At 43.5% G+C, this 71,623-nt stretch overlaps 1 protein-coding gene across 2 annotated transcripts; it reads left to right on the top strand.

Moving 5' to 3' along the window:
* The first annotated feature begins 32,021 nt into the window (after positions 1–32,021).
* Positions 32,022–70,842, top strand: AHCYL1 (adenosylhomocysteinase like 1). 2 transcript variants are annotated; one of them, XM_058716269.1, is made up of 17 exons: positions 32,022–32,407; positions 56,050–56,161; positions 58,916–59,059; positions 60,063–60,163; positions 60,589–60,691; positions 62,078–62,172; positions 62,742–62,848; positions 63,654–63,770; positions 64,011–64,074; positions 64,887–64,975; positions 65,341–65,411; positions 65,779–65,873; positions 65,961–66,059; positions 66,453–66,521; positions 66,967–67,045; positions 68,157–68,277; positions 68,800–70,842. In XM_058716269.1, exons 1-17 carry the CDS (start codon positions 32,288–32,290, stop codon positions 68,804–68,806), a joined length of 1,593 nt encoding a protein of 530 aa, XP_058572252.1. In that variant the 5' UTR covers positions 32,022–32,287; the 3' UTR covers positions 68,807–70,842. The 2 variants fall into 2 exon arrangements, with proteins under 2 accessions (XP_058572252.1, XP_058572251.1); XM_058716268.1 differs by lacking the exon at positions 68,800–70,842 and having other exon boundaries at positions 32,185–32,407; positions 68,157–68,281.
* The last annotated feature ends 781 nt before the right edge of the window (positions 70,843–71,623 follow it).

Genomic DNA, 71,623 nt, shown 5'->3' with positions numbered 1-71,623 from the left:
CTCGCGGTTCGTGAGTTCAAGCTCCGCGTCAGTCTCTGTGCTGACTGCTCAGAGCCTGGAGCCTGTTTCAGATTCTGTGTCTCCCTCTCTCTCTGACCCTCCCCCGTTCATGCTCTGTCTCTCTCTGTCTCAAAAATAAATAAACGTTAAAAAAAATTAAAAAAAAATTTTTTTTAATTTAAGAATGGTGTTTATATATTCATATTTCTCTATCTTGTCCTTAATATTTGTCATTTCTCGGTAGTCAGACATTCGTCACCCCTCCAAACACAAGATTTTTTCTTCTTTGTAAAAATGCTACTGTATGTTTTACTTTATCTGAAATTTATTATTCAATATGGTATAATGTATTTATCTAAAATAGTATATTACACAATCAACTTCCTTTCTATCATCCCATTGCCTGAACAATTAGTAAATGATGAAATCTTTCTGCATTATTGGATTGTTTCTCATTTGCTGTAAACTAAGTTTATAAAGTAGGACACCTGGAGCCAGAGGAATTTCTGTTTTGTTTCGTCCACCCAACAAATTTTCTTTTGAGCACCTACAATATGCCAGGCATTGCTCTAGGTGCTAAGGATAAGGCTGTGAACAAACCAAATATCTCTCCCCTTGTGGAGCTAGCATTCTGTGAGGGAGCGGAGGGAGGGAATAGAATTTTAAAAAATACATGATAGACGGCTACGTAAATAAAAAAAAGTAGGATAGGAAAAATGTTACGGAGCCCAGCATGGGGCTGAAAAGTTGAAATTTTCAATGGGAAATTTCAGGACCTCACTGAAAACTCACATGACGTTTGAGCAGAGACCTGAAGGAAGGGAGGGAACAAGCCTGTAAATATCTGGGGGGGAAGCAGGTTCCAGAAGAGAGAATAGTAACTGGAAAGGAACATCAAGTTCCCTGGGGAGGAAGATGCTTAACGTGCTCTGGCTGCAGGGCAACAAAGACCATAAGAATCAGAAGTGGCAGATGCGGTAGGAGGCTCCAGACAGTGGTACAGACAAGAAACTACGGTGGCCTCTGTCAGGGCAGGAGAGGAGAGCAGCGAGAAGTGGTGGGTTCTGGGCCTACTTCTGACCCGAAATAAAGAAGGTCAAGGATGACTGCACATATTTTGGCCAGACCATTGGAAGGTTTTGCATTTGCTAAGATGGAACAGACTGAAGGAGGAACAGCTGGAATTTGGAATTGGTTCTGTTTTAAGCTTAAGATACTATACCACGTGGAGATGTTCTGCTGATTTTTTGTTTCCTGTTTGAGGACCCATAATTTTGATAAATGTGCCTTTTATAAAGCATTTTTTTAAGTTTTATTTTAATTTATTTATTTCAGGGGAGAGAGAGTGAGAGCAGCGGAGGGGCAGAGAGAGAGAATCCCAAGCAGGCTCTGCAGTGCCAGGGCAGAGCCCGATGCGGGGCTCGAACCCATGAACCGTGAGATCATGACCTGAGCCGAAACAGAGAGTCAAACGCTCAACGGACTGAGGCACCCAGGTACCCCTACAGTGCATTTTAAATCCTTTGAGTCAATCTTTATTTTTTCCCATTATTCTATAAGGTTGATATCAATTATTCAGCTTCTGCAAGTATTTTGTAAGTCCCAAAACTAATAGTGCATTCAATGTATTAACTTTGAAAATACGGTCACATTTATTACAGTGAGTTTTTTAGTAACGACGCAGTATATCTCTCCATTTGTTCACAACCTCCTTTCCACTTCCTGTTACGGTTTAATAATTTTCTTGGAATAAATCTTGTGGCTCAAGGAAAATCCTTAACTAGTTTATTTTTGGTTCGTGGTTATAAATGGAATCTTTCTCTCTTTTTTATTGTATCTTTTTATTAATATGCAGCTGTATTTCACTGACAGCTAGAAACCCAATTGTTTCATGTTGGTTTCTTTTGGCTACGTCTTTGCTGGATTCATTTATTATTTCTAGTAATTTCGGGGTTGCTTTTCTTGGAACTTGCAGGTATATAATCATGTCAGCTACAAAAAGTAGTATTTTTTACCCTATAGTGTGATGTCCTCACCAAATAGCTATTACCCGCCTTTCCAATACTATGTTGAGAGAATAGCACTGGGTGAGTCTTCTGTTTTTGCTTTCAATGGCAGGAACTGTCATAAATTTCCAGTAAATGTGACATGGGCTCTTCAGAAAAAGTACATCATTCTTCTCACTGAAGCATAAAAATCTCCGTATCTTCTTTTGAAGCTTTAGTGAAGAGTACACATTAATCCTGGACTGTCTTTTCAGCAACTGTTAAGTAAATGACCACTTAAAACTTGCTTTTCTGTTTCATTCATGACTTAATTTGCTCCATTTTCTCTCTTTCTAAAATGGAAATTAACTAGTAAATGAAGTGCCAAGGAATCCCAATGCAATTATATTTTTATTTCCTTCTCTTTAATTTTGACCAGCTTTGGGCTTGTGTTAATTATTGCATTATTTAGGACCTAACACTTGAGAATTGTCAGGCACTCATTGTTCGATGTATGTTATCACCCTTAATATTTGGGACTGTAGGAGCTTGTGGGTGGCTCAGTCAGTTGAGCATCCGACTCATGGCTTCGTCTCAGGTCATGATCCCAGGGTTGGTGGAATCGAGCCCCAGGTCAGGCTCTGCATGAGCATGGGACCTGTTTAAGATTCTCTCTCTCTCCCCCCCTCTGCTCTGCTACCCTAGTCACGAGCTCTCTCTCTCTCTCCCTCTAAAATTAAAAAAAAATAATTTCAGAGTGGGGAGGGCAGCACCTGAGTGGCTCATTTGGTTAAGTGACCAACTTCAGCTCAGGTCATGATTTGCGGTTTGTGATTTCAAGCCCCAGGTTGCTCTCTGTGTCTGAGCTGATGGCTCAGAGCCTGGAGCCTGCTTTGGATTCTGTATTTCCCTCTCTCTCTGCCCCTCCCCAACTCGTGCTCTCTCTCTCTCTCTCTCTCAAAAAATGAATAAACATTAAAAAACTTTTAAAAAATGGGGATTGTAAAATTTTCTTTATTTGACATCCTGTTTTCTACATACTCATGACAAAACTTAGAGTATGCCCATCATTTTAGTCTTTTAAAAAAAAAGTCTTTCGGTTTTAATTATTTTTTTTTTAGGTAATAAATAGTTATATTCATTTTATAACCCAGACTTCAAATTTATTTTCTCCTAATAGGGAGGTTTATCTCCCTGACATGTAATATAAATGTATATGATCTTTCCTTGTCCCTTACATTTATCTTTATTGAATCACGTTTTTTACTTTCCTGTTTTCTTTAGCTTGTCTCGGTGGAGAAACAGAAGCACCAAATTTTGTGGTAATATTTTGATAGTATGGAACTTTTTTTGAGATTCTAGTTTTTAGGTAGGGTTGGGCAGATATTTGAATGCAGGCTATCTCCCCACCCCCAACCATGTCTCACTGATAATGTGGTAACAGGTCTGGGAAACAGGTATTATTATCTTCATTTTGCAGGTGTTGAGGCTCAGGAAGGATAAGCGATTTGTCAGTGTTTTACATCTAATACCGTAAAACTAAACTTTATTATATTACCAGTTGGTTTTACTTTGATTCATTACATTTGATTCATTGACACATTTCGTTCATACCTTTCAGCAATGTGGGAGATTACTTTGTCCTCCTTCGTGGTCTCCTTCGCGGTCTTTGTCCCTGGCTGTGGTCTTTGCCTCTGTAGGGCTCTGCTGGTAAAAGCACCCAGTCTCTCCTTCTGTCTTCTAAGAAGAAAAAGTGGCCTTGGTCAGTCTCACTTGCTTCTGGGCAGAGGGGAGGCTCAGATCCGAGTGTGCCCCTGTCCAAAGCCATGAGGCAACCTCCATGATGGTGTTTCTGTAGATGTGACCTGCCTCAGACACATCCGAGACATTAACTGCTCACTAACAAAACAAATTCCTAGGCCCCATCTCAGACTCATTGAGGCAGAAACTCTGGGGATATATCCCAGGAAACTTAATCTTAACTTACTAGGCCCCCCAGGTGGTTCTTCTGCACACTCAAATCTGAAAACCATAGCCCAAGTCTAACACACATGTGTGGAATAGATGTAGATATCCCCCGATGAATCATGTCCTTGTGTAAGCCTCTCTCTTGAGTGTGGGCAGAAGGTGTGACCTGCATTTAGCCAATAGAAAATGGCAAAGGTAGTGGCACAAATACTTCTGTGATTACGGTATGTTTTATAGACTGTCTTAGAGAACTGGAGAGAGAGAGAGAGAGAGAGAGAGAGAGAGAGAGAGAGAGTGTATCCCACTGGCCTGCAACAGGTAAGCCTCCATGTTGTGAAAGCCTATGAAAGGGCCACATGCCAGGAAATATGGGTGACTTCTGGATGCTGAAAGCAGGTCCCAAATGACAGCCAGCAAGAAAACAGGGACCTCAGCCCTACAATCAGAGGAATTGAATTCTGCCAGCAGCCATGTAAGCTGGAAGAGAACTCCCGACTCCATAAAAGAACGTAGCCCCAGCCTAAACCTTGATTTTAGCCTTGTGCGACCCTGAGCAGAAGACCCAGCAAAGCCATGTCTGGACTCTTGGCCCACAGAAACTATGAAATAATAAGTGTACGTCATTTTAAGCTGTTGCGTTGTGGGAATTGGTTACGTAGATATAGAAAACTAACATGCCTCCCTTCTCAAAATGTCAACATCTACCTTTCTTATCACATTGTTTAGACTTAGGGGTAGAGGCTATAAGTTATTATTTATTTTTTTTAAATCTTAACTATATCTTTTAATTTTTTTTAATGTTTATTAATTTTTGAGAGAGAGAGACAGAGTGCGAGCAGGGGAGGGGCAGAGAGAAAGGGAGACAGAATCTGAAGCAGGCTTCAGACTCTGAGCCGTCAGCACAGAGCCCGACGCAGGACTCCAACCCATGAACTGTGAGATCATGACCTGAGGTGAAGTTGCACGCTTAACTGACTGAGCCACCCAGGAGCCCCTTAACTGTATCTTTTAAAGTATATAATACACCATTATATATTCATTATAAAATTTAAAAGCCCAACAACACCAAGTATTGGCAAGGATGTGGAGTAACTGGAATTCTCATGCCCTGGGAGTAGAAATGGAGACGAGGTCCAATCACTTTGGAAAACTGGCATTTTTAAAGAAACTAACATATCCACACATACACTCTAGCCTTCCCACTCCTACGTATTTACTCAAAAGAAATGAAAACATATTTCCACTCAAGGACTTACACACAAAGATTCATAGCAGCCTTGTTCACATAGCCCAAATCTGTAAACAACCCAAAAGTTCATCAACAGTTGGCTGAATAAACAAAATGTGGTCCAACCATACAACAGAATACCATTCAGAAACAAGCTATTGAATATACAAAATAACATGAATGAATCTCTAAGTCATTACCAGGGTGCGGAATCCAGATACAAAAGAGATACTGTATGATTCCATTTATATAAAATGCACCCTGGCCTTTAATGACAGAAGGCAGTTCAGTGGTTGTCGGGGGCCAGGATGGAGGGAGATGGACAGCAAAGGGGCATGAGGAATCTTTGGGGATGATGTAAATATTCTATATCCCGATTGCGGTGGTGGTTTCACAAGTATGTACAATTTTCAAAATTCATTGCATTCTGCATTTTAAATGGATGTGGTTTAACTATACAATGAACTCCGTAAACTTGGCAAGGAAAAACAGATCCATTTGGTACAAGATTCAAAAGGTGCAAAATGTGCAAAGTGGCCCTTTTATTGGTGGCCGTAACAGAGGCCACCACTGTAACCAATTCCCCGTGTATCTTTCTGTAGATATTTTTACTTAATCCAAAGTGAGATCTTTACATATCAGTACATTCAAACAAACAAACAAACAAACAAAAAACCTCCTCTTTCTTTTTTTGAATAGCTGTACAATTGTCCCTTTATGGTTGTACCATAAGTTGCTGAACTGGTTTCTAATTGATGGACATATTTTTACGAATAAAACAACAATGAGCTTAAATTGCTGGGTTAAAGAACATGAGAATTCTTTTATTTTTAAAAGTATTTCTAGGGGCTCCTGGGTGGCTCAGTGGGTGAGCGTCCGACTTCAGCTCAGGTCACGATCTCGCGGTCCGTGAGTTCGAGCCCCGCGTCGGGCTCTGGGCTGACGGCTCAGAGCCTGGAGCCTGCTTCCGATTCTGTGTCTCCCTCTCTCTCTGCCCCTCCCCCATTCATGCTCTGTCTCTCTCTGTCTCAAAAATAAATAAACGTAAAAAAAAAAAAATTTTTTTTTAAAAAAAAAAGTATTTCTAAATTACTCTCCATAGAGGTCATAGCAATACCTATTTCCACCAGTAGCAAGAACCCCTATTTTTTTCCACTGCTGTGCTGGCATATTATGTTATCAGACTATTCAGTGTGATAGATAAAAAAGTATACATCATTATAATTTTCTTCTTGATACCTCTGATTATGAATGAGATTGAGCATCTTTTCACGTTTCTAAAGAGTTATTTATAGGGGGACCTGGGTGACTCAGTTGGTTCAGCGTTCGACTTTGGCTCAGGCCATGATCTCACAGTTCGTGAGTTCGAGTCCCACATTGGGCTCTGTGCTGACAGCAGGATAAACATTAAAAAAAAAAAGAGTTGTATATAGTTGCCTTTGCAGTTACTTTGTTATGAACTAGTTATTCATATCTGCCTACTTTTCTATAGCATTGTTGGCCTTTTTCATACTGTCTTTTAATAGGTGCTTCTACATGGTCTTGGCTCAGATTCCCTAGGAAACAGGCTGAGACAAAGCTTACACACTAACGCTTTACTGGGGGAGTGCAATCCCAGGACAGCAAGGGTGAAGGGAGAAATGGAAGGGAGGCCAAAAAGTAGGAAAAGCACATACAAGGTGGTACATTACCAAGGGGGCCACAGCTTCATGAGGAAATGGACAGTGGCTCAGCTACAGGAGTATCAGGGGGGAGGGCTGGTGAGAATGGGGAGGCGGGGCTTTCCTGTCAATTGCCTCCCATCCACAGTCTCTCTTAGGTCAATATTTGCCCCAAAGGGCATTAATTGCCCTGCACTTCTGGGTGGCACACCCAGTTCAGCTTGCGGGGGGGGGGGGGGGGGGGGGGGAGCCAGATTTCAGGTCCTTTGGCATGGCATTCCCCTGAGTCCAGAAGAGAGGAGAGTCCTATCTCCCACATCTGGGCACCAACGCAACTGTGGCCTTTGTCCAGGCTTCATCCTGGTGGAGGACGAGCCTGCAGCATGTTGGGGACAAGGCAATGAGGGCTGTGGCCGGAAGACTGCACTGAACAACCAGCTGAGGTCCTGGAGAGCCAGGAAGATCTGAGCAATTCTGGAGAAAATTTTATATCTTTTTTATATAAAATTTTATAGATATATTTCCTCTATAATTGCTCAGATATACCTGCAATATCCAAAAAGGATAATTTTATATCTCTATAGGATGGGGACATTATATTTTATTGTATATACATTATATATCACACATAAAGGGTATTATTATATATATTATCCTTTTTGCTATATTCTAAGTTTCAGATACGCCCCCCCACCGCCCAGTTTGTTGTTTGATTTTGACTGCTTATGGTGATTTTTTTTTTTTGCTATGCAGAACAATTTTATTTATTTATTTATTTATTTATTTATTTATTTTTAATTTTATTTATTTTTTAAAATTTTAAATGTTTCTTTATTTTTGACAGGCAAGGAGAGACAGAGTGTGAGCAGGGGAGGAGCAAAGAGAGAGGGAGACACAGAATTTGAAGCAGGTTCTAGATTCAGAGCCCACCGTGGGGCTTGAGCTCACTGACCATGAGATCATGACCTGAGTCACAGTCAATGCTTAACTGACTGAGCCACCCAGGCACCCCCCAAAAATTTTATTGTTATGTGACTGGATTTATCAATACTTTCTATTATGACTTCAACCCTTTCCTACTCTGAGATTATGAAAAGAAAAAAAAAACCTTCCCATGTTTCCTTCTGGTGCTTCTAGGATTTCATTTTTCAAAGTTTAAATATCTCTGATTCATCTTGATTTTATTTTGGTACAAAGACAAGCTGTATTGATCCCAACTTTATTTTCCAAATGGCCACACAGTGATCCTGATGTAAAAGGACACCTTTATCCTATATTAAGTTTCCTTACTTTTGAAGACTCTTTATTGAACCTGCTCTCACCTACGGGGTCTGAGACTCACTAGGTCGAAGAAATGATTTATGAGAGGAGAGCCAGACACAGTTAATGGAGTTCCACTTTTGTCTTGCACTGCAGTTCACTCCAGAAAGGACAATCATGGGCGAACAGCAGGAAGTTATTGATTATTATGCTTTAACATAATTAATCGTGCATTTGGTGACACTGCATGTCATGATTTGAGCCGTGAGACGTCAAGACGGGGTGATATCTCTATAACTAGCAACACCTTGGTGACATGAAGGCAATGGAACTTTGAATTACAGCTTCTTCCCCTGGAGAATGCTGTAAAACATAAATGCAGTTTTGGATGTGCTATTTTTACTTGGCATGGTCTGTGGGATATCCTCAAAGGCGCTTAAAGTGCCAAAAGACCAGGAAGGCAGGAATAAAGGGAAAGAAAAAAAAACATTTCTTTTAAAAGAAACTGGGCCCCTAGAGCCACCCTTGGCCAACAGCATTAACCATTTCCTTGTGCGCCCCAATGCAATTTTAGTGACACTGAATGATTTATGATCATCCTTCCTGGATGGACATAAATTTCTTAGGGGTGTAGACTGAACAGAGACCTGGCTGTATTTAATCCCAGGCCTTAGGCTAAAGCCTGAAACACAGTAGCTGCTTGAAACGTGTTTCTGGAAGGACTGAAATAAACAACAAGATAATGATTCAGATCAACTCCTGCGAAGCTTTTCCTGACACCCATCTCTGTTCCCTCCAACTCCACCTGGATTGTGGGTTCCCACTGTGCCCTTTTAATCGCTGACTTCTCCACTCACCCTTGTATGCGTCTCTCCCATGACAGTGTGAACTCTTTAGAGACATAAACTGTCTTAATCAGTTTTATATCCGTAGCACCTAGTAAACTCTCAATAAACATTTGTGGAGTGAATGAATGAATGAATGAACGGTCTGTAGGGAGACTGTTAGAAAAGGTCTGAAAGTTGTTACGGGGTAGCTGTGTCTGTGGTCTTCATGTCCAGAAAGGAGCCTATCTTCCCAGAAGAGAGAATATGGTTGAGCAGAAAAAGCATATGCTTTGGAGACAGAACACCTGAGTTCTGATGCCAACTCTGCCACTCACTTTGGACAAGTCACTTCTCTTTCCTGAGCTTCAGTCTCTTGTACTGTAAAGTAGAAATAATTAGAATTGGAGATAAAGTTTGAAAAGTCCCCCTACAGAGCATGGCATAGAATAGGCCCTCTATAGCAGCTGTGTTATGCTATTCTTATTCGTATTCTTATTCTTATTCTTATTATTCACTGTTACTGTTGTTAAGAGGTGTGAGGGCAATACAGAGGAGGCCGTTAAAATTTGTAGTTTAGCTCCTTTGGAGGAGATGGTTTCAGGAGGGGATGAGGTGTGGGGTATGGGGTGACCGATAATTGCTGTGATGATAACCATCAGATACTGAGCGTTGACTCTGTCAGGCATTCCACACACATCATTTCTTCAAATCCTCACAACAAACCTTAACATTGGTGCTATCACCCCACTTGTCAAAATGAGGAAGCTGAACCACAAAGCTCTTCTCTGAGGTTCAAGGTCAGAGAGGTAATCGATGGTTGGGCTGGGTTCAACCCAAATCCATCGTGAAAGCTTTAAGCCTATTCCGAGTAACCCAGGAGCTGAGAATATTCTGGGAATAAAATCTCGGTTAGAGACCTTCTAAGAACCTAGATATTGAGTTAAGCTGGACTAAGGTCTAAAGTAAAATTACAAGGCCATTTTTTCATGAACCCATGCTTATCACGCCTGCTGTCATTAACAGCGTCTTATTATTTTAAACAACTGAGCTTACGCTGAACCAAATGGACTGCACTGGGTGTAGGGAGATGAACTTTGGGGGAAACAAATCTTCACCTGCACCCATTCCTTTAGCAGCAGCAAGTTACCAGTGGTTTTAGGAGAGCAGCTAGGGAACTTCCCTGGGCCTGGCTCATCACATAATGGAGAATGTCATTGGTTTGCATTTCCCCAGCACACATCAGATGTTTGCCTTAGCATGCCATACATTCTCCAGGCACGGGGAACATGAAGACTCACCCCAGGCACGGCTGTCACAAAGCTTCATCTGGCTGCAGCCTCTTTAACCCGTTCTCTAGTGCACAGGCTCATCCTGGCCAGACTTTTCTTCAGCATCACAGAGCTTAGAATCTGATTCTGAATTCCCCGGGCACTGTTTGCCATTGTTGTGCAAGCCTTCTCTCCAACAGTTGGATAGTCTTAAATGTGCTCTGACCCCATCATCTTCATAGGTATTCAATAAATATGCCCTGAATGGAGAGGTCAACAGAGCAAGAAGAGCTGAGCAATATCACTTCTTGGCATCAGTTTTATGTGGCATCGGTATTCTGGAGGGGTTGAGGCAATGAGGAGCAGGATGGACTCCTTTAAAACCTCTTCATTTGTATATATGTCTCTCCCACAGAGAGTCCTGCTGAAAATAAACATAGCCTGCCCTGTGTGTCTCCACCACAGGAGGGGTATACAGCACAGATAAGAACCATCTTCTCTGGGGGGAGATTTTCCAAAGGACACTATCTGTTTACTCAGCAAATATTTACCGAGCAAGACGGGAGGAGGAAGGGCATTCCAGGGAGAGAGAACAGTTTGAACAAAGCTAAAGAGAGGGGAAACCAGGGGGATGCATGGGGTCTAGTGAGTAGTGAAATTCAGGAGGGAACATTTGAAAGGTAGGAAGGAACTGATCAAGAGCTTTGAATGCTTGGCAGAGGAGTTTGGGCTTATTTCAACAGGCAAGAGGGAGTCAAAGAAAGATTCTGAGCAAGATGGATTGTAATCAAAACTGCTCATTAGGAAAATTAATCTGACAGTAGTGCCTAAAATCGACCGAGATGAAGAATAATCATATAAAGCAGCCAACGACTGGGTATTTACTATGCACCCATCACCATGCCAATCCCTTTATACACATTCTCTTGTTCCATAAAAGTAATGCATAATAGATTTAAGACTCAGTGCCTGGCTCATAGTATTTTCTAATCTTCACAATCACCCTGTGAGTTGACTATTATCATTACCTCAATCTTACAGATGACGCCTATGCTCCAAAGAGGTTAAGCATGTTATACCCAAGGTCAAAAGTGTTAAGTGGCAGAGCCAGGGTTTAAACTCGGGTTGGTCTGACTCTAAAGCAGACTCTTAAGGGAGGGAGATGTTAGGAAGTAATTGCAAAATCCTATTGATGGTGATGAACTAGAAGAGAGGCAGGAGGGAAGAAAAAGAAAATGGATGTACACCCGAATTATGGAGACATAACAGACATGATGTAGCAATTGATTGACAGTTGGAGGGACAGAGTGGTTAAGGTTGGCCCAAGGTTCCGAGCATGGGTGACCAACAGAAGGTGGCACTATGGTGAAAGTCAAGAATACAGGAGGTAAAGTAAGTTAAAAGAATTCAAACTATGTTGAGTTTGATGTGTTCATGGCATTAGCCAGTAGAGATATCTTGCAAGCATTTGAAAATCCACCTTATTCTTTATGCTTTGTTCTTCACTTATAATGTCTTATTCTTAAATGTCTCATTCTTTTCTTTTATTTAATGTAACTTTTAAATGTTTATTTTTGAGAGAGACCGAGAGAGAAAAAGAGAGAGCATGAGCAGGGGAGGGGCAGACGGAGACAGAGACAGAGTGCAAGCCGGGGAGGGGCACAGAGAGAGAGAGGGAGACACAGAATCCGAAGCAGGCTCCAGGCTTCGAGCTGTCAGCACAAAGCCCATCACAGGGCTCAAACTCACGGACCATGAGATCATGAGCCGAAGTTGGACACTCAACTGACTGAGCGCCCAGGCACCCCTATTATTGTTATTTTTAAAAAATTTTATCGTGCTAAAATACACCTAACATAAAATTTACCTTTTAATCATTTTAAGAGTCTTATTTTTTAAATTAACGCGAGGCTGACTTCTGGTTTCTGGTCCAGCATGGAAGGAACTTGGAAGTCATCGGTCCATCCAACCAACCAACAAGTGAAAAGCTGAACACACCGAACAATCAACTTTTCTTACATCCATCAGAAAAGTGAGCTCACAGAACAAACTACTGCCCCTAAAATGGAGAGATAGACAGGTACATACAAAGAATTGCGACTTCATGTAGCAGAAACCTCCGTGGGAGCCAGTATTAGGATAGGAAAATCTAAACTGTAGCTGCCAAATTGCTGGAGGCTCAGTGTGGACACATCTGAGAGTTAAAACCTCTGGGCGCGGGGGGAGGCAATCCTGGGGGAGGCCCACGCTTTTGTCACTTTTAGCTCTAGAAGCTGTATCAGCTTCTGGAGGGTATCAGAGAAAAATCCCCCTGTACCTCTTTCTGGCAGAGGAAGGGGGAGAGTGACCATTTTGAAATATGCCAGGGTGTTCCATTCTTCTTAACGAAGGCCTCTCCCAAGAGAAACTATTTTACCAGAGCCTAACCTATTGGGGTTTTATCAGAACTTAATCCTTAATTAGGAGAAGGGACATGCCGAACTCTAGCCTCTTATTCCACCTAAGGGGAGAGAAAATGGAGGAGCCTATTGGAAGCTCACAGCCCAGGGCCACAGCCTCACTAAAAGACTAAGACCTGTGGCGCCTGGGTGTCTCAGTCAGTTAAGCTGCCGACTTCGGCTCAGGTCATGACCTCGAGGTTCGTGAGTTTGAGCCCCACGACCAGCTCTGTGCTGACAGCTCAGAGCCTGGAGCCTGCTTCGGATTCTGTGTCTCCCTCGCTCTCTGTCCCTCCCCTGCTATGCTCTGTCTCTCTGTCTCTCAAAAATAAATAAGTGTTAAAAAAAAAAAAAATTAAGACTAAGACCTATCATTAGACTACAGAACGCTTCCCTCCTTCCATGCCTGACCACCATACCACTAAAGGCCTATTTGCCAGATTTCCTTAAAAAAATGTTTCTTTTAATGTTTCATTTCTTTTTGAGATACAGAGAGAGACGGAGTGCAAGCAGGGGAAGGGCAGAGAGAGAGGGAGACACAGAATCCCAAGCAGGCTCCAGGCTCTGAGCTGTCAGCACAGAACCCAATACAGGGGCTCAAACTCACGAATTGTGAGATCATAACCTGAGTTGAAGTCGGACGCTTAACCGACTGAGCCACCCAGGCACCCCTACCAGATTTCCTTTTATCCAGTACATCATGTCAGGGTTTCAACAACCAAAAAAATTTACAAGCCATAACAAAAGGCAAGAACCACCCCCCCCGCCCCCCACAGTTTGAAGAGGTAGAGGAAGTATCAGGACCAGATTCAGAAATGGCAGGGATCTTGGATTATCAGACTGGGGACTTAAAACAACTATGATTAATAAGCCAAGGGCTGCAATGGAAAACATAGACAACACGCAAGAGCAGATGGGTAATGTAAGCAGAGAGATGGAAAAGTCTTGGAAGGAATCGAGAAGAAATGCTAGAGATAAAACCAAACAAACACAGAAACAGAAATAAAGGACGCCTTTGATGGGCTCATTAGTAGACTGGACACAGCTGAGAAAAGAATCTCTGAGCTTGAGAACATGTCAATAGAAATTTCCAAAACTAAAAATCAAAGGGAAAAAAGACTGAAAAAAAAAAAAGAGAGAGAGAGAGAAGAACAGAATATCCAAGAACTCTGAGATATAATGGGAATACCACAAGAAGAAAAAGAGAAAAGAATAGAAGAAATATTTAGAGCAATTATAACTGAAAATTTCCCCCCAAGTTAATGTCAGACACCAAACTACAACCCAGAAAGCTCAGAACACAGGGCAGGATAAAAATTAAAAAAAAAAAACAGATAGACAAACAAAACAAAAAATGACACCCAACCATATCATACTGAAACTGCATAAAATTAAAGAAAAAATCTTGAAAGAAGCCAGGGAGTTGGGGGGGGGGAGGGGGAACACCCTACCTACAGAGGAAGAAAGATAAGAACTAATTTGGCTTCTCAGAAAGCATACAAGCAGGAAGAGAATAGAGTGAAATATTTAAAGTGTTGAGAAAAAAAAAAAAAACCTACCAACCTAGAATTCTGTGCCCTATGAAATTATCCTCCAAAAGTTAAGGAGAAATAAAGACTTTCTCAAACAAAAATTGAGGGAATTGGTTGCCAGTAGGTCTTGATGTGCAAGAAATGTGAGAATTCCTTCAGAGACAAGGGAAATTATGTCAGCAAGAAATTAAGATTTACATTTTTTAAAAAAGGAAGAGTGTTAGAAAAGGAATAGGTTAAAATAAAACAAAAACTTTTCTTGGGGCGCCTGGGTGGCTCAGTCGGTGAGGCCTCTGACTTCGGCTCAGGTCATGATCTCTTGGTTTGTGGGTTCAAGCCCTGAGTCAGGCTCTGTGCTGACAGCTAGGAGCCTGGAGCCTGCTTCGGATTCTGTGTCTCCCTCTCTCTCTGTCCCTCCCCTGCTCATGTTCATGCTCTGTCTCTGTCTCTCTTAAAAATAAACATTAAAAAAAAACTTTAAAAAACATCTTTTTTTCTTCTTTCTTTTTTATTTTAGAGAGAGAGAGAGCATGCACAAGAGTGAGCAGGGAAGTGCCAGAGGGGTGGGGAGAGAGAGAGAGAGAGAAAGAGAGAGAGAGAATCTCAAGCAGTCTCCATGCTCAACATGGAGCTGGACGTGGGGCTCAATGTCACGACCCCGGGATCATGACCTGAGTTGACATCAAGAGTTGGATGCTCAACCAACTGAGCCACCCAGGCACCTCCCTTTTTCTTACTCTTAATTAATCTAACAGATAATTGTTTGGAGGGAGGAATTTGGAATATTTTGTTATGACAAGACACTTGCACTAACCACAAAGTGGTGCAGTGTCGTTTGAAAATGAACTTGGATTGGCTATAAATTGTATATTGAAAATTCTAGGGCAACCATTAAAAAAGGTTTAAAAAGGGGGCACCTGGGTGACTCAGTCAGTTAAGCATCCAACTCTTGGTTTCGGCACAGGTCATGATCTCACGGTTTCGTGAGTTCGAGTCCCATGTTGGGCTCTGCACTGGCAGCACGGAGCCTGCATGGGATTCTCTCTCCCTCTCTCTCTGCCTCTCCCCCACTTATGCTGTCTCTGTCTCTCTCAAAATAAATAAATAAACTTAAAAATAAAGGTTTAAAATGGAAGCATAATTGATAGGGTAGGAAAAGAATGAAAATGGAATCCTATAAAATACTCAGTTAAAACTCTGAAAGCCAGAAAAAGAGTGGAAGACAGAAATGGGAATAAATGGAAAATAGCAACAACTATGGTAGACACTAAAACAACTATAGCCATAATGACTTTGAAAATTTTTTTTAATGTTTATTTATTTTTGAGAGACAGAACACAAATGGGGGAGGGGCAGAGAGAGAGAGGGGAGACACAGAATCTGAAGCTGGTTCCAGGCTCTGAGCTGTCAGCACAGAGCCCGACGTGGGGCTCGAACCCACAAACCGCAAGATCATGACCTGAGCCAAAGTCAGACCCTTAACTGACTGAGCCATCAAGGAGCCCCTAGCCAGACTCCCTTTAAATGTCAATAATCTACTTTGCCAATTAAAAGACAGAGATGTCAGAGTGGATCAAAAAACAAGACCCAATTTAGGTGCCTGGGTGGCTCAGTCAGTTAAACAACCAACTCTTGGTTCAGCTCAGGTCATGATCTCACGATCTCACAGTTCGTGAGTTGGATCCCTGCACTGAACTCAGGTGGAGCCTACTTGGAATTCTCTCTCTCCCTCTCTTTTTCTTCTCCTGCTTGATCTCTCTGTCTCTCTCTCAAAAACAAAACAAAACAAAACAAAACCAAGTCCCAATTAAATGTTGTCTACAAGAAACCCATTTTAAATATAACATAGATAATATGCATAAAGAAATGATTAAAAGTAAAGGGATGGGGAAAGATATGCCAATACTAACCAAAAGAGAGAGAGAGCAACTTCTTTTATTCCACATAATACATTTAAGGGTCACTAACGTTGTTTCATGTATCAATAGTTTGTTCGTTTTTAATCCATTGTATAGATGAACCACAGTGGGTTTTTTTGTCTTTTTGTTTTTTTTTTTATTTTTTATTTTTGGGACAGAGAGAGACAGAGCATGAACGGGGAAGGGGCAGAGAGAGAGGGAGACACACAGAATTGGAAACAGGCTCCAGGCTCCGAGCCATCAGCCCAGAGCCTGACGCGGGGCTCGAACTCACAGACCGTGAGATCGTGACCTGGCTGAAGTCGGACGCTTAACCGACTGCGCCACCCAGGCGCCCCCACAGTGGTTTTTTTTAATCCATTAATTTATTGAAGGACAATTGTACTATTTCGATTTTTTTGGCAATTATGAATAAAGCTTCTAGCAATGTTCCTGTATAGGTTTTTGGGTAAACATAAATTTTCATTTCTCCAACTATAAGTGCAACTGCTGGATTATATGGCAACTTATGTTTCATTTTTTAAGAATTTATCCAATTGTTTCCCAGTGTGGCTGCACCCGTTTTCATTCTCGCCAGCAATGTATCAGAACCATGTTCCAATGCATGAGAACATTCCTCGTCATTGCTTGGTGTTGGGGTGTTTATTTTAGCCGTTCTAACACGTGTGGTGCTATTTCATTAAGGTTTTTAATAGGTATTTTCCTAATGGCTAATGATGTTGCACATCTTTTCACGTACTTACTTGTTTCATCCTCTTTAGTTAAATGTTTAAGGCTCTTACTCAGTTTCGATTAAATTCTTTGCTTTCTTACCGTCCAGTTTTTAGAGCTCTTTGCATATTTTTGTTACAAATCCTTTGTTGGACATATGACATATAGATATTTTCTCCCAGTCTGTGGCTTGTCTTTTTATTCGGCTTCCCTTATTACCAAAAGCTTTTAATTTTGATGAAGTCCAATGTATTTATATTCTTCTTTCATGAATCAGGCTTTTCTTGTCGAGTCTCAGACTTTGCCTAACCCCCAGGTTGTAAACATTTTCTCTTGTTTTCTTCTAAAAGTTTTATAGTTTGATGTTTTACGTTGAGAATTACATGGATTAAACATCCATTCTAAGTTCAATTCTGCACATGGCGTGAGGTTTGTTTTTCTACTTGTGGATATCTGTTTCAGAGCAATTTGTTGGGGGGAAAAATCCCGTCCTTCCTTCACTGGACTGCCTTTGAGCCTTTGTGAGCTATCAGTCAGCCATAGACGCGTGTATCTGTTTCTAGATGCTGTATTCTGTTTCATTGATGTATGTGTCTCTCTTGTTGCTAGTACCACATTTTGATTGTAGTTTTGATTACTATAGCTTTGTAGTAAGTCTTAAAATCGGATAGTGTGATTCTCCCAGCTTTGTTTTGTTTTAATTGTTTTAGCTATCCTAGGAGCCCGTAGGTGGCTCAGTCGGTTGAACAGCCGACTTCAGCTCAGGTCATGATCTCACAGTTGGTGAGTTCAAGCCCCACATAGGACTCCATGCTGTCAGTGCAGAGCCCTCTTCGGATCCTCTGTCCCCTTCTCTCTGCCCCTCCCCTGCTTGTGCTCTCTCAAAAATAAATAAACATTAAAAAATTGTTTTAGCTATCCTAGTTCCTTCGCCTTTATGTATAAATTTTAGAATCAGTTCATCTATATCTACCAAAAATCTGAGATTTTGATAGGAACTGAGTTAAATTTGTTTATCAAGTTGGAGAGTATCAAATTTATACTCTATTGAGTCTTCCAGTCCCTGAACATGGCATGATTTTCCATTTTTTTAAGGTCTTCTTTGATTTCTTTCATCAGTGTTTTATAGTTTTAAGCATATAGATCCTGTATATGTTTTAGGAGATTTATATCTAAACATACGATTTTCTCAGCTATTGCCAAGTGATAATGGGTTTTTTTTTAATTTTGATTTCCAATTTTTTAAATTTTTTTTAACATTTATTCATGTTTGAGAGTGAGAGAGACAGAGCATGAGTGGGGGAGGGGCAGACAGCGAAGGAGACACAGAATCCGAAGCAGGTTCCAGGCTCTGAGCTGTCAGCACAGAGTCTGACGAAAGGCTCGAACTCACGGAGTGTGAGATCATGACCTGAGCTGAAGTCGGACGCTTAACCGACTGAGCCACCCAGGCGCCCCTGGTTTCCAATTTTTATTGCTAGTATACAGATATATGATTTTTATGTGTTGATCTTACATTCTGCAATCTTGCTAAACTCAAGTATTAGTGCTAGATGATGTCTCGTGCGTGCATATGAATTCTTTAGGGTTGTCTGTGAATAGAGATAGTTTCGTTTCTTCCTTTACAATCCAGATAGCTTTTAGTTCTTTTTTCTAAAATCATAAATAGAGGGGCGCCTGGGTGGCTCAGTCGGTAAGCGTCCGACTTCAGCTCAGGTCATGATCTCACTGTTTGTGAGTTCAAGCCCCGCGTCGGGCTCTGTGCTGACAGCTCAGAGCCTAGAGCCTGCTTCGGATTCTGTGTCTCCCTCTTTCTCTGCCCCTCCCCTGCTCATGCTCTGTCTCTCTCTGTCTCAAAAATAAATAAAAACATTAAAAAAAAACCAAAATCATAAATAGATGTGAATTTTGTCAGGTGTTTTTTATGCACCTGGTTATTGCTTTAACCCTGTTTTGTGTTTTTTTTTTCCTTCAAGTAGCAAATGTGGGAATTACATTGATTGGTTTTCAAATAATGAACAATCCCTGCATTCCTTGGATAAACCTCACTTGGACAATGGTGTATTATTCCTTTTTTTATTATGTTATTGGATTTGATTTTCTAATATTCTGTTGAGGATTTGTGTCTCTGTTCATGAGAGTTATTTGTTTTTAATTTTCTTTTATTGTGATGTCGTTCTCTGATTTGGGTGTAGTTCTATTCTATGAATGGACCAATCCTTTATTTTAAAAAGGATCAAAACTAAGAAATGACAAGGATTCTGCAAACATCCCATTGAAGACAATTCCTGGATTCTTGAACCAGTGCCATTTGCTGGGCTGTGAATTGCATATAGTTTCTTTTATGTTTTGCTCCTGAATCCAAAATACAGATGGTTGTCATGCTGGCTGCAGTGATAACTAACTTTTGTAATCTCAATATCTCATTGCCAATTATTAAAACTAGTCTTCCCTGCTGACACATTTTCAGTGATTGACGTAAAATGTAAATTTTCCTACAGCTGCACTATCAACCTGATCTCTTTTTTTTTTTTTTGCTTTTGTTTTGCAGCCACACCTAGAACAGCACAAAATCTACCGGCCAGGTAAGCCCAGGCCTCTGTGCAGTTCACAACTACAGGCAGTCCCTGACTGCATGGTTTGACTTAAAAACGTTTCGACTTTACAAAGGCGCAGAGGCAGTATTCAGTAGAAACCGTACGTTGAATTTGGATCATTTCCAGGGCTGCCTATGCACCTTACAATCCTCCCTCGTGGTGCTGGGTGCTGCTAGCCGGCTGCAGCTCCCTCCTGGTCAGCCACATGATCATGAAACCCCTGGGCTAACAACCCCTATGCTTACAACCATTCTGTGCCCATATGGCCATTCTGTTTCTCGCTTTCAGTACTTTATTCAAGAAGCTAAATGAAATATTTGACACTTTAATATGAAATGCTATGTTATAAAAGGCATTTGTGTTAGATGAGTTTGCCCAACTGTAGGCTAATGTAAGTGTTCTGAGCACGATTAAGATAGGCTAGGCTAAGCTATGATGTTCAGTGGTTTACGTGTATTAAATGCATTTTCGACTTAAAGATATTTTTAACTTACTATGGGTTTATCAAAATGGAACCTCATCGTAAGCAGAAGAAGATGCATATATTTATTTGAAGACGGCTTAGGGCATTTCTGCTTCCTTCTCTCCAGAAAGGTACAAATAGTTCGGATACCCCAGGGCCTCTAGGTAGCAGACATTTATTTGGCTGAATAGATTGCCCATCGGGGGTTCATGGTCATTCAGGTGAAGGGTCATCAATGGGAAAGTAGATAAAGGGGGAACTTGCCACAGGCAGCCCTTCTCCAAGCCATGAGGGGAAGAGATGAGTCAGCTATTCATTTGTTTAGTTAAAAAAAAATTTGTGGGGCGCCTGGGTGGCTCAGCCGGTTGAGTGTCTGACTTCCTTTCAGGTCATGATCTCGCGGTTTGCAAGTTCGAACCCCACGTCAGGCTCTGTGCTGACAGCTCAGAGCCTGGAGCTTGCTTGGAATTCTGTGTCTCCCTCTCTCTCTGGCCCTTCCCTCTCAAGCTCTGTCTGTCTCTCTCTCTCTCTCAAAAATAAATAAACATTAAAAAAATTTTTTTAATTTGTATTTTGTCCTAAGTATTAAGTTGATATACTCTTAATGTGGAAGGATGTCTATAAAATAGAGTGGGAAATTAAATAATAAACACATTAAAATTGTGGAAATTCCGGTAGTGCTTTTTATATGTGAGGCACTACCTGAGCTTTTTACATATAGTAACTCATTTGATTGTGACAAAACCCCCAATAAGGTAGGCATTATTGTAATCTCAACTTTGCTAGGTAACTGTCACAAGAGGGGTTGTAGAATACTATGAATAACCTTATGTATACAATAAAAAAAATCCACCTATGAAAATGCAAAAAAATATTATGTGGAGGTAAGTTTCCCCACTCTAAGCCTAGAGTTGTGTGCATGTACAGGGAAAGATTTTCACTTTTGTTGCACATACTAACATTTGCTTAGATTTCTTTTTCTGAGTGTGTATTACTTAGATCCTTTAAAATTATATTTTTCTTCAGGAGTGCCCGAGTGGCTCAGTCGGTTGAGTGTCCGACTTCGGCTCAGGTCATAATCTCATGGTTCATGAGTTCGAGCCCCACGTCGGGCCCACTGCTGTCTGTGCAGAGTCTGCTTCAGATCCCGTCTCCCTCTCACTCTGCCACCCCACCTCGTGCACTTTCTCTCTCAAAAATAAATAAAACATGGGGCTCCTGGGTGGCTCAGTTCGGTTAAGTATCCAGCTCTTGATTTCAGCTCAGGTCATGATCTCATGGTTTCATGAGTTTGAGCCCCATATCAGGCTCTGTGCTAACAATGAGGAGCCTGCTTGGGATTCTCTCTCTCTCTCTCTCTCTCTCTTTTTTTCCCTCTCTCTCTCTACCCCTCCCCCACTCATGCTATCTCTTTCTCAAAATAAATAAATAAACTTTAATAAATAAATAAATAGGGGTGCCTGGGTGGCTCAGTCAGTTAAGCATTTGACTTCGGCCTAGGTCATGATCTCATGGTCCATGGGTTAGCCTGGAGCCTGCTTCGGATTCCGTGTCTCCCTCTGTCTTTCTGCCCCTCCCTTGCTCATGCCCTGTCTCTCTCTCTCTCTCAAAAATAAATAAACATTAAAAATTAAAATAAATAAATAAACAAAACATTAAACAAAATTCTATTTTTCTTCAAATTATTCACCAGAGGTAGTATGCACTTATTGTCGATTTTTTTTTTTTTACTTTTTCTTTAATGTTTATTTATTTTTGAGAGAGGAAAGAGAGAGAGCGCGCACGTGAGTGGGGGAGGGGCAGACAGAGAGGGAGACCCAGAATCCGAAGCAGGCTCCAGGCTCTGAGCTGTCAGCACAGAGCCTGGCTCCGGGCTCAAACCCACAAACCACGAGATCATGACCTGAACTGAAGTCAATCTGAGTCACCCAGGCACCCCTCAAGTTTTTAGAGAAGAAAAACAAGCACAAATGAGAAAATAGAAATGACCTGCAATCTCACCTCAGAGAGGAAATTAACATTTTGGTGTTTACATTTTCAGTTTTTTTGGGTATAAGTATATGATTTTACGTTTATCAAAAAAATCGGTTGACACTTGGGGATAATAGAAAATATATATTGGCCTCTTCCCCCTCATTTCCTGGCACAGAGTTCCTAAAACCGTTGTAAGTTCCCAAGTGAAGAGCCCTAGGACATCTCTCGTTCTAATGAGGTGACTATCGGTGGGCTCCTGGGTGGGGGCTGGTCACTGGAAAGACCAAGATTAGAAGCGTGGAATTCTAAGGCTCTCCGAGAAGGGAGAATGGCTGAAAATGGAGTTAATGATGGATCATGCCTGCATGATAAAAGGTCCATCAATTCGCACAAGCACTTGGAGAGCTCAGAAAGCACATGGAGGTGTGGGGAGAGCAGCACCATATCCTTTCTCATATCCTTTTATAAGAAGCTGGCAAAAATAAGTCAGTGTTCCCCTAAATTCTATGAGCAGCTCTGGCAGATGAATCAAACCCAAGGAGGGGGTCATCCGAATCTCTGGTCTACAGCTGGCCGGCCAGAAGCACAAGGGACAGCCTGAGCCTGCGACTGGCATCTGAACTGGGACTGGGGAGGGGTGTGGGGGTGTCAGTCTTGTGGGACTGAGCCCTTAACCTGGGGCATCTGACACTGTCTCCTGGTCGATGGTGTTGGAGTTGGGTTGAATTGTGGGAGCCCAGCTGGTGTCAGAGAGAATTGCTTCGTCGTGGGGAAAAACCTCTCCACATTTGGTGACCAGAAGCAAAGTGTTCTGTGTCCAGTGGAGGACACACGCAGGAGAGACACAACGGTGGGGAGGGGGAAGCAGAGCCTTTCTGTACACAACACCGTAACACGGTTTTAAAAGCTACCCTTGGGGCGCCTGGGTGGCTCAGTCGGTTGAGCGGCCGACTTCGGCTCAGGTCATGATCTCGCAGTCCGTGAGTTTGAGCCCCACGTCGGGCTCTGTGCTGACAGCTCAGAGCCTGGAGCCTGCTTCCGATTCTGTGTCTCCCTCTCTCTCTGACCTTCCCCTGTTCATGCTCTGTCTCTGTCTCAAAAATAAAATAAACGTTAAAAAAAAAACCATAAAAGCTACCCTTTCCGGCTAGCAATTTTGTCATGGGCATCTTTCATTTCCTTAAGCATTCTCGCACGGCATGGCTTTGACCATATTTTTGGTCGCCTACCGCTGTACTTTGCTTCTGCCATTGGAAATGGGAGAGGGTGATTAATTGAACATTTAATGTGGTGGAATAATGTGATTGAGAAATCAGCTATATGTGGTTTTCTTGGCTGTGGACTCTTCAGGAAAAAATGTGAAGTATTTTCCCCACATCCTCCCAGGAGGGCGGCCAGAGCTTCCAGTCCTGGAGGCTGGAGAGGATTGGAGCTAGTTTTCCAGCGGGGGGGAGGGCGAGCCTTACCTGCGGGACAGTGACTTCCCGTATCTGAGAAGAAGGTGCAAGGTCACGAGTGTCCACAGGTGACAGAAGCTGAGATCCAGCTGGAACACACATTCTCACCCCCCTGTGCCTCCCGGGGGGCAAAAACCTGGTATGGGATGTCTGGTTACGAGGAGGAAGCAGCATTCAGACAGGAAGGAGCAACATTCAGCATGTACTACAAGAAGCAGATGCAACTGTGGCCTTTTTCACTGAATAAGGACCAGCTGCCCCAGTTGTACAAGATCAAATCCTTTGTTTGCTTATTTGGAGATTTTTGGGGTTTTGGTGTTTTTTTTTGTTTTTTTGTTTTTTGTTTTTAATCCAATGGGCCAGGGGATGAGGCCCTAATAATGACTTTAAACTTCCCACCAACTGTGGATGGGACTTGGGATCAGATTTATTTATTCTATTTATTTATTTTAATTTTTTTTAATGTTTATTTTTGAGAAACAGACAGACAGACAGACAGTGCAAGCATGGGAGGGGCAGAGAGAGAGGGAGACACAGAATCCAAAGCAGCCTTCAGTGTCTGAGCTTGTCAGCACAGAGCCTGCCACAGAGCTCGAACTCACGGACCGTGAGATCATGACCTGAGCTGAAGTTGCACACTTAACCAACTGAGCCACCCAGGTGCCCTGCTTGGGATCAGATTTAAATAAACCTGGCAGGGTGCCTGGGTGGCTCAGTCGGTTAAGCACCTGACTCTTGGTTCTGGCTTAGGTCATGATCTCACTGCCGTGAGAGCAAGCCCTGCATTGAGCTTTGCACTGGCTGTGGGGCCGGAGTAAGATTCTCTGTCTTTCTCCCCCTCTCTCTCTGCCTCTGCTCCTCCCCTGCGTGCTCTCTTTAAACAAACAAAGCTGGCAAAATAAGGAATATCGGTATTTATTCCCCATCGAGTGTCATGGAGCTATTTATTCCTTTTGCCTGTGACAATCAGACTGGTCCTTTAAAATTCAACAACATCCACTCTCCAGGAGGCCACCCCCAGAGGGTGGACTTCTTTCTTTCTTCATCCACTGGTATCTTAGGCCTGTGACTATAGTCATCAGGGTACAATTTGCAAGCTCCCTGAGGGCAGGGGCTGGGCCTCACTCATCTCTGCGTGCCCCACAGGACTCAGCCCAGGATGTTACGAGTTATGGTGCAGCCAAATGTTTGTGGAACTAGAATTGGGACCTGGGCCTAGGCTTGGCTCAAGTTTCAGGCTATTTCAGGCCCTGGGATGGGTGGGGTGATGAGGGGAATGCTGGGGCTGCAAGATAAAAGGCCTGAGCGGGAATGTGGCCTGGGCTTCACTGCCTGGAAGGGCCTCTCTGCCTCCCTCCTCTCCCCACCACCCAAGCAGGAGCAGAGAAACACTGTGTACTACAGACTCTTCCATCAGACCCTTGTGGGCCCCTTAGGACCTTCGCCCCGCCCACTCTGTCCCTGAGTCCCTATGGGGGGGGGGGGGGGCAAGGGCCCAACCAGGTCTGCAGGAAATGGCTGGAGGGGGGGCTGTGGGAAAAGGTTAATGTCCTAGCTCCCGGGCTCTGCTTGGGCCCCACTGTTGCCCTTGGTCTAAAACGTTGTGTTGACCCTTTGTCCAGGCTCTGTTTGGAGTGTGGAAGTGGCATGAGCTCATGCAAGAGGCTGAGGAGTCTTTCCTCACTGCTGCAGAATGGGACAAATGTTGAGGGCGGGGAAGAGGGGGGTTAACTCTTTTCCTGGGGAAGAGGCCAGGCTCGCAATGGGTAAAGGTGGAGTCCCTGACCCTCAGAAGGCCTCCCCGGCAGAACTCCTGCACACGGCGGAGCAGAAGGGAGGCTTGCGGGATTAAGACAGACAGGTATGAGGGGCAGCGCTGGCAATCTGGGCCAGCTATAGGAAGAGCTGGGAGGGTGAAATGGTTAATGGTTTGTTGAAAAACAGGGAGAGTCCCTCCTCCAGGGGCCCAGCTGGCTGCAAAGCCAGGAGCAGAGGCTCCAAGGGTGATGCAATGGGGCCCGCCCTGCACACCAGAGAGGGTGAGGAAGGCGAGCTCCCACCCAGCAGCAGCCTCCACACCAACAGCTGACCACTCTCCTCCGGCTCCAACAAGCCAACCACAGGGCAGGGCCTTTGGGGCAAAGGGGGCAGGTGACTGGCCACCAGAAAATTCGGGAGTTGCAGCCTCTGCCTATCCCACCGCATCCGGCCCCAGTGCCCTTCCAGCCAAGGCAAATCCCTCTCCTGGCACCCAACAACAGACCTAACCAACCTGGCCAACCTCCTGTCTCTTCCAAATCCAAGACCATTTCCAGTCCTAGGGGCCAGTGGCAGGTAGCAGGTGGGGAACCTGGGCCTGTGAGAGGTGTAGACGCACAATGCAGTCCCTGATCACAGCAAACTGGCACCTCCTCTCACCAGCCCACTCTCCATTGTCTTGAGACAGGCTACCTGCCAGGGAGACGATATTTCAGAAACTTCTAAAAGACTCAGGACAAATCCAAGAGTGGGTACGTTGATGTGAACTCTGGAGATGGAGTGCTGCCCTCCTCCCCACGCCGGGGTCTGGCGTGGTAAAGGCAAGTTTGCTTCTCAGAAGGACTTTGCAGGGTGGGGCACATGGAGAGAGGGAGGAGAAGGTATCCAGAGGCCCAGATTTTGTGACAAAGTTCAGCTGTTGACTCCAAGCCCCATGAGGACAGGAACAGGGTCTGTCTTGTTGACCGCGGGCTCCCTGGCAGCCAGCACGGCTCCTGACACAAAGCCTGTGCTTAATAAATAACTGACTGGCAGAGACCTGGGCACAAGCTGGTGCCCAAGGCCAGTTTCACAATTTCTGGAGTCTGCCTTTTTTGGTAAACGCCTTACCACACACACACACACACACACACACACACACACACACACACACACTCATAGGGGCAGGAAAGTACACAAAGTAGCACAAAGAACCATCAAAACAGATTCCTTGAACATTGTTTACCATTACTGGAAGCTTGCTCAGCCTTAACTTTAATGGGCTGTAGCTTTGAAAGCTGAAAACTGAAGAAAGATATATCAGGATTTCAGGTCCAAGTTTGAGGGAGTTTGGAGGGGCTGCTGGATACACAGTAGCCAGACCCCAGGCCAGGCTGGGCCAGGGGAGTGGCGCGTGCTGGCGGCTCCCGAAGCTCCGGCCCCAGTGCTGGAGGCAGTAATCCCCACGTAAACACGTACTCAGCACCAGCAGTGACAACCTTTCCCGAAGCAAGCAGGTTTCTGCCGCTGCTCCTCATTCTGGGAAGCAGGGCACAGAGAATTCCAAATCCTCAACAATAACGCGTTCCCCTCCAGATTTTTAGCTGGAGCCACATTTTAGTGCCTTACATTTGCACAATACTTGTAACTTGTTCAAAGCTCTTTTATATTTATTATCTTACTAGATTGGATCATCACAAACCCCAGATGGAGAGCTATCACCCGGTTTTGCATGAGGAAACAGAGGCCCAGAAGGCCCCAGAAAGTCCCAGGATTCCGGCAGCCAAGTTGGTAGCAGAGTCAAGACTTGAGGCCACATCTCTGTCTTCCCAGATGCCCTGCTCTGCTCCACGCTAGACACGCAGCCTCCCCATGAGTCAGCCGTCACGAGTTCCAAGCACTGGGCCTCACATCCCCTGTGGCCGAAAGGTGCCTTTCCCTGGGTCCTATTCACAGCCAGGACAATTGGCCCCACTGTTTACATTTTTGCTCCTTCCCTCTGGCAGGACCTGGTGCCATGAACCAACCTTGTCTGTTTTGCTTGAAAGCCTATCCCACTGTGCCTCCTACACTGACACATGCTATATTCAGGTTGCACTAAACTGGAAACCAGTGCCCAGCGCTGGGAGAACGACGGAGACAACTTTTATGGCAAGATGAGGGAACGCTTGGGAAACACTGACAAGGACAAGCGTGTTAGCAGTCTGCGTATGTGGTAATGTGTTTTTGAAATACTGTAATCTGATCAGAGCAGGAGGACACAAAGCAACATGCATCTACTGAGCATAGGTATGTAAGAGTCGAGCTTCTGTGAATTGCCAAGAACCAGAAGTGAACTTAGAAAGACATGAAGAGATTTTTTATCTTCACAGGTTTTTCTTTCCTACAATGTTCAAAACAATAATAAATAATAAATAGGATTGTAACAGGGGTGCCTGGCTGGCTCAGCTGGTAGAGCATACGACTTAATCTCAGGGTCATGGGTTCGAGCCCCATGTTAGGCATGGAGCCTACTTAAAAAAAATAATTTAAAAAAATAGGATCATAATAAGCAGAGGAGGAGGCAGAGAAGCAGAAGGCCCCCAGGGGACTATCCATCTTCCCCAAAAGGCTAGAGTTAAAGAGGGTGGCAGGGGGAGGAGACTGGCCATGTGGGGTGAAGGAGCTGGGTGGGAGCCAGTGCTCAGAGATATAGAGGTGCACCTGGGAGCCTCATCTCTGGGAGTCCCTCAGGGCCAGGAGGACACGTAAGCAATCTGGAGTCCTGCTCCAGGGGCCCCCTTCACGTCAATTACAACATTAATGGCGCCTCCCAGAGTTGTGCAACATGGAGGCCTTGGGACAGAAAGAGGTTGGAGCGGATTTGTTGAACGTGGAGCCACTGAGCCTTGCTTCCCTGCTTCTGTTGTCATCTGAAATCTCCTGCAATTTTTCTGCACCTTTCATTTAGGAGGGTTAAAGTGCCGCCTGGCCTATAGAAGATGAGAGGCTTCCAGGGGGAGCCTGGCCTTGCATTGGTGGGGATGCCAGCCTGGCAGGGAACAGGCAGGTGTGAAAGGCACCAGCCTAGGCTCCCCTGGGACTCGGGGACAGTGCGCTGCACAGACATATCAAAGCCGGTATGTCGGAAGCAGACTCCTTATGTCAGCAGCCCCTCCACCCAGACCTGCTTTTCCTCCCATGTCCCCATCCTGGTGGACATCCCTGCCATCCACCCACGGCTTGCCAGGCTCTGCACCATCTGGCTCCAACTTCAGCTGTCACTCTGTCCCATTTTGCACCCTGTGCCCCACCTGTGCTGAAATAGTTACAGTTCCCGTAATACATACCAAGTTATTTCATTGCCCTGCCTCTTCTCATGCTATCCCTTCCCTACCTTGTCTGGCTGCTTATATGTCAAGAGTCAGCTCAAGTAGCAGCTGCCTCTACAACACCATTCCTGCTTGTCCCCACCCCTTCCCCCATACCCCCCCCCCACACACACACCCACCATCTGTCCCCTGGTAGAGATCAGTACTTCTTTTGTCTCTGTAGCCCCAATATCTAGTGCGGCTCCTGACACATCTTTCCCATTCAGTGTATATTTTATGAATTAAAAAAAAATGAATGAATGAATGTGGAGAGGAAGTTTTGGGGTAGACAGAAGAGTGAATTTGACTGACAAGACTCAGCCCATGTGTGACACCCCAATGCCACCACATTTCTGGTGATGGCATCCCCCAATTCATCTCTATCCCCAGGCTACTCCTTTCTAGGGCAGGGTCCCTTCTGGTCCTTAGGCTCTTTGGCAGCTTCCCTCCACCACACACAACAGGTGCACCCATCCTTGGGTCTCTGCTGTTCTCAAATGTTGGTGCCTGCTCGTTGGGTGTGGGTTGTGCCGTTCAGGGGAGTGAGCCCTGACCTACACACCTGACCTTGCTCAGAGCTGCTGAGTCAGCTAGGTGGCTGGGTGGGCTGAGGACAGGTCAATTCTTTTTTTTTTAAATTAAAAAAAAATTTAATGTTTACTTATTTTTGAAAGAGAGAGAGAGAGAGAGAACAAGAGGGAGAGGGGCAGAGAGAGAGAGGGAGACACGGCATCCAAAGCATCCAAAGTAGGCTCTAGGCTCTGAGCTGTCAGCACAGAGCCTGATGCAGGGTTCAAACTCATGGACCGCAAGATCATGACCTGAGTCGAAGTCCGAAGCATAACTGACAGAGCCACCCAGGTGCCCCCAGGACAGGTCATTTCTTGACATCCATAAAAGGCAACCTCCCTAGCTGGGCCATGTGAGGCCATCTGGGGGCGGGGGGGGGGGGGCAGCACACAACAGCTCTCACCCATGTTATGTCATCACACTCTCTGGCTGGGTGAGTCCTCTGGGTTCCAGCCCACATATGGTGGGGGCAGTGGCAGCCAATCATGTCCTCTGCAGCAGGCTAATTTCCAGGAAGGCCCTGGACCCTGGCCTGACATGAACCACATAGGCCTGCTGCCTTTTCCAGGGCAAGGAGTACTGTCCATCCTGCCTTCTAGCCTAAGCACCCAATTCCCGTAGGTGGACCACCCCACACCCCCCTTGGGCCAGGCACTCAGGTAAGTGGAGTCAGCCTCCTTCCTCGTTCTAATGGCAAAGGAGCTGCTTCTTCTAGGCCTGTTCCTGTCTTCAGCATTCTCAGCAGCAGCAACGGCCAATTCTGTGAGCGAGGTGTTGACACCTGTTACCCTGATTCAGGAGGACTCAAAGAAGGGCTGAACTCCTGTCTCCAGGAAGTTGGCAGTTTGGTTGCTAACATGCATGGCAGAACTTGGGATCTGAGAGACAAAGCTCTCAGACAATAGGGTTTTTTTACACATCAAGTCCAAAAGACATATCTATGTTTTTTTGTTTTTTTGTTTTTTTTAATAAGCTATCCTAAGTCACATGTTTTCCTATTCTGGGGATGTGGAGTTTTCACCTCTGTTCCAACTGGCTCTCCCTCTGTTCTCTGAGCAGGCAGCTCTGATCCCTGGACTCTGACAACAGTTTGGACAAAGCCACAGGATGAAAGCTACTTTAGGCCATATATCCAAAGACTCCTGGGTGGGCAGGTATGGCTCCTGGCCCCAGCTGGGAGATAAGGAGAAAGATACCAGTCTGGCACGCTATGGATAAATCTGGTATCCCAGTCCCCTACTCTCTGTCCCTTCTGATACAGGAATACCCCCGAGAAGGAAGTTGGGGGATTGAAAAAGTGGGCAGAAGAGAGAATCCGAACAGTTAAGATGAGGATATGCAGAAGTATGCATCCTTTCAGGCACTTCCACGGCCTCATTCAAACAGATGGCCCCATGGGGCGGGGTGGTTGGAACATGGGCTTCTCTGACTAAGACTTCTGGGGCCCCAGAGGCAAGTATTTTACACTCTTCCCACTCCTGAACACAAACCAGTGGAAAAGATGTCATTCCAAACCACAACTTCTTTCTTAAAAGAGTTGAACCTGTCAGAGACCTGGTGGGCTTCTGGATAGAAAAAGGTGGGCTTGGTGGGGCAGGGGAAATTTCAGAAAAGGGCACTGGGTGGGGGGGACCTGAATTACTCATCACAGTAGAGAGGAATCTGGCCTTCCAGAGTCAATCAAGGAGGAGAGAGGGAGGTGGGAGAATGGAAGGGAGTAACAAGGAAGCCACATTAGGCAGCAGTGGGCCAGGGCAGCTCTGTGGGGTGGTGTGGCCAGTGAGAAACCCCAGGTGACGAGATCGCCAAAATAACTTTACAGAACATTTCAGAAATGTGATTTTAAATTGTTTGCTAGGTGATGTAATCTCTCCCCTGTGGCCCACAAACCTTCATTAAAAGTTCTGCTACATGTTACAGCATTATTTTTGCAGTTGTTTTGGAATAGGTGTGGGGGTTGAAAGGAGAAGGGGCCGTGTTCCGTATTTGAATTGACAGCAGGAACTGAAGAAACAGTCACAACACCAGAATAGTGAGTAACACTTCAGATGAGGCAGAAAACTAGAGCCAGAGGTAACCATGAAAATCTAAGTCCCCCTACTAATTCACAGAAATCCTGGGGAGGGCACTGGACTTTCCACAGGACACGGACGGGCGTTTAGCCAGTGTCATTTCACTCTTAAAAGACATGCTACCTCAGCTGACATTAGGTTACAAACAGGCTTTGCCTCTCCAGCTGGTCTCATAAGACTTGCAAAACATAAAATGTATCACGCACACCTTTTCCACCCAGGGCCTTAGCACAGAGCACATGGTAGGGACCAGTAACAGCATGCGAATGCCCTGGGTGCCACTGGGAACTGGCAAAATCTAATGCTTCTAGGGATGAGCAGGAAAACCATTCAAGCCAGGGACTTATCTGTCCCACCCCCAAATCCCCCCTCCTTCTCTCGGTTCCCTTACCCCTATCCCAGGGGCAAGATAACATCAGCTCTGCGACCTGAAGGTCTTGTAAACAGGCAAGACCCAGCGGAGACGGTGGTGGAGGAGGTCACAAAAGGTTGTGCGGAAACCACACTGCTCTCTGAGGCTGTGCGGGGGGGGGGGGGGGGGGGGGGGGGGCGGTGAGCAGAAGGGAAGGGGCTGCTGGTCCAAAGGGCCTGGGGCCGTGGGTGGGCTGTCTCGGGCCCCGCCTATTTCCTAGTACTGACTGTAGGACGTGTCGTGTGGGGCTCTGGGCTTTGCTTCCAAACATCCCCCTTACACCTTCCTGAGTGAGGCCTTGGGGGGAACCCCACAGCTCAGAGACTCCCTCCCAGGTCCGAGGCATTCTTGCGGAAACCACGCGCGTCTTACAGGGCTGATGTCGCCACCTGGCGGCGGAAAGGGTCTGACTCCCTCTGGGAACTTCGGCGAGGCAGGAAGAAGAAGGCGTGGCTTCTGCGGCCGGGTCCAGCGTGGTGACGTCATGACAGGACGCCGTTTTTCCCCGCCTCTTCTCTCCCCAACTCGGAGCTGCCAGTACTTGACGTGGCGTCACCACCCTCTACCCTTACTTTGCGTGCGTGTTTGCGTGCGGCGGAGGTGGCGGCGCGGGCCGGTCGGAGCTCGCCGCTGCTGCTCCTGGTGCTCCTGTCGCTGCCGTCGCTGTCCGGCTGGTATAGACTGCCGAGCGGACGAGGCGCTGGCCACAGCACTTTAGCACCGGACGCAGCTCCGCGCGGCCCAGACGGGAGGGTGGGCGAACGCGTGTCGGAGGGCGCCGCGCGGGCGGGCGGGCGGGCGCCCGTGAGGGAAAGAGGCGGGGGCGGCGGGTCGGCCACGGGCCGGGCCGGCCGGGGGATGTCGATGCCTGACGCGATGCCGCTGCCCGGGGTCGGGGAGGAGCTGAAGCAGGCCAAGGAGATTGAGGACGCTGAGAAGTACTCCTTCATGGCCACCGTCACCAAGGCGCCCAAGAAGGTGCGGGGGCTCTGGGTGGCGATGGGGGCCTGGGCTGGGGCCTCGCGGAAGGGGCGCGAGCTTGCCCGGGGCCCGGGATCCAGCGAGTTCGGGACTTCAGGGGCCAGGTTTGAGGAGGTCCGGGACGACTGAGGCGGTGTGAAGGGTGGCGAGTGAGTGGCCCCAGGCCTATCCCGAGCTGGAAAGGCCGCCCCTGACCTCACTTTCCTTTGTCCCTCGGCCCTAGTCCTCCGGGATCTTTCTGAAATCCGCCAGGGCCGGGCCTTAAATTTGAGGCTGACTTTTCCGGGATGCAGGCAGGGCCCTTCGAAGACGGGAGTGGGGGCCGGGATTGGGGTGAGCCAACTCACGACCCCTGTGACCAGCCCCAGGGGCTGGGGCTGAACAGAACCTCTCCCCTCAGGTGAGTGGATAAATCTGGCAGAGCCGCTTTGGGCAAATCTTTGGGAGCAGCGGCTGGTTTATCCGACAACTGCGTGCTAGCTCGGAGGCAAGAGGAAGAAATACGTGGGGCTAGCTCGTTTATGCAGGTGAAAGCAGCGAGGGCAGTGTGAGATTGGAAAGGACACTGTGGTTTTCACCTTCTGTGGTCATCCGGTTGCTTGGACGTATGTAAGATACTAACGTTTGGGGGTTGGTGACAGCAGACACTGCCATGGATACAGGTTGATGGTAGTCATGTGAATAGATCACTTAGGCATCCCTTGGGAAGGGAGCTTGGGTGGGTTGGAGGGGTGGGTGGTAAGGAAGGATTGCTCATTCTGTACTGCACTCAACTAAGGCAGAACAAGTTTAGTCTATTGTGCTGCGGGGTTGAGCTCAGAGGACACCCTTCTAATTCTCTTGTCCTGAAAGATTAAATAGCAGGCTTTGGAGATTTTAGTCTCACTAGCTCTCCGAACGGTGGAATTGGGATCCCGAGTGCCTTGTGAGCGTTTGCTGCCACCCACATCTTGACTTTCCACATACCTGGCACCCAGTTAACAGACCGGAGAACCTTTGCAGAGAGGTGACCTTTCTTGAAACCAGTGAGAAGCTGGATACATATTGCCCTCCTTTAAAGACGGTATTTCAAGGCTGTCCGGGCCTGCAGCGTTTGACGGGGTGCAGTGCTTGTGTAAGCTGAATACAGCAAGGTTTGCAGGACTAGATAAGAGTCCTTGAGGCTCCTACACCTGAATTAGTCAAGCTGTCATAGTGGGCAAGATGACTTTGTTTTTAAAGGAGATCAATCTACCACTCCAGGAGGCAAATGCAGGATTGAAAAGCGGTTCACCGTTGTGTGCCGTGGGTCTGTTTTCCCGTAAAATTCAGAAACTTACCAATAGATGCCTTAAAAAGGTGGTAGAAGATCCTTTGATTCTGTGAAGTCTGATTAACGTTACTTTTCGTGCTGTCACTTCAGCTGACTGCTTTGTTGGGGGCAGTAACTCTAATCTGCACTATTTGAGGAGACAGTGACAGCTTTTCTAAGAGTGCTTGAGGGTAGTAGCTATGATGGGTTAGGGGAAAGCCCTCGTACCCTAATTCCCTGAACTCTTCCTCTCCCCATTAGCCTATCCTCTTTGGTCTAATTGCTTCAGAGATTAAGCGTTTTTATTCTTTCTTGCCTTAATTTTAGTAAGCCGGTATCCTTGCGAGTGCCACTATTAATAAGGCAAAGTTTGTTTTGTGGGTTGTAAACTCCATAAAGGCAGGGAAGGACTCTTGTTCACCATTGTACCTACTGTACCCAGCTCTGTACCTAGCACATAGTAGGTACTCAAGTATTAATTGCCCACCTGCCAACTAGTAATTGAGATGTCTGTGTGACCGCCTACCAGGAATAAATATCCCTTTTCCTCTTTGCTTCCCAGGAGAAATACTGTTAAATGTATATTATAGTCAGGACAAATGCTAATGATTTTAAAGACTCATATTCCGTTAGCTGAAAGAAGCAGTCTCTGCCAGGAATGTGGGAAGACCCTGTTAGAAGTTTCCATTTGCTAGTAAATGTACCCCATGTTTCTTATTAATCTTGCTCTTTCTGAGCTTTATTGTTTAGCATTTACACAGCACTTTGTATTAAAGTGATTTATGATGACTAATTACCCTTTCCCTAGTGATAATAGAAGGCATTTATTTAGTTAACGAGTTGGTTGAGGACTAGTCAAGGTCACACAGCAAGTCCCAGGTGATCTGTTTTTTCACAACTACTGAATTGGACGTTATGACTTAAGTCACTTTTGTACCTCTGCCATGTATTGATAACGTGAGAAAGCATGAGAAGAGAGGGGGAAAAATGTAGCTCAGCCGTGTACTGAATGGTACCAGAAAAAGGCCTCTTCAAAAGGTGCCGTCCTTAGCCTGTGAGGACTCCAGCGTGGCTCTAGACCAAGTAATCCTTAGGTCATTCCAAGCCCTGAGGCCCCTCAGGAAGTGAGGTGCTAGTCAGGCTACAGGTTACATTAGGGTGACCTCGATGGTCCTCAGATCAGATTCCAGTGTAACTGGTGAAAGTTTGTTCACTTTGGGGACAAATTGTCCGTCAGTTCAAAGCATAGATAAATTGAAATTCTTCGACTGTAATCGTAACTTAGTTTTGTGTGCCCTAGGGTCTAGCACAGTACTGTGAAGTTAATAGGACTTGGTTTGATTCAAGGCTTGATCTGGGTGTCAAAAAGTCAACTAAGTGGCTACCACCTTAAGTAAGTGAGCTTCTGTGCCTCAGTTTCCTCATCTTCCAATAAGTGCTTTTTATTTGGAACAGGTGGAGATAGGTGCATGTTAGGAGCTAAGATAGCAAAAGTGGTTTTAAGGAAGTCTATTAGTATTCTTACGCTGCCTGTTTTTAGTGAGCATTTGAGATGACTTATAACACAAGACATACACAATTTAGATAGAAAGTCAAAACTATAGAAAGGAAAAAAAAATACCTTTAACCCTGAGGGCTAAGACCGTTGATGAACCTGATCATCACATGCAACTCCAAGCTTCCTAGGAGCCAGAGGATAGAGGGAATCACGCTAGCAGACATGGGAAATAATACATACCGTTTTCTTGGGAAGACAGCTTTTGCTGACACATAAAGTTCTAAAGGAAACTTTCATGGGATGGTATTAACAGCGATAGCAAGGCTTGTTCACAACTGTTACTGTTGATTTCAGATTGTACTGCCAGGAATATTTGGGTGATAAAAGGGGTCCCTGAGTTGTAAGGGTAGTGTACATTGTACCACAGCTAAAGAGGATTCTTCTTTAATGTTGGTGGTTATCAGTCGACCCAGGTAAGTCAGCTAGTTCCCCATAGTCACTGGGTATTTTTCCCTCTTTCTACTATTTTGTGTTGCAGGGGTGATGGCTGTCCTTGGACCTTTGGAAATTAACATTGTGTCAAGTTGACTTTTTTTTTTTTTTTTTCTTAGAGTAAACTCAGATCTCCAGCTTGTTGATGAAACTTTGTAAGATAGATAAGTTTCTCTGGAAGGCCTTATCAGAGCATTTGCTGTTCTCTGCACTTCTGAACATTTATTACTGTGGGGGGGGGGGGGGGCGGGAGCGGGGGTCTCTCCAGAGTGGTACTTAGGTGTTGTACCTAAGATCTATGCAGACAGACTTTTACCGCCAGCACAGCAGAAGAAAAGAGAGACAAAACAGCTACTTTTGCTTGTAGGATATTCTTTATTTGAGTAAGGCATGTATAGCACTGGTTCATCAAAAGGGTGGGCTAAGACTTAGGAACGCACACCAAGTAGAGCTTTAGTGAGTACTGCTTAGCTGTTCATGTGTTGGGTGGAATGCAGCAGGATGCCCCTCTTCTCATCAGGAAGGATTATGTTATGACTAATTCTTGGCACAGTTTTATAGAATTGGCACCGATACTTCTTAGATTCACTGAGGTTTGATAGGTGGATGTTTCTTATCTTTTCTACGTCGTTAGCATCTCTCAGTTCTCGGACTGGGTGGCTCAGTCCGTTAAGCATCTGACTTTGGCTCAGGTCATGATCTCACAGTTTGCGGGTCGGAGCCCTGCATCGGGCTCTGCGCTGACAGCTCGGAGCCTGGAGTCCGCTTTGGATGCTGTGTCTCCCTCTCTCTGCCCCTCCCCTGCTCACACTCTGTGTGTCTCTCTCTCTTTCTCTCAAAAATAAACATTAAAAAAAAATTTTTTTTTAAGTATCTCTCAGTTCTCTTTAGAACAGCTGTTTTAGTGGCGGTCTTCAAACAGGAGTCAGGGATGTATATAAGAAGATCTAGTTTGGATTTCTCCACAATTACTGATTATCTCTCTTTTTCTTATTTGTTTAATTAGACACTAGTTGCCATATTACTTTGTTCTAGTTCTTTTGCTCTTTTATGTTGTAACAGAGAGAAATTTGTTCATTGTCTAGATCCCTTGCTGGCAAGATTACAATTGTGTGTCTTATCAGGAGGATATTATTTGGATCCAGTGTATGTTACCCAATGTATTCTTGTAAGGTTATTCATAAAGGATATTTTGATATAGAATCATGTAGATTTCTAGTTGCCTATGACTCTTGATAAATTTATTCTTCCACCTCAAGTAATTATGATCTGTAAACAAGTACTTTAATGCTGTCTTGGGACTGTTAATTAAAGGAACTGGCCAGTAAAGGAGAATCATGTATACTTACCAGTTTCTCAAGTTTGGGAATTTGAATATTAAAATTTTATAAAGAAAGGCTACCCTCATTATACTGCATAGAAGAATTCAGAACACGTCATGTTGTGGTAGGTCAGAAGCATCCTCATCGGGTATGGAGAACAATACATTTGCATAGGCCAGAGTTTTTTCCAACCTGAAATCTAAGAACCCAACGTTAAAGACTGATTCTTACCACAAATTTTCCTTCTGACCCTTGTCAATAGTGTCAGTATCTTGCATATGATAAGCCGTTTAAACTTCACTTTGAGGTGTGTTCACCTTTTCTCTTCCGATTCTGTATTTCCCTTTGACCCGTTCAGGTATTTCACTAGTTATCCCCGCTGTTGCTTGGCTGAGTAGTACCGTGTACGTTAGGCACTTGATTTTTGGAGTCAGGTTTACCTTCAGTTCCTCTCATCTGATAACTGTGATTTTTGGACAAGTGACTTAACCCATCTGAGCCTCCGTTTTCTTGTCCGTAAAATGAGAAGTAATGATAGTACTACAGGATTGTTGAGGGGATTAGCATTTAGTGAATTTATTAAATTTACTTAGTGTTTTTGTTCCTTTATAACTAGAGTGACCATATTTCTGGTTTGCTTCTTGCAGTTCCAGTTTATGTATTATCCCAACATGCTGTTCAGTGACTACCTCCATAAACTCTGAAAAGTACCCTGGTTTATATGGAATTTTGAAATAGTCTTAAAGAGCCAAAACGAAGATGTTTCTATTGGGATGGCTTCTCACCAGGAAAGAAATTTTCCCTGAGAAAAATGTAGAGCTTAAACCTGCTGAACACTAAAATATTTGCTTTCCAAGAAGGACGTAGACAACCAGAGAACTTCGAGTTCGTACTGGAAATGGGATGGATGTGCTCTGCCTGACCACCACCCCTCCCTTGCCCACCCCCCCACATCACACGATGTACCTGTGGAAGGTGGGCACCTATCAGACAGTGGGCCAGCTGAGTCCACGAGTTTATATCCTCAAACTGTAATTATCTGGGAGCCTTCCCAAACTAGAATCCTTGAATTACAGGAAACAATTCCAAAGACTCTTTTGAGGTATGACTATCTTTTTATGTGGTCACCTTCAGATCACTCCCCAGTGTATTCCACCTCCTTCCCCCAGGTACTGTTTCTCTTTGCCCTAAACAACCTGCTCCTAATTACACTTAACTGATTTTCTCCGGCAGAAGTGTGTGGCCTTTGCTCCAAGGCAATTACAGAACTAGGGTGGAACCCTCATGCCTTTGTTGACACTCAGACTGGTTTCATTTTTTTCCTATCTCTGTTCAGTTTTTCTAAAGGCTTCAGTCCGGTGCCTTAATCTCACAACGTGTATAATGGCTGGTACTACTTAGCAATATACAATGGGGCTTAATCATTTACTACCCAAACTGGCCACAAAGAGAAAAAATATAATGAGCTACGGGTAAAAGGTAGTATATGGAATACCGTAGTGGAGATGAGGAAAAGACTTTGAAGAAACACAAATCTAGGACTGGCCCTGCATGCTCCTGCTTTCTTGCCACAGAAGTCCCAGTGCCTCAGCTGACATGCCTCTGTACTTAGCCTGTAGGGCTTAATGGGCTTAAAATGTTCTTTACCAGCCCAAACCAGTTCACTTCTAAAATGGACACCCTGTGCGAAGTTGTATGCTAGAGTGAGGCTTAAACGGGAGGGCTTGGGACTGCTCACTGCTGCATGCGTTGGTCTTGGCCCTGCCTCAGGCCTAGGTCTTTACAATCTGAAGAACTGCGAGCCCTGTTTATATATTTTTCTCTTCTTTCCTGAAGAGTGTGTGCACAGTGCCATCCGTGGAATCCCCCTGAACATGCTATGCGCTCAGGGTGCCAAGGAGAATGCTAATGTGCTGATCCGCACTGGGGCGCGGCTCTGTGAGCCAGATGGTGGATTGGTGAGTGACAGAGTGAAGGGGTGAAAGGCCTGGAGGAGAGGACTGTAACCATGTTTCATTTTGGCCTCCTGAATGAAGCTGTCCATATTACCGTGTTTTGAGTAATGTCAGGATTTTGGAAGTTCTGTTTTTAATAAGTGTTTTCAGCTCTTACAGTACTTATCAATTAAGATGAACTTTTGGGACACAGGTTTCCATGATCATAAGGGGAATTACTTTATTCCCTTCTCCCAGGACTGGCTTGACCTCGAGTCCAGGCTTTTGGGCTGTGACTTGTTTTCATTATCATAGGATCCTGAAATTTAAAAAAAGGGACTTATCAGGAAAGTAAGTAGTGGACAGTGGTTCTGCTCGGCCCTTTTGGACCACCTCCACCCTGTCCTCTTCCTCATAGGTCTTAAGGAAGATTCATTTGGGCTCTCATGATGGTTAGCTTTATTTTGGAGATGTAGAAAAGAGCTCTTTGCCTTGAATTTTTAAAGTACACACTCTCATCTCTGTTTCTAATTTTAGAAGAGAGGTCAGTAAGTAGACAAGTCTGTAGAAGGTAGAGAACTGAAATAGGTTTCTATTTTGCCTGTTTGAGGGATGCTCCTGAGATATTCACTGGATTAGAGACTCTAGAACAATGGTTCTTAATCTTTTGAGTCACAGATCCCTTTAAGAATCTTATGAAAATTATAGTTCTTTAGGAAAATTCAGGGGCACAAAAACTTGTTATACTTTTCAGAGGGCTTGTGGTACTCCCTGAAACTCATCCATGGATCCTGGGTTAAAAACCCTGATTTAGAGGAGGAGGTCTCTAAGCCATAGTATCTCTTTCCTTTACAGATCCAGAAACTGCCGATTGTTTCCAGCTTGCAGTTTGTCCTTGGAACGAAACTGAGGTTGTTGGTGTTCTTTGTCATCCGCCTCTTTGGGATGCTCCTTGGCTTCCCAAGAGCCTCATTATCAATGCCTTGAGGGTTCAACTCAAGAACTTAGGCGTACTGAAACCAGCATGTCAGCAACTTTTGGGGATTCTTGTACTACCTCATACCCACTGCCCTTCATATGAGCTGTGAGTGCCTGTAAAGCTTCAGAGCTGAAGTGTTCAGAGTAGGGAGCTCACATGCTGCACTATCAAAACTAAATAAAATAACTGGCTCCCCTGTATGTCTCAAAAACAGGTTTGACTTCAGTGTAGTACTTCTCAAAACTATTTTCAGAACTGACTTGATATCTGAATCATACTTTTCATTTGATTTCTCTAGACCAGACATTGAGGGCAGGGACCATGTGCTTAGCGTATAAGTACTGCCAATTGTTTAGTGAGTAAAATATTGTGAGATGATTTCTCTAGGAGAAAGTGAGTTGGACTCACTTCGTGGCTTTGGCTCACCATCCCCTTCAGTTGGCAAGGGTTGTTTTTCTAACTTAGATCCCTCTCACATGGGTGATAATGGGAATACAGAGAACTGCAGGTGAGGCATTGATAAGAATTTCCAACAGCTTAGTAGATCCCTTTATAATGCTAGAATCAGGAACTAAGGGAGGAGACTGTTGAGATACAAGGCCTCTAGCTTCTTAGCCCAGTTGCTTGAGAATCACAAGGCAGTAGGTTAGAAGCCTAGGGATATTCTTCCTTGTAATGGGAAGGCAATTTGATGTCCCACCCGGTTTTAAACCCTTAGCAATAGGGACACTACCCTAAGTTGAAAGTGGTGTTCTGGTTTACACATGCTCTTGATTTAAGGAACAGAGGCTCACCTTTAGGGTGTTTGAGATTTGAGGGCCAGCAGTGAGTCGAACAGTTTCATTTTGGAATTGGTGTTGGAGTCCTGAAAGTAATAAACAACAGTGCTGCCCAGCAATGATGGGCAAACTTCTGATTCTTCTCATTCTGCAACCCTAGCTGCCCCTTCTGAACCAAAAGCTAATCTCCATGTTCAAAAACTATATATGCCCTTGTCTTTGAAATTCACCTCCTTTAGAGTTACAGGCTTCTGGGAACTGGGCCAATGCTTGTCCTAACCAGGAATCAGGCCCTAGTTGGCATTGAGGATTTTGTGTTTTGTTTCCCTAAGTATGTGATGTAAGCAGAATTCAGGGGAAAGGGAGACCTTCAGAATGTTGTAGTTTTGGAAGTAGAAGTAGGTGCTTTGTAGAGATGGCAGATGTGTTCAGTTATTCTGGTAACTAATTCAGTTTCCTGTGGGTAGCCAGGTAGTATCCTGCTTCTAATTCAGTACTTAAGTTTTTAGTGCCCAGCTTCGGGAGCACCAGACTCCTTAACAAGCAAGACAGGAAGATTCCCAATGTTCAGTTCTTACGGAGAGTAGCCCAGCTGGCTTGTCATGCTGGACTAGATGAATTGTGAATGTTAATTACACTGATCAATACAGTGGCCTTGGTAACAGACTTGTAGCTGCTGTAGAATCTGTTTACTTCAGGTTTGTAACAGAAAAGAGACCAAGCTGGTTGAGAACATGATGTTCTAAATGTAATAAGCTGTATTGTAAGTCCAGGGAAAATGCATGCTGGAGGCACTGACCCTACTGCACCCTTCCCCAGGATTTCCCAGAGGGAAACATTACTCTGGGGGTGGTTTCTGTTCTTATTTGCCAGTTGAGAATGAATTGAGGTCAGCAAAGGCATGGCTTCTGTGAGATGGGGTATAGGATATTTACAGATCATAAAGGTTAGAAGGAGAGCACCCGTGTAGGGAGGCATCTCATACCTCTACCCAGTTTGTAATTCGGAGTGGAGAGTTGATGGGATTAGTTTCAACCCTTGCATTCAGAAGAAGGAACCCCTCCTATTTGAGAAATAGAGGGTTCAGAATTCTGCACATTCTTTTCTGACTCCACAGGGAGAGGATTAGCTGAACGCTGGGCATGTTTGGAATGAGAGCACCTTGCCAATTTTTACTGATTTTGGACCAAGCCATTGTAAAAATATAGTCTCTTTTCCTGAGACGAGCTCTTTGTCATGTTCTCCTAAACCCTGTGGATCCATTTGATGGATTGGCTGTACCTGACAGATGGAGTTGGTATTACAAAGGCAGATTTTCTACTTTCTTTGCCTTATTTGTTTTCTCTCTGAACACGATGTGTCTAACCCATTTGTTCCCTGTGTGCCTTCAGTTGCTTTATCAAGAGCCTGGTAAACTCCGTGTGCTTGTGTTTGCTTTTTCAGATCCTGCTTAGATTGTCTCAGATGAGTACTTCTAATGGAATAGAAAGAATGGAAGGAATCAGTCACCTAGGGAACTTTTTTAAAACATTCATTTCAGGGCCCTAACCTAGACCTACTTAATCAGAATGGGGAAGGGTTGATGGTAAGGGGCAAGTGGAGAATAGGATAGTATGTGCTTTTCGAAACTGCTGAAGCCTGAAAGATCCCATATTTAGAACCACTTAGGTTATCTAACAAGGCTGGCCAAAATTGTTACGATATCTGATATTGGAATGGTAATGTAGCTACCATCTATCTCGGACGACTTTGGCCATGAGAAAAAATCTTGTGCCCCATGTGAGAGGTCCTGAAAATAGCCTATGGTTACTCTTCTTTTCCAAAGTATTCAGAGTAAGCTATGACCAGAAATCATGTAGCTCTATTAGCTCAGGGTTAAGCACCTACTACTGTCTACCGGGACCTGTACTGGGCACTTAGGATTAATCAGTGAACAAGACAAAGATCCATATCCTGTGGAGTTTACATTCTTGTGAGGTTATTATTTGGGTCATATAAGTCTTATACAGTGGTTCTTAATCATTTGGAGTTTGGAGCCCTATCAGAGTTGTGTTCATGTTCCCGAAACACAGACACACACACACACACACAGACACCAATTTGCATATAAGGGAAGTTGGCAGCCTGAGGCCCGTCCGCGAACCCAAGCTAAAAACCTAGAATGCTTGTCCAGAATTGAGAATGTGGTGATTGGGGTAAAGCCAGGCCATGAGTTGTGTATTTGGGACTATTATCTCCTAGCCACATTGGGTTGTAGTTTCTTCATCTGTACAGCCAAGGTCCTTTGCAAAGAACTTGAGAGCATCTCAAAAAAAGAATAAGAATTGCTAGGCCTCCACTACACCAGTCACATTTCTTAGTCTGTGCTCTCTTTGAATGTTAAGAATGATTTTGACTCTCTGTTCCCATTCCCACCCCTAGTTTCTGATTGGCTGAGCTTGTTGGACTCAATAGGTTAAAAATCAGGTCAGAATATGAGAATTTCCTTAACATGATTTATACTGTCAATTCCTAGACTAAGAGTGACAGTAAAATTATAAAGATCATGAGAGGGCATTATAGTGAAATCCTGGCTTCAAAACACAACATCACAGAAGGAGTTGATAAATGAGGGGCTGAGGAAATACCCAAGGAGTAAAGACTGGAGAAAGATGATAGGAAAAAAAAAGAGGGCAGAACTCAGAAAGACAATTGACTGAGCTGGTAAGCCAGATAGCCTGAAACCAAAGAGAGTGGATTTGAAACCCAGACCAAGAAAGAAAAAAAAAAAAAGATTACATTTTAGTTCTAAAGGGTCTGTCACTATTGTTTTATTATCAAACAGAACTCAAGATAAAAGGAGAGGGCAGATAAGGCTTTGCTTCATGTATACCAATATTAATATGTCTCTATCCTTGGAAAAGTTGGTGTTTGACTTGAGCGAATGGCTAAACTGTGCTTCAGGGTTAGTGTAATGTATAGTACAACATGTACTGCAGAAACATGAGTGAAATTTTGTTTGGGACACTGGGAGAAAGAATTACATAGAAATAACCCGGCCAGATAATAGAGATTGGAGCACAATGAGCACACTGAGTCCTGTGCCAATTCTGCCTTTACCTCCCTAAAATCTGACCTTTAGTGTAACTACAGATCAAGACCTCTTTAAGGGTGGTCTTTACGGGGAATTCTTGTCACTCTGCCTGACGTCTAAGGGGAACTTTCCAGACCCACACTGAGGGATGCTGAAATTGTGCTGTATTCAAGGTCTTCCAGGCCAAACTTTTTTTTTTTTTTTTTTTTTTTTTTTTGAGAGAATGTGAGCTGAGGAGAGGGACAGAGGGAGAGAGAATTTTAAGCAGGCTCCACACTCAGTGCAGAGCCCAACATGGGGATCAGTCTTAGGAACGTGAGATCATGATCTGAGGTGAAATCAAGAGTTGGATGCTTAACCAAATGAGCCAACCAGGCCAAACTTCTATACACTCAGAGCCCATAGTCCTCCCCAAAGGAGCCTGGAGGCTCTAGATGATTCCAGTTGTAACTGCTCCAGTTGTCCAGCATATGGAAAAACTGTTATGCTATTAAAGTTTCTAACCTGCTATTAATATAAGGACATCTCATTGTTTGCTCAGTGATGCATTAAACCCAAAACTCCCTAATCTAGGGGGAATATAATTATACCACCAATTATATTTACTTTCTATTTTTAAAGAAGCCCTTTGAGTGATCAAAGGAATTTCAGGCCTCACTTCCTGGGACTGTTTAGGTCTGTTTTAAGGTTCTATTCACCATACAAAGCTATACAGTTAGTTATATACATTGTACTGTTGTGTGAAAGAAAAGTTCCCCCATTACCATTGTATACAACATAAATAAGTTACCTTAAAAAGCACATTTAAAATATATTCTCTGTTGTATGTTTTAAAATATGGTCATTTTAAATGAAAATAGCAGGTTTCAGGGCACCTGGGTGGCTCAGTTGGTTAAGCATCAGACTTCGGCTCAGATCATGATTTAACGGTTCGTGGGTTGGAGCCCCATGTCAGGCTCTGTGCTAACAGCTCAGAGCCTGGAGCCTGCTTCAGATTCTGTGTCTCCCTCTCTCTCTGCCCCTCCCCGGCTCATGCTCTCTGTCTCTCAAAAATAAATAAATGTTAAAAATAATAATAATAACAATAATAATAATAAGTTTCCCAGATGATGAAAAAAACCAAATCATTGATCAGTTTTAATCATACCAGATTGAAAACCTGTTGAATAGGGGCGCCTGGGTGGCTCAGTCGGTTAAGCGTCCGACTCTTGGTTTCAGCTCAGGTCATGAGCTCACGGTGTGTGTGTTCGAGCCCCACATCAGGCTCCGTGCTGGCAGTGTGGCGCCTGCTTGAAATTCTCTCTCTTCCTCTCTCTCTCTGCCCCTGCCCTGCTTGCTCTCTCTGTCTGTCAAAAATAAATAAATAAACTTTAAAAAAAAAAAAAAAAGAAAAGAAAACCTGTTGAATAAATAAATAACAGGTGGAATTTCTAAGTTGCTTTTGATGCCTACAGTAGGAAGTTCTGGGGTCATTTCTTTCATCCTAGTGATCTGGATTAGATTGCCCGTACGTTCTCCTCCTCCCCATTCCATCCTCAGAAGATGGTGGAAGTGTATGCTAGACCGGAGCTTTTTGCCTCCACGTTTGGGCTCTTACTCTCTCCTCACCCTTTCCACGTCCAAGGAGCAGCACCTCTTAAAGCAATTCATTGGCAGCTTTAAAATACTACATTTCTCTGCATCATTTCACTTTTCCCAAAATCAATGTAGATTTTGGAATGGAGAGAATTCTCTTCCTTCCCTAGAGCTCACAAGTCTTCATATGGAAGCTCAGAAAGCTTCAGTGCAATAGTGGACTATCCTTTAACTGACCTCTTGAAAATAAAGGGGACAGCTGCTGTTTCCCCCAGCCTATTCTGGAAGAAGGATAATATAATGGTACCAAGCTTGTAGGGATTTTTTTTTTTTTTTTTTGCTTTTTCTAAATCTCAGTTTGTTAACACATTTGCCTTCAGCAAGTCACTTAACCCCAACCCCTGTTCTGTTTTTTCATCTGTGAAGAGTAGATCTCTCACTAGAAAGATTCCAACATGTTTTGAAAATACAAATCTTCTGTAAAGAAATCATATCTGTGGGCCACTGATGTTGAAGCAGAGTGTTTAAACTAGAATGTCATAGAAATTTAGGCATTCAGGACCTTGGTTTTTATGATACCAGTAAGTGTGGATTTCAAATCTATAATCAGCTTTAGGTAAAAGTCCTGATGTAATGCTTGCAGTGGTTTTACTTGTTCTTTATATGCCAGAATTTAAACAAGAATGGTTTGAAAAATATTTAGATCAGTGATGTTCTCACAGTGTTGCGTATTGATCACATTTGAAGAATAACTCTTCCTATACCAAATTTGATTTTGACTTTTGGTTTGCAGTACAGCCTAAAGGAAGAGATCTTTATCCTTGTGCATCTGTCCACTTTTCCTCATTAGAAAATGGCTGTTCAGAAAGTCACAGGTCAGGAAAACTCACTTCTGTGTTCTGGTTGGGGAGCTAGAGAGTTTGGGGAATTGCACTGTATTCACCCTGGAGCAATAGGTGGTTCTTATTGTTAAATAGCCCCAGGCATGTTGCAACCACCAATTCCTTTCAACTACCTTGTTTCTTTCTTTCTTTTTTTTTTTTTAATGTTTATTTTTGAGAGAGACAGACTTCCGGTGGGGCAGAGAGGGAGACAGAATCCCAAGCAGGTTCTGTGCAGTCAGCACAGAGCCTACCGTGGGGCTCCAACCCACAAGTTGTGAGATCATGACCTGAGCCAAAACCAAGAGTCAGACACTTAACCAACTGAGACACCCAGGTGCCCCATCAACTACCTTTTTTCTTACAGACTATCTAAGGTCATGATTTCATGCTGAGACTTTTATCTAAAATTGAATATATACATCTCAAATTAGAAAGTCAGGAAGGGATGGCAAATATTACCTTTCTAGAATGGAAAATACAGTGTGATTGTATTTGATGTGACTGTCAGATTCTTGTCCTTGAATTATGTTTCTAATCTCCTAGATGTTTGCTATTTTGTGTTTTTAAGAGCTGTGGAAACTAAAGCCACCTACAGCTGATCTTTAAAGTGATTTTAACCTTGTTTTTTGAAATCGAAACTATTCCATCTGTCTACAGAGCAGATTCTGAAGGATCCCATTGACCCACCCACATTTGGAAACAATACCTGTTACTACATAGTTAACTATTCAATATTTGGTCTTTAAAGTCTGATTATTATTTTATTTGGTGTTGAGTTTTGATGGCGTTTTCCTCCCTTGAGCCTATACTTTATGGGAAGCAGTAGATGATAACAAAAAACAACTGATACGGTTTCTGTCTCATTAACCTTTGTTGGGTATTAACCTAGGGTTTAGAAAGCACACCCAGGTCAACTCAGCTGTCACTTTTTTGGAGCTGCTTGTAGCTCTTTTGCCATAAACTATTTGGCAAAGATTTTCATGTCTTTCACCCCTCAGTGGATATAGCCTTCCCATTCACTCAAGCAAATATGTGTAGAGGGTTTGAATTTCTAAGATGTAATTGGCTTTCAACTTCATTTAAGCTAAACTTCCAAATTGAAAGAAGGAAGGAAGGAAGGATTGTTTTTATACGTCTCCAATCTTGTTTCTTCTTGGCAGGCTAAGAAATTATACAGATGGCATTTATTCAGTCTGTGTGGCCACCTTCCAAAATGTCAGAAACTCCATCTTCTACACCTGTCCAATGATCGATTGCTTGCTTTCACTGTTAACTTTTCTCTGATAGAAATTAATTTGAAGAATACACATTTGCCTATTTGTAAGCAGTTGGCAAATTTTCATCTTAACATCCCAGCATACCTTGCAGTGAGGTTTGCCAGTTTAACTTCTTGTGAGTTTTATTTAAAGTCAAGATAGGCTTTAGAGAGGACTGTGAATTAAGTCTAATGACTTTTTATGACAAATATATAAGGTGAACAGTAGTAACCTGGCTCAGTCTTTCCCAGCAGTTAAGAATTACTGATTTTTACACTCTGAACCAATACAAAGTGATTGCTAAGTGAAAAAAACAAGGTGCAGAATATTTTAGCAGTCTATTTTTTGAGTAAGAAAGACAGGGAAAATACAAGTATAAGTATATACTTGCTATTTTTTTTTAACCTGTATTAATGAACATAAACCAGAAATTAATGAAAATGGTGAGGAGGAAGGAAGGTTGGGGAGATAGAAATGGCAGTGAGACTTCTCTGAATATACCTTTAAAACTTTTGAGACATGTGCCTTATGTGTTAAAAAATTAAAGAGAAAGGAAACCTTAAAATTGCTTGTAAACAGAAACAAATGAATCTAGCTACATATCAAATTGATATTAACCACTCAGAAAACCATACTTCAGCTATATATCCTTCGTGAGATATTTTCTAAGGACAAAAGGAACTTCAGTGAAATATTGACACTTCACTACGTAGAATATTGTTAGTAACATTAGTCTTGTAATTTTGAAATTGTTTTATTTGTATTCTAGAATAAAACAAGTAAGCGTATCATTGCTATTAGAGACCAGCATTGTCAACCTAAGGCAGAGGGTGCCTGGGTGGCTCAGTCGGTTGAATGTCTGACTCTTGATTTTGGTTCAGGTTGTGATCTCCTGGTTCATGGGATTCCGCATCAGGCTCTGCGCTGTCAGCACAGAGCCTGCCTGGGATTCTCTGTCTCTCTCCCTATCTGCTCCTTCCCTCTTTCTCTTACTAAATACACTTAAAAAAAAAAACAATAATAAGAGAAAAGAAATACAAATAGGAAAATTAAAAGTTTAAAAAATGTTAAATTTGAAATGGAAATATCAATATAAACTCATGAGTAAACAAAAAGATTTATTTCTCTATCCCCTGCAAGAACTTAGGAGCACTGACACTTCTATTAACAATTAGCACATTTTAAACTCAGATACTATTTTCTAAATACCATTCCCCACTGAAAGAAACCAGAGCTTGGAGAAATGGAGAAATCGTTGATTCCAGATCTGAAGCAGAGAAAGAACAAGGTGAGCCTGGTATATTTTCTTATACCAGAAAGGAAGGAAGCACTTAAACAGAAGAATCAGCTTGAAGGAGACTCCCACTGGCCCAGTTTGAGACAATTGGAGCATTCAGTGTACTCATTGTGTTATTGAGTGTAACAGATTGAATAAATAAAAATATGAAAGACAAGGAAGGAAAAAAAATGAAAGAGGGAGAAGAAAAGTTTCTCCTTACAAAAAGTAATGCCAGCTAATATATGTGATAAGAATGGTAAGGGAAAAAAACATGTTTCTATAACATACCCCCACCCCCACCACAATATAACTGGTTCAGGCAAGGATTATGAACAGATGGTAAAGACACTAGGGAACAGGATATTCACAAGCTGACAGATATCACCCCACAATTTAACCTTTACTTGCAAAGGAGAAAATACACCTTTCAGAGACTGATGATCTCACTTTAACCCAGGGTTCAGTTTAGTGTCACTAATAATGGAATGACCTAACATGATATGCTACCTAATACAATGCAAAGTAAAGTATACAACATTATCTATGAAGTATTCTTGCCAAAATCTTAATCTCTTTCTAATCAAACCTCAAAGCTGAACTTCCAATTTATAGGAAAAAGTAATCTGAAAAGTGGGAGATTCCAAAAGGCAACTGGCCTGGACTTGTCCAGGAAACGTCAATATTGCAGCGGGGGGAGAAAAACACAGGAGAACTATTCTAGATAGATAACCAGGCACTGAAGGAACCTAACCTAACAACCAAATGCATTTAGTGAACCTTGGTTCTACCTGGGTTGGAAGAATTGGGGAGGCATTTAGGTCTATAACTATGAAAGACACTCTTTTTTTAAAATTACTCAAGTATAATTAACACAGTGTTACATTAGTTTCAGATGTACAATATAGTGATTAAACAATTCTACACATTACTCAATGCTCATCAAGATAAGTCTACTCTTAATCTCCTATATCTGCTTCACCCATCCCCCACCCACCTCCATTCTGGTAACCACTAGGTTTGTTCTCTGTCCTTAGGAGTCTGTTTTTGTTTCTTTTTTCTCTGCTTGTTTTTTAAATTCCACATACAAGCGATATCATATGATATTTGTCTTTCTCTGATGGACTTACTTCACTTAGCATTATAGCCTTTGGTTGCTGCAAATGTCATTTCATTTTTTATGGCCATGTAATATTCCATTGTGCATATACTACATCTTTTTGAAAGAAATTCTTGAGATGATTAGAGGAGTTTGAATACAGACTGGATGATACAGGATTATTGTTAATATTCTTAAGTATGATATTGTGGTTCTGTAGGGGAATATCCTTAGAAAATTCATTCTGTAGAATTTATTGGTGAATTTTCATGTTTGCAACCCTTTTTTTTGGCAGGACCACTTGAAAGTGTGCATGTATACATGTGTATATATGCAGAGAAAGAAACCTAATGTGGAAAATAGATTCAGTGTAGATGGAGGGTATAAAGGTGTTCATTATACTATTGATAAGTTTTTGTATGTAGAAAATGATCATAATAAAGTTGGGAAAATGAAACAGTGGGGGTGCAGAGGGAGTTGGAAGGGAACTTTGGTGTATCACTAAAGTCATGGGTATGTTCCAGGAACCTAGATTTCTTCAGTCACCTCTGCATAAATAAATGGAGGACCTGGGTGGCTCAGTTAGTTGAGCATCCGACTTTGGCTCAGGTCATGAACTCATGGTTTGGGGATTCCAGCCCCAGGTTGGGCTTTGAGCTGACAGCATGAAATCTGCTTCAGATTCTCTGTCTCCCTCTCTCTCTCTGCCCTCGCCCCCCCCCCCACACACACACACACACATGCACGCTCTCTGTCTCAAAAATAAACACTGGTGCGCCTGGATGGCTCAGTCAGTTAAGCGTCCGACTTTGGCTCAGGTCATGATCTCACGGTCCATGGTTTCAAGCCCCGCATCAGGCCCTGTGCTGACAGCTCAGAGCCTTGAGCCTGCTTTGGATTCTGTGTCTGCCTATCTCTCAAAAATAAATATTAAAAATAAATATTTTAAAAATTAAAATAAAAATATGCTAGAGTTGATGATAATCGAATGTTAAGAGAAAAAGAACAACAAGCATGTTTTCATATACTATTTGTAGCAGATTGAGGATGAGGAAAGTATGGACAGGCCAGGCAGTTGGACGGGCAGATAGCTAAATAGGCATTGAAACATAGTCGGGATGTGTATCTAGTGTAAATTGCAGTTTTCAAAAGATTAGGAAGTCCTTCCCTGTCCTATTTGTTGCCACTTTTTAACCTCTTAATTTTACCTCTAGTTGGCAGTTGGAGGCCTAGATCACTTATTTTCATTAGAGCACCTCAGGAGATAATTAGCAAAGCCAGTGAGGTATGTTGTCTCATATGAAGGGTGGGAGGTGGGGTAGAGAGTAGCCGATAAGGATAAAACTGCTCTTTGCAGAGGTATTCAAACTTTATGTTCCTTCCTCACCAGCTAAGTGACTTGGCATTATGAACCCTGGTATTGCCCCACCCCTTCCTCCCACCAACATTGATGAAAGATGAACTTGATTCCCATTTTTGAAAGGAGTATTTCTTCTGGAATTGGATTCTAGCAGTGTGCGTGTGTGTGCGTGCATGCACACACTCACATTATATCCTGTTACCCTCCTGTTATCCAGAGAGGAGTGGAGTGGTGGAGGGAGATACGTGCTGTGATTAGTCAGCTTGCCATTCCCTCCCCCTCCAGAAGCTCAGGCCCCATCTGGGGAAACTGAGAACTTAAGAAACTTGAGACAGGGAAGGAGGACAGGGAGCAGCCAAAACCTGCTGAGTCTCAGAAGACTGGTTTCTGCGCCGGGGAATGGAAGTGACTGAAGGTGGCTGTGGATTTGACTCTGTGGCCTGAGATTGATTCCCTTGAGATAAATTGTTTTCTGGTGGTGTACCTGAGAGCAAAGTGTTGGGAAGAGGATACCCTTCTTCTTTGGGAAATTTCTTTTACCTAATTGAAGGTTTGAAAGATGTGCAGACTTCTGTAGTTCTTGTACTTAAAAGCTGGTGTTTATTGATAACTGTTTCTTTTGATTCATCTGAAATGGAATCAGACTGATCAGTGGTAAGTATCAAGGAGAAAAGTCTTGTACCTATTTAGTTTAGGCTGACAGCCATACCCTCTTCCTTTCCTCTGAATAAAGAGCAGATGAGGGTAGAATCTGTAGGAGAAGGAATACATTAGCCAGAAGATGTGTGAAAGAGGGATTGGAAGAGATGTAGGAATCCTGGAAGGTGTCATAATACGTTGCTTAGTAATTGACTTGTTAAAATTGCTAGCTTCATTAATAGTCATCTTTTTGCTCAGTTGCTAAGAAGTATGCTGACCATAACTTCAAAACAGAAAAATCTGCACACACAACATGTTAGAAGAGACACTGGAACAGATTATATAAATTTGGGGATGTCTCAGAAAATCAGTAGTGTACCAGGAGGAGGGGTACTGACTGGCCCTTGTTCAGATATTCTTCAGCAGTTGAGACAGACTGATCCCTTTACTCACTTCTAAGCTATGCTTTCTTAATGATTTGTTTTCCTAATAATTGCTGTTTACCTTTGAGTCTAGTCCTTCACCCCTAGGAGAAAACCTTTCTGAGGAAATGACAAGCTGTTAGATAAGCATGTGAAATAATACGTTTAATAAGATGTCTCGTCTAACCTCTGATTTTTGGAGGCCTAAGCTAAACAATATCCAGATAAGGCTGTTAAGACCACAATATCTAGTATCTTAAGAAGCAGTAAAATTCTCTCACAGCCATTTGTGTTATCATTACCCTGTCGGTCAAAACACATCTACAGATTGTGCATATTTGATCTCATAGATCTTTCCTGAAATACCACTGGGTACTTAGTTGGTGCCTGCCAAATGTGTTGATTAAAAGGATATAATAATGATTATTCTCCTGATCACCATCCATTGGCCATAGTGTCATAGTGGAATTCCTATGGCTTTTAATTCCCTGTGATTCAGGAGCTAGACAGCAAAATTGGGTTGGACCGGGGACAGAAGTGTGGCTAAGCTATTTGACATTTGAATAGATGGAAGAAATGTTTGTGGAAAGAAGCTTTTCAGCTTCTTATGGTAAGAAATATCAGTTAGGATAAACTGAGTAGTATACAACAATTTTTCTTCCTTGGAGGCTTATAACTTTTGGATTGCCTGTGATCCCTTTTTCTTGATAAATTACATACAGCAATTCTTTCAGCTCACTTTGTCACCATACTTAACCACTAGGTGGTGGATGTACCATATCCCAAATTGTTTCTTTGGTAGAGCTTCTCTTTATCATTTTCAGTGTCATGTGTTGAAGGGAGTCAGCCATTGTACCCACTGAGCCCTTTGAAAAGGTGCTCTGAAATAGCACACTAAATTGGCCTGATATTTAATTGAGTTTTTAAGGCACAGCAAGTAGACTTCTGTATTTGGATGTGCTATTTGGAGAATGGGTCAATCTGACCTTCTAGCCTTTCTCAGATGTAATATTAGTTCAAGAATGAAATACTGGCATGCTTGTTGTGGGTAAGGCTGTTTACAGGGTGGTGAGCCTTCAAACACAAATAGTTCTTTAACGTAGGACTTTTTGATGATCAGATACTTTTTGGATTTCCAATTACTGTATCTCTTTTTCCCCCTCCCCTCTTTCCCATTCTGCATCATATTTAGACCTAGCCTTCCTTATAGATACAGCTTTGAAGAAACACTGAAGTATACCAACTAAAAATTATGTTTGGAAGAAATCATGACAATAGGAAATAATGTAAACAGAACAATCCATCTTTGGATTTTGTTTTTACTTAAGTGATCGTATTGGGTGTAAATGCAGTGAATCCATCCCAATTAGAAGGCTGTTACAGAGATCTGGTTTCATTAGAGGGAAAACTGTGATACCCAAAATTGCTTTTGACAGCAGTGTCTTTGTTTATAATGTGAAGGTGAGCAGCACTCCGGGAAGTACTTCGGAAGGAAGACGGGTACTAGCTGTAAAGACATCCAGGGGGGCAAGCAGGCCTGGTGGGAACTGGCAGGGCAGATCTCTTTGCGCAGTTTGGTGGTGGGAGAGAAGACAGGTTATCACGCATCTTTGTAGAGCTGGACTACCTTATTTACAAGCAGTGAAAGTGTCAAAGAGTTGTGAGAATAGACAGCCATCCATCCATGTCATGGCTTGAATTAACATGCTGCCCACTTCAAATAGGCACCATATTAATGATTTGAGAGATGGGGCACAGCACTGATTGGTAAGCTGCTTGCAACACAGTCTAATATTTTTAGATGGGAAAGATTTTGCTAAGCTTTAGGCCACTGACGAGCTTCATTAATACAAGGTGGGATTATGACTGTTAAGTCACTTCTTAGGTTGCTGAAGAAACACAGTTCTATCTTGCCACAGCCACCTCTCTATTTTTTTATTTAAGAAACTGCAAATGTTACTGCATTTCCCTCCTCCACCGCCAGGTAGGTGGTGTTTGGGAATATGCCCAGAGCCTTTTGAAAAAAGATGAACAGAGGAGGGAATCATAACAGCCAAGAGAGAAGACTAGCTTCCGACTAGACTGCCCATGCCAGGAACAAGAAGGCTGTTGGAGGAAGGGCTGCCTTTGGAGAGTGTTAAAAGCCATTGATGGTATCTTGACTCTATTTTTTCTGCCACCAAAAGAACTGCATATTGGGTTGAAAGTCATTATCTTGGTCTTGGATTAATCTCTTCAGTAAAACTAGCTTTGCTGACTGCAGAAGTCATGTGAACATGCAGTGGAAAATCCTATCGAGAAGGGCAGATGCTGACCTGTGGCCACTTCAACGGAGTAGGTGGTTCCCCCCGCCCCTCCCGAAAGGAACTAGTGCTTTTGGCATTTAAGCTATAAAGTTTTAGCATCTAAACTGAAAAAGCTGCTTCAGATGTACAAAGATACTTGTTAGTCAAGTTCTAGTGCCATATATGTGTTGTTTAGCCCGAGTCTCTTTTATTTACTTATTTATTTTGCTGTGTTGCACATTTAAGCCTGATTCTTCTACTGCCAGCTGATGCTACCCTATCTCAAAGGTACATGTGACAGAGGAGAGGAATGTTTTGCAGCTGTAACAAATGGGGAGTTTACTATTCCTGGCTTCAAAGTGGCTATAACCATGTTGCTAGCATTATGGAGAGAAGATTTTAATCTGTAATAGCTTTTACATTTCCAAAGATATCTGCTAAAGACTTAGCTTAATGGATTCTCCATGGGAACCTTTCAGATTTAGTCAGGTTGTGAGGAGAGGAGAATCTTAATTCAGAGTCTCAAACCATTCTGTTTTTCAGGAGGCTGAAGTTTATTTCTTATATCTTGAAGGGTTTAACAGTTTAAATAAGAGTTCAGGAGGAAAGTTTAAGTCATTTAATGGAGAAAAATGCTTTCATATACTTTAGAAACATCCGCTAATTTGACTATAAATAATATTAATTGTATTTGCTATTTATTAAAGCCAGTTTTCCAAATATCCTTCAGACAGTTACCTAGTTCTGGTGTATTTCATTTAAGGAAGTTTTGAATACAGAGTTTACCAAGTCATTTCTTTTCTCCTTCCTTTAAATTAGTCCTGATTAGTTGGATTTTACCATGGTGTGCATATATTTTTTAATTTGGCTTTCTTTAGTGTATTCCAGCATTTTACTGCATGTAGCAGGTTCTAAGGACACTATATTGGCTTTGTGAGGTACGGGTATGATTGGACTCTGGCTTGGCACCCACCATCACCATTTCAAGGCATCCCCATAATTTTTCAAACAACAAGACCTGTGCTAATTTCAGGATAAGAATGTGCTACAAGACTATATTCTAGAAAATGAAAAAGAGCAGAAGCACTATGAAATGGTGCCTGTTTTTTGGTAGAGTTGGGAGGAAGAGTGAAGGGTTTGATGTGTCAAGGTTGTAAGAAGAAATAAAACTTTACGGATTGTGAGAAGAGGGACTTGTGAATTTTGGACAGATGGTACAAAAAGCTGGGTCTTGAGCTCTGCCCCCCTCCCCCCACAAAAGGTTCTGAAACAATTGGAAAGAGATAGTAATTGGCATTTGGAGAGGAGTCTGCAAGTAGCCTCTGCCTGCCCTCATTCTGGTGGGAGAGTTGGTGGCTTGGTAGGGGCCACGTGATCACCTGAGGTTTCAGGGAAGGAAATGTATGGCCTTAAAAAATGGAGCATTTCATAGCATCCTTGTTGTAAGTTTTCAAGTGTGTGTCTTCCTCCTACAGCAAATCCAGTTTGCCGATGACATGCAAGAGTTCACCAAGTTCCCCACCAAGACAGGCCGCCGGTCTTTGTCTCGCTCCATCTCCCAGTCCTCCACCGACAGCTACAGTTCAGGTAAGTGCGGGCTCTGAGTCCACTCCGATCTTTCTTCTCTGTTGCACGGTCTTAAGCTAGTTCTCTACCCCCTGCTCTTTACTTACCTAGAATCTGAAAGGACCTCATGTCAGGACTTCCCACCTTTGTGCTAAAAGCTGATAATTAGCAGTTGAGCACTGGAAATGTCCCCAGCCAGGCTTGTAGCTGGTGAGGCTTTTGTCATCTGGAGACTCTCTTCCCATGCGTGGCCGCGTCTGTGTGTGGTCTGTGGCCAGTGCCTGGTCGGTAGTACTGGGCCAGTTCCCATTCCCACGTTTATCTGCCCACGTACAGAGGGAGAAAATCAATTCTATTTTGGCTGACAGAACTGGCCTTGAAAAAGAGGTGTACTTTGGAAGTATAATTTCTAATTTGGTTGTATAAGATATACCCTGCCACCTGACTTTTTCTTTCTCGGCTCCAAGACTGCTTGAATTGTGACAACAAAAACTAGTATTTTGGCTCCTTTCATTCACTAGGTTACCCTTTATGTTGAAGTGTCCTCCCCTGTTAACCTTTGGAATAGGAAAGGTTCAAACTACTATAATGTGTCTCTAGTTCTGTTTCTTTCTAGTTCCCGTATCCTATTTTAACCCTATGTAAGTAGCCTTTTTTTTTTTTTTTTTTTAATTGTGCCCTTCTCAACTTTAGATGGGCTACTAGAAAGTTAATGTGGAAAAAGATATAGAATTTAGGATTTGAGTACTGGAAGATCCACAGGGACATCCAACCTAAGCCCACCTCATTTTTCAACTGAGGAAACATCGTCAAAAGGTTCAGAGGCTTGCCCAAGGTCATAGATTGCCATTAGTGTCTACAAAGGGATTTGTACCAAAACCCATTTGTTGACTTTTGCCAGAATATTATTTGTATGGTATTGTTATTTTTTTTAAGCTTATTTATTTATTTTGAGAGAGAGCATGTGAGCATGAGCAGGGGAGGGGCAGAGAGAAAGAGAAAGAGAGAGAGAATCCCAAGCAGGCTCCACTCTGTCAGCACAGAGCCTGATGTGGGGCTTGATCTCAGGAACTGTGAGAAGCGTGACCTGAGCTGAAATCAAGAGTCCAGTGCTCAACTGACTGAGCCCCCCAGGCACCCCTATGGTATCAACATTAAGGACTGGGCTCAAGGTAAAAGGAATGTGAAAAAACAAACAAGTAAACACATTTTTAAAAACTTGTCCTTTTGTTCTGTGCCGCTGGTAACCCAGTGTAAATAAGATAGGCAGATGAGAACAAAGGGTGGTACACAGGGTTAAGTACTGAAATAAATGAATATACAGAGTCGCTGTGGGCCTGTGTACAAGAAAAGGTTCCAAATATAATGGCTGTCATAAACAAAAGGTGTCTTGGAGTGACAGGTACAAAAGACTGGGGGTCATAAACGGGCTGATCACAGCTAAGAAAGAATTAATTGTGAAAGGCTGAGTTAAAAGAGGAAGAAAGGAGTGAGTGAAGAAAGCTTTAACGAAGTCCTCTTTAAAGATCTTGATGGCCATGTGTTAACAGGAACCTGTCAGAGCATTTTTAAAAGCTTTGTGATACAGTTAAACTGCTCTAGTGGGACAGATACCTTTAGGAGTATTTGTGTTAGCAAGTAGTATGTAGGAGACAGTGAGAGACCTGACATACCGGCTGAGATCGAGATCAGGAACTACTCGATTCAGAGAAGAAAGAGGTGGTTTAAGAGTCGGGGAGTGATTATTATATGCCTTCCTGCATATCTGTCTGAAAGGACATTTTTAGCCTTTATATGAAGCTGCTTTTTTAATGTTGAACATCTTGAGGGATCTTAGGGCTGACAGTAGAACCAGAGCTGCTCACCTTCTGAGTCCTTTCTTTCCATCTCTGTATTCTTTGAGCACAACCTAGTATAAAATCCCTTGTAAGATTTTCTTGTCGCTGTCATCCGTATTAGTGGTTCTGTGAATGTGGTTTTCTGAACAGCACTGTCAGCAACAGCTGGGAACTTGTTAGAAATGCTAATTCTTGGGTCCTATCTGAGACCTACTGAATGGGAATTTCTGGTGGTGGGGCCTAGCCATTTGTATTTTGACCTTCCATGTAATTCTGATGAGTGCTTTAGATGCTTCAGTTTGAAAACCAGTGATCTACAGAAATTGCATTCCTTATATGCCCTAAGTTATTCTTCCATTTTTGCCATGTCTGACTCCAGTCCAGGTTGGGACCAGGTGCCCCTGTTGTCTTGGGATTCACGAGGGCCGGTGCAGAATTGGGATCAGTAGCTTCTGGTTACAAGCAGTAATGGCACAGTATCATCAGGGTGGATAGAGGGGCCACAACACTGAAAGATCCCCAACAATCGCATTCCTCTGTTATTCTGGAGGAGTAGGGCTGAGAGTGACATAAAAGATGGCTGCAGTTAAGAGTTCACTTCACTAGGGGCGCCTGGGTGGCGCAGTCGGTTAAGCGTCCGACTTCAGCCAGGTCACGATCTCGCGGTCCGTGAGTTCGAGCCCCGCGTCAGGCTCTGGGCTGATGGCTCGGAGCCTGGAGCCTGTTTCCGATTCTGTGTCTCCCTCTCTCTCTGCCCCTCCCCCGTTCATGCTCTGTCTCTCTCTGTCCCAAAAATAAATAAAAAACGTTGAAAAAAAAAAAAATTAAAAAAAAAAAGAGTTCACTTCACTCAAATGAGTCCTTTGGGGAGTGCGCTTTGTGGAGTTGGGGGCTATTGAGGTTCTCCTATCCTTGTTTCTTTCTCTTCTCGCTCCAGCTGCGTCCTACACAGATAGCTCTGATGATGAGGTTTCCCCCCGAGAGAAGCAGCAAACCAACTCCAAGGGCAGCAGCAATTTCTGCGTGAAGAACATCAAGCAGGCAGAATTTGGACGCCGGGAGATTGAGATTGCTGAGCAAGGTAAAGAAAGGGAGTGGTAGGGGACCAGAAGCAACCCAGTTGCTGGTCATCAGGATCCATAGACAACTTCACACTTGAAAACTAACTTGAAAAATCCTCTGGGAACGTTCAGTGTTCCGGATTCTTGTACAAGCAGATCTCTCTGTTGGAGCCGGAGCCTCAGGGTTCTTGTTCTCCTTGCTTCCTGTTCTCAGCACATAGTAATTACACAGTGTAGTTTCTGTTTTCCTCCCCCATGACACCATATTCGGAGATCTGCCTGTGGAGTCAGCAAGTCCCAGAACACTACACGGTGGTTAGTTCTGTGGGATCCTACCATAGCTGCCAATCTCAGAGACCCACATTTCCCAGAAGCGGCAAATGTGGGAGGGTTTTCAGCTAAGGATGTGGTCGCCTAGGGTCTCCTTTGGTCTCTGGTCCTGAGCACCCTCTGCTGGAGCTAGAGTAAAAGTGACTGACAGTTAAATTTGGTTTCCTCACCGACCCCATTCCTGGTACAGTCTTTTTACTCTTGTTGCTTTCCCACTACAGGCATGCTCTGTACTGGGAGGGGGTAGTACAGAAACCAGACAGACTGACAGAATGGGCTTCGGTAGCAGAGAGAAACAAGTGCTCGTCTGCTGAGGGTGAAGTCTTCCTTCCTGGTCTGATGATTATATATAGGAGCCCATTAGCCACTGCCATAACCATTTCCCCCTCCTCCCAAATGAATGAGGAGACTCACCCTCCATTTGGATCAGATTTGAGAAGTTACTTCATTCTCCATTCAGCCCTCTGTATACAAGGCTGAAACAGTGAAAAAGAAATTCCAGGTGATTGGCTGGCAGCTCCCCACTGTTGTTCTGCTGTTGAAGCTGCCAATTCATCGAGGAAATATACTTAGAGTTTTTCTACCTTATCTTGCGATATCTCAACAGATACAGACCAGCCCTAGATGTTGCTGGGGCAGGAATTGGTGACATTGCTGGTGCAGGCCTGGCTCAAATCCTCTGTTCTTTCACAGACATGTCTGCTCTGATTTCACTCAGGAAACGTGCTCAGGGGGAGAAGCCCTTGGCTGGTGCTAAAATAGTGGGCTGTACACACATCACAGCCCAGACAGCGGTGAGTTTGCTGGGAGAAAAAGGAGGGACTTGTGATGAGGAGAAAAAAACAAACTCTTTTTACTTGCTTTTCCTTCCCTATCTATCCAGTCTCCAAATGCAAATGACCATCAGGTGGGGCCTCCTGTTACCCAATAATGGGGTTTTCTTCTTTGTATACATACGTATAATCATAATCTGACTTCGGGAGATCTAGAGTTGCAAAAATATGATTGTTAGGAAAATGTAATGACTTTTAGGAGCACATCTTTTGGGTGAAGTTAGATACCAGTGTGCTGCCTTGCTGGATTATACCTTCTGTAATGTCACCTTCTGTAATGTCACAGTGCGGCTAGGTTGCTGCAGAGTTGCCCGTACTGTTCCCGCACATGCCACTCCTATCTGGCCCTCCTCTTTCTCACCCTTTCTTGCTCCCTATCTGCATAGGTGTTGATTGAGACACTCTGTGCCCTGGGGGCCCAGTGCCGCTGGTCTGCTTGCAACATCTACTCCACTCAGAATGAAGTGGCCGCAGCACTGGCTGAGGCTGGTAAGTTCGGCTTTTTCACCACCTTTGCCTCAAAATAATTATCTAAATGTAGTATTTATGTATTAAAATAGTCCTTACAGTATCATGTATGTCCAGGGGCTGTAAAATTTGGAGGGTATTAAGAATATCAACAGGAAGAAAATGGGTAATAAAATGAAGGTCCATATCCGTGATGAAATATCATATGGTCATTAAGAATGACCAACCCTTGAAAAGAATCTTAATTACATGGGGAAATGCTTAATTATAATGTTAAGTGAACAGAGTATTCAACTGTGTGAGGTATACAAGTTCAGCTGGTCTTTTTTCATCAAAGGCTCATCACTTTTGAGAGAACACAAGTTAAGAAGTGCCTTCTGTATTAGTAGCTCATTGAAAAATTGTCGACTGCTTGTAAGTTCACTTAAGCATAAAACAATTTTTATTGTTAAAATGTTCAGAAGAAAACCACCATGAATTTTTTTTTTTTTTAATGTTTATTTATTTTTGAGAGAGGGAAGGGCAGAGCATGAGTGGGAAGGGGCAGAGAGAGGGAGACACAGAATGCAAAGCAGGCTCCAGGATCTGAGCTGTCAGCACAGGGCCCGACGTGGAACTCGAAGCCACAAACTATGAGATCATGACCTGAGCCGAAGTTGGAGGCTTAACCAACTGAGCCACCCAGGCGTTCCAGAACGATGAAGTTTCTTGAAGGACCTCCTGTCTCCTTGAGATCCTCAGCAATTTTATAATAGTTCTGTTTTTCTTGTTTACCTTTTTCTGGTGTTTATTGCAGAAAATTTAGAGGAGTTTCCAATAATAATAATAATAATAATAATAATAATAATAATAATCCTAGTACACAGGGATATTTGACACATTTTTTCCTTTTTTCAATTCACTTTTTACAGAGATAAATAAATCTCTGTACGTATACAATTTTATAACCTAAAATACAACATTTTCAGAAGTAGTTTTCCATGTCACTGAAAACTTGACAGCATCATTTGTAATAATCATATGGCCACGTGGTTTTACTTCACTATCAATACTCATGTTAAACATTTAGGTTGTTTTAAGATATTTGCTAATACGAATAATGTTCAGTGAACAACTTTATTTTAATTCCCACTTCATTTTATCTCCTTAGGACAGAGTTCCAAGTGTGAAATTGGCCAAAGAGAATAACATTTTAAGGTTCTAAAATATTTTTAAAACAAAAATCTCTTAAATTCATTACCGATTCCTCAACTAAAGGTGCTCTTTTGACTTTTTGCCCCTTCGAAGTTGTTTCTTTTCCAACATAGGTTCTGTAGCCTTTTTCTCTTCACGTGGATCTCAGAAAGTGGTATTGGTATAGGGAATTCCCGGAAGGAGGAGTCAGCTGATTTGTTCCCATCCCTACAGGAGTTGCAGTGTTTGCTTGGAAGGGCGAGTCGGAAGATGACTTCTGGTGGTGTATTGACCGCTGTGTGAACATGGATGGTTGGCAAGCTAACATGGTAATGATACATATTCATCCTACACTTTGACCACAGATTTGTTTCCTTTTTTCCCTCAAAGCATGGTTCCCTAAATATGTTTTGGATGTTTGTTCTTCATGCACTTACTTTGTTGCTTGATAACCTATTCAGAATGGGTCGGAGTACTGAATGGAAAGGTGGGGGAAGGGTAAGACTAAAGTGAACACATGTGGCTCAAACACGGCAGAAAGAAATAGAAAGAAGTAATGTGGTACCTCTTTGGAATAGGATTCTGGTTTCTTTCCTTCCTGCCCCAGCTCTCCTTTTGCATTCCAAGGAGTTATATATTTCAAGACTCTAGACTAAAAACGAGTCTATGATTAGCCTAATACTCTTCCCTCTAGCCAAGAACAAACTTAGGAATCCTTTTAACCATTTACACCGACAAATTTGACTGTGTTTCCACTGTCTAAACCTGCTCTAAGGAGCTCTGAGGAGTGCTCTTCCAAAACATACAGGGCTCTCTTACTAGTACAGAAAGTGGGTTCAAAGTTCCCCCCAGCTCTAGCAGCCTGAATGCCCATAGAAGTCTTCTGGCTGTTCTATAGATCCTGGATGATGGGGGAGACTTAACCCACTGGGTTTATAAGAAGTATCCAAACGTGTTTAAGAAGATCCGAGGCATTGTGGAAGAGAGCGTGACTGGTGTTCACAGGTAACAGATTCTGGAGTAGCTGCCCCTTGTGTTCTTGCCTCAGCAAATTCTTCTGGTCTCTGTCAGGCTTTAGGGCTGTGTTTCAGACTTGTAACTAAATTGGGAGTATCTTCATTAGATAAAACTTCTGAGTTTTTCCTTTTGAAGAATCCAGGAGGCCCTAAGAGGAAGTTATCTCAGGTTCTCGTTCACACATTTTTCTTTCCCACTTAACCCACTGTGAGTCTCAGCCAACGCTGGGAGGTGTAGGGAGTGAATATATCTGGAAAAACTGTATTCAATATTGTATTATAATTTTATATTTGAAATATAAAAAAAAATCCTATTGTAAAAGTATACATTATACACACTACAAAAAGCAAAACTGGGCAAAATATTCTTGGCTTGTCGGAAAATCTAAAAGATCTCTATCTAAAAGAGTGTTTCTCAGTTGGGAGCACATCGCACATGCTCACACACGCACACGGAGGGAACCAAAGCAGAGTCATTGATAATCTTTGTTTATCAGGGGTGGGCATGTTTTTTTATATATATTGGGAAAATGCTGGTCTAAGGAAATACATCCCCTTTTATGGAAGAGAAGTAAATTTCTTCAATGGAAAGGGGTTTTTTTCCCTTCCAAAAAAAGGGGGGGGAGGGCTAAGGGGAAGAGAAAATGAAAAGAAGTGTGAGGAAATGATCTTGGTTACTAATGTCCTTGGGGAGGGCAGCATGAAGCTTGAAGAGAATTAGGCAGATTTTGCTGCATATTGTTTCATCAGCTAACTTTGTTTTTGTTTGTTTTTGTGGCTTCTTCTCCCTTTAGGCTATATCAGCTCTCCAAAGCTGGGAAGCTCTGTGTTCCGGCCATGAATGTCAATGATTCTGTTACCAAACAGAAGTTTGATAACTTGTACTGCTGCCGAGAGTCCATTTTGGATGGGTAAGTTGAAATGTAGAGATACTCAGACTTACAGGGGACAGATCTGGGTTGGGTTGCAGTGTTAATCTGATACCACTCCAGTCTTGTCCCGTGGTCTTCCTTTGGCTTTAAAGGTTTGTCAGAGGGGTCCATTTCATACCGAGCCCAGGCAGCTTCCAGCCAGAGTTCTTTTAATTGTGTGCAGAGGGACTGTGTTTGGGCTAATAATGTTTAAGTTGAGCCCTTGTCTGTTTTCCACAGCCTGAAGAGGACCACAGATGTGATGTTTGGTGGGAAACAAGTGGTGGTGTGTGGCTATGGTGAGGTAAATAGCTGGGCCTCAGTGTGTCTTTTCGTAGACTTACCAGAAATGTTGAGTGCAGGAGATTTGTGCTGTCAGGATGGTCACTGCTGTGAGGTTAAAACATGGTTTTAGATAACGTATCTCAAAATAATAGCAAAAGTGTTTTATTCAGACTTAGGAATAGAGATGCACAAAATGAATCGAATCTTCAGATCTCACCGCGTTGTCTTGTAGAATGGAATGTGGGCATCACCCGCCCCCTCCCCCCCCCCCCCCATAACAGTTACTTTTTATGAGACTTAGTTCGACTGAATATGTAGCATTTTAGCCACACAAGTGCCCTGGTATTGGAGTGAAGGGTGGGACCCAAAGTGATACATAGTTGATTATCTGTAAACTAGAAAAGGTGAAGGAGATTTTGTTGTCATCTGTGACCCACGGAAGTTCCCGAGCTGCTGGGCTTTCCTTGAGTTAGATGCATCTTAGATGAGAGTTAATCAAGTTTTTCTGGACTAAGATAGGAGAGGTTACAGTTGCTCTTCCTTGGTCTTGTTTTCCTAATGGTAACACCTATTTGATCTCCTGATTTCTTTTACCATCCCAAGCCCCAGCCCTTGCTATGAAATGTGAGTGTCCGCTAAATCACCTCTCTGACTAAGGGTCACAGCATAATCTGGATCTGTTTCTGCTCTGCTTGGATTGGAGCATCCCCGCAAGGGCTCACTAGATGGTGATTTCAGGGAGGTTCATCCCCATCTCCCGAAGAGCCTACCTGCCCCAGTACCCATGCCGTGATGGACCTGTCACCCCGACTTCTTTCTTACGTGCTGCAGGTGGGAAAGGGCTGCTGTGCTGCTCTCAAGGCCCTTGGAGCGATTGTCTACATCACAGAAATCGACCCCATCTGTGCTCTGCAGGCCTGGTAAGAAAAGAGTGGTGATACGATTAGATTGACCCCAGTACTTCGTGCTTCTGAGAGTTCATGATGGATCGTATTAACCATTCCTTGCAGAAATCTCTCAGAGGAAGAGAAGGCTAGGATGGCTCTGTTCCCTCCATTGTAATCCCAGGGCACTCCGGGAGCTTCTTGGCATTTTCCCTTCCTGAATGGAGTCTTGGGGAGTCTGAAGAGGCCAGTCTGTAGTTTAGCACAGCTTGTCACTTATCATCCCTGTGAGGTAGCCCTGGACCTGACTTTGCAAGGGAATTTAGCAGTCTCATTTTGTGACCAGCTTCTGTCCCACTGCTTCCTTGCTTTACTCATAATGTTCCTTCCTTTTCTTCCAGCATGGATGGGTTCAGGGTTGTAAAGCTAAATGAAGTCATCCGGCAAGTTGATGTCGTAATAACTTGCACGGGTAAGTGTCCGTGCTCCGAGGTGCGTGGAGGAGTGGTAACTCTGAGGCCAGATCGTGAAAGTGGTCTGACCGTCACATAAAGTAGGGGAGGCCTGTGCTCGGAGTAGAAGTCTCAGAACTAGCATAAGCGATCAGAACCTCAGTGTTTTCCAGAACAAAGAGACTTTTTTCCTGATGGCTTTTTATACAGTTGAATCTTAAAACCAAATCAGTGAGCCTGAAGAGCAGTTATGCAGCATACACTTTTCTCACAGAGTATACATGCCCTTTCATGCAGCGAAACTCCTCTTTCCCATCTTCTACTGAAAGCCGGTTGGTACCTTTGTTGCCCAACATCTTCCTTCAGCCACTCTCCCTTTATTTTTAGGAAATAAGAATGTAGTGACACGGGAGCACTTGGACCGCATGAAAAACAGTTGTATCGTGTGCAATATGGGCCACTCCAACACGGAAATTGATGTGGTATGGTTTCTCTCATTCATTGACTGCAAGGCCTTTTTCCCCTTCCTTTCATTAGAGCCACAGTCAACTGTGCTGTCTTCCTTTCAGACCAGCCTCCGCACTCCAGAGCTGACATGGGAGCGAGTGCGTTCTCAGGTGGACCATGTCATTTGGCCAGATGGCAAACGCGTCGTCCTCCTGGCAGAGGTACGCACTCGGAAGGGCTTTGGCAGTGCGGCACAGGCACCGTAGTTAGATCTGCGGCAGGAGGAGGGGCAGGGAGGAAATGTTATGCCATGTTTCCCTGAACTCTGTCATTGGATACAGATCTCCTTCGTACATTTTCTGGTCCCTAACATAGAACCACTCAAAAAAAAACACCTACCTTTTCCCAAGTAACATACTCTTTCCTGACCACAGCTCATTCTTCATTTGTCTTACTCCGATGGACTTAAGAAAATGAGATAAAATCTCGAGTCCTGATCTGGAACTGTAATGCTTTCTCTACCATCTGAGTTGCATTTGCTTAACTTGGATGACCCTGGAATCTGAAACCCGAAGGGGAGCAAAACTCATCCCAGGGCTCTCTTACCTTTCCAGGGTCGTCTGCTCAATTTGAGCTGCTCCACGGTTCCCACCTTTGTTCTGTCCATCACAGCTACAACACAGGTATGTGACTAAATGCCTGTTTCTCCTGCCCTGGGATTAGTGGGACAGGGCCTCGGGCATAGTTCCGATGAGAGTGTGCCCTGCTATGTTCTTTTCAACACGTTTCAGTTCGTGGGTGGGCAAGACAGGCTTTCTCGAATGTAGAGAAGAGTCTTCAGTCAGGCAGACTTGGAGTTTGTGTCCCTTTAAGTTGGCTGTGTTAGCTGAGAATGTAGTGTTCTGGCTTAGTTGTATTTAGTCTGTTCTTTTATTAGGAACTAAACAAAAACAGCAGCAAATCCTTTTACGATGTGTGATGGTGGTTATTACAGGCCAAGTCCTAGGTGCTGTAACTATGATACATCACTGTAGTACTTACCCCAAGACCCTGTTACATCTAGTTTTGTTTTTGTGTCCCTGTCTAAGAAGTGTTTCTGTGTTTTTTCACCCTCTTCTCTCAACCTAGGCTTTGGCACTGATAGAACTCTATAATGCACCTGAGGGACGATACAAACAAGACGTATACCTGCTTCCTAAGAAGATGGGTGAGTGAGAAACAGTAGGAACCTGTACCGATCTTCAGACTCTTGAATGGTTTGGTGAAATGATTATCATGAAAAGTATTAGATTTAGAGTCAGAGTTGTAATCCCCATCCTAACCTCTCATGGTTTCTGGACCTCGGGACAAGTTCTAATTGCTACGGGCCTCAGTTTCTTCATCAATAAAGTCAGAGTAATACATACAGTGCAGAATTGTAGTAAGAATTACAACTAACGAGCCTAAGTGTTTAGCACGGTGGTTTAGGGTAGATGCTCTTAGTCTGAGTAGCCTTATGAAGTTCAGTAAAATTCCTACCACTAGTGACTTCAGCCTGGGACCAAGATGAGAGAAACAGAAACAAATCTAGGTTTTATTGTCTATCCTCTGTGTAAATAATGCAACCTCTGAGATTCTAGGGGACAGCTGTGTTGCGTTCATATGGAAAACATGTCCTCTCTGATTCTTTCCCTTCTTGAATAGTGATGCCCACCTCCCATCTATAATTGATCAGCCCCTGTCCCCTTGATTAAAGCTAAAAGACCTCTCGCTCTCATCTCCTCCAACAGATTGAGTTTTTTTCTTTAATTCATATTCATAAAAGCCCAGGAAGTTTATCCAGGGAAGAGTAATAAATTTGCACCAGCTGCCTTAGAAATCCATGATCCTAAAATTCAAGGCCCTTATGGATGTTATCCTAAATAAATCTTAATGACACAAAGGTCTTTTGAGCTACCGGTGTCTACTTTGTTCTGTAGTTTGAGTGTAATTCAGTTAAAGAAGTTGTTGCAGGAAGATGAGAGTGATACATAGCATGTTGGCCACTGGGGTAAAGCCAGAAGCTTTGCCAGAGAAGGATGCAGAGGTACAAGCCCACCCCATTTTGTTACCCTGGCAAATGCCTTTCTAAACACACGCTGGATGTGCAGGGGGGAGTACCCTGCCAAAAAAGGCAACTTTGAGGGCTCCTTAAGCAAATATTTTGAGTTGTAGATGCTTGCAGTTATTCCATTTCTTGTCCTCTTTCTCAAAAAGCTTCAGATGAAAATAGGGGGAGGTTATGTTCTGAGAGGCAGGTTGAAATGGGGTCTGCTCCCCCATCACTGTGTTCTTCCTAGATGAGTATGTTGCCAGCTTGCACCTGCCATCATTTGATGCCCACCTGACAGAGCTGACAGATGACCAAGCAAAATATCTGGGACTCAACAAAAATGGGCCATTCAAACCCAATTATTACAGGTAACTTGGGAAAAACAAGTGAAAAGCTCTTTTACGCAGTATTAAACCAAGCAGGTTAGCTGGCTTTCTTAAATAAAGTGTTGTGCCTGATTTTGAAGAGTATAAGAACTCTGCTCCAACCTAACAAGATAGGCAGAGAAATTGTGTTATCTAGTGGTAGATATAAGGACTAAGGGTTTTCTAGAGTTGGGAAGCTTGGGCCTCACTCCCTGACAGTCTGATACATTTGGTCTGGCTTGGGGCCCAGACTTATTTGATAAAAACTCCCTAGATTAATCTAATATACAGTTGGGGTTGAAAACCACTGGCTTATGTTTTCAGGGAGCAGGAAATGAAGCCAGAGGTGGCACTGTCATAAGCCCTGTGGAAGCACAGGGAAGAATGATCCCTGGGGAACGGCTTTAGGGATCCCAGCTGGGGCTGGGGAAGGACCCTGGGGAGTGTCCCCTGTTTCAGATTTTTCTCTTGGATCTCTCAATGTGGAAGACACAAGTGCTAACCAACCAATCTCTTTATTTACAGATACTAATGGACCATATTCCCAAGGACCAGTCCACATGAACCACACAACTCTAAAAGAAATATTTTTTAAGATAACTTTTATTTTCTTCTTATTCCTTTCCTGTTGATTTTTTTTTTTTTCTATAATTTCATTTTTGTTTTTTCATCTCATTATCCAAGTTCTGCAGACCACACAGGAACTTGCTTCATGGCTCTTTAGATGAAACTGAGGTTCAAGGTTCCTCACCCTAGTCACTAAAGAAGGATTTTACTCTCCCAGCCCAGAAAGGTGATTCTTCCTTTCCCATTTCTGGGGACTTTAGTCTTAATTGGGTACCTTATTAACAGGAAATGCTAAGGTACCTTCCATGTTGAACAATCTGCAATGTCTAAATTGCCTTAAAAGAGCCCATTTCTTAGCTGCTGAAATCAGTGCTCTTTCACTTCTTCAGAGGAGCAGGGATGGTACCCACCAGCCAGGTAGGTTAGATGTAGGTGGCGCATGTTCATTTCCCCAGATGTTCCAAGCCCTGTTTCCTGTGTGAAGGTGGTGTGTCTGGTTCAGAGATGTGTATTGTTAAGATCCAGTTGGTCCACTTGGATTTAGTACAGCCCTTCCTCCACTCCCACCAGACCTTCTCATTTTTCAGGTTTTTAACCAGACTGCACTCTATTCAGTTGAATTTTGTCCCTTAGCATTGATTTCTGTTGTACAAAAAAAAAAAAAAAAAGTTTAGTGTTAACACTGAGGAACTGCTTGGGTGATTAGTTGTTACCAGTTTCTCTTTTGAACCTTTGGAGCTGAGAGTACACAGTTGAGTCTAGAGAAGTGCTGATCTCAAACTCTTGATAAGTCCCTCTGTTTCTAAGCCCATAGTTGATAGCATCAGTGAACTGGGGCCATAACGGCAAATTCTATCAGCTCTGCCCCATACAGCTTGTGCTGATGGCGAATTTCTTGAGCCATTACTCAGTCTAAAACACTGAGCTCTATCTTTAGGATTTATCCTTTAAGAGCAAATTTCTGGTCAGCTGTGCTTTTGCAACCTAAAATATTTAAAGGGAGGTAGATGTGGATGGGAGGAAGAAGGATAAATTGGGCCAGGGTGAGGGAAATATAGTTCCGTATAACTGGTCCGGGACTTTAGGCCCCATGTATAATGTTAGTTTCACGGAAGTGGTACCACTTTTAATTGACACATTTCACAAAGAGTTTTTGAACCAAGATCTTAAAGGGCAGTTTGTGCACAGAGAAGGTAATCCGTGCGTCCTGGCCCATACTTGGAAAGAATCCCTAGAGAGGCCCTCAAAGATTAGAGAGGTGTGTTCCCATGCCATGCACCCTGCTTACCAGCATTTCTGCATGGTCCAATGAGCTTTATGCTCATGAGCTTTAAGTATATAATTATCCAGGATTCCAAATCCTCAACTTGTTCTAGCTGGTGATCCTTCAAAGTTGGGTCAGGCATTAGTGCTAGGTACTAGAAATGTTCATTTCTCTGTTGCCATTGATCAGAGAGACAGACATTAAAAAACAGTAACATACGAAAGGAAAGCTTTCACTCTGCAGCCTTCTAGCAGAGTCTTGCCAAAACGTTTTTCCTTTTCCTCTCCTAGTTCTCCCCCACCCAGCCCCTTCCCACTCCTTTTCAGTGTGACCATGCTTTCTTTTCTGTAGATGCTAATGGTTCAAGCCCTTTTTCCCCCAGGGCATTGAACCAGCCAATCAGAACACCCCATCCTTTAGGGGAGGTAACCTGGCCAACAGTGGTATCCATCGCATCAGCTCTGCTGGAGGGAAGGGGCCCAGGTCCCGCAGCCCTCTGGCCTGCCCCCTGCTCCCCATCTATTTCTGTGTCCATAGGAATAATAGGTAAGGGTTCCATCTCTGTCAAGCCATGTAACAAAGGACACTGTGGGAAAATGTCTGGCATCAGAGGGAGCGTGTGGAGAGCAACTTGGGAGAACAAGTTTATTTTGTATTGAATGATTTTTAATGAATGCAATATTAATCCTTGCAGATGAGCAATAATCATTAAAGTCAATTAAAATGATAAGACCTTATTGGAATTCTGTGTCATTCTTGACTGAACAACAGAACGTCATTAGAATTTGTTTTCGAGGGTGGGATGAGTCATGGGCCAGTCAGCAGTCTCTGATAGAGATTTGCTGAGGACCTAATATGGAGAGGAGCAGGCTGGGTGCAGAGTTCAATAATATCTCCATATATATATGTGTATATAGAGAGAGAGATGAGAGAGGGAGAGAAAATCTCGTTCAGGCTCCCCCCTCAACATGGAGGCTGGCGCAGGGCTCAATCCCGCAACCCCAGAATCACAACCTGAGCCAAAGTCAAGAGCTCAACCGACTGAGCCACTCAGACGCCCCTGTAGTGATCCTAAGTTTTGTTTGCCTGCTCTGTGCCAAAGCACTTGCATTGTAAACTTCATCAAGAAGCAAATCTGCGGGGCACCTGACTGACTCAGTCAGTGGAGTGTGCAACTCTTGATCTCAGGGTTGTGAGTTTGAGCCCCACATTGGGTGTAGAGATTACTTAAAAATAAAATCTTTAGGGGCGCCTGGGTGGCGCAGTCGGTGAAGCGTCCGACTTCAGCCAGGTCACGATCTCGCGGTCTGTGAGTTCGAGCCCTGCGTCGGGCTCTGGGCTGATGGCTCGGAGCCTGGAGCCTGTTTCCGATTCTGTGTCTCCCTCTCTCTCTGCCCCTCCCCCGTTCATGCTCTGTCTCTCTCTGTCCCAAAAATAAAATTAAAAAAAAACGTTGAAAAAATAAAAATAAAATCTTTAAAAAGTTAAAAAAAAAAAAAAAAAGACAAATCTGCTTAC

Source organism: Neofelis nebulosa, chromosome 2, assembly GCF_028018385.1.
Source record: "Neofelis nebulosa isolate mNeoNeb1 chromosome 2, mNeoNeb1.pri, whole genome shotgun sequence".
Lineage (NCBI taxonomy): Eukaryota > Metazoa > Chordata > Mammalia > Carnivora > Felidae > Neofelis > Neofelis nebulosa.
This window is presented reverse-complemented; position numbering and strand designations above follow the sequence as displayed.

Coding starts and splice junctions, on each gene's coding strand:
- AHCYL1 (XM_058716269.1), top strand. CDS start 32,288: ATGTCGATGCCTGACGCGATGCCGCTGCCCGGGGTCGGGGAGGAGCTG. Junction 62,173..62,741: donor ATGGTTGGCAAGCTAACATG/GTAATGATACAT, acceptor GCTGTTCTATAG/ATCCTGGATGATGGGGGAGA. Junction 65,874..65,960: donor CCAACACGGAAATTGATGTG/GTATGGTTTCTC, acceptor TCTTCCTTTCAG/ACCAGCCTCCGCACTCCAGA.